This window comes from Balaenoptera acutorostrata, chromosome 5 (assembly GCF_949987535.1).
Source record: "Balaenoptera acutorostrata chromosome 5, mBalAcu1.1, whole genome shotgun sequence".
Taxonomy (NCBI): domain Eukaryota; kingdom Metazoa; phylum Chordata; class Mammalia; order Artiodactyla; family Balaenopteridae; genus Balaenoptera; species Balaenoptera acutorostrata.
The window spans coordinates 128068055-128140143 of record NC_080068.1 but is presented as its reverse complement, the minus strand read 5'-3'; the positions used below and the strand labels follow the sequence as shown (position 1 = coordinate 128140143).

Sequence of the window (72089 nt, the reverse complement as noted above, 5' to 3'; positions counted from 1 at the left end):
CTTTCTCTACAATCTTCTGAAATGTGAATAATAAAATTATGACAGTTTAAGCCTTCTTGTTTAAAGGTCTGTCTGATGTAAAAATCCACATACATTTTTGTTTTGTTTCTTTAATTTTCTTTGTAAAAAACATTTTATTTTAGGAGAGTTTTAAGTTTATGGAAACTTTGTAAAAACAGTACAGAGAGTTCCTCTAACACCCACACCTAGTTTCCCCTATTAATGTCTTACATTAGTGTGATACATTTGCTACAACTAATGAATCAATATAGTAACATTATTACTGAAAAAGTCCATACTTTATTCGGCTTTCTTAGTTTTTACCTAATGTCCTTTTTCTGTACCAGAATCCCCCCAGGATACCATGATACATTTCGTCATCATCTCCTTAGGCTTCTGCAGACTGTGACAGTTTCTAAGAGCTTCCCTGTTTTTGATAACCTTGGGAGTTTTGAGGAGTACTGATCAAGTATTTTGTTTACTCCTCATCAACTGGAGTTTGATGTTTCTCTCATAATTAGACTGGGATTTTGATTATTAGAGAACACAGAGGGAAAGTGCCATTTTAATCACATCATATTGAGGGTACACACATCAGCATGGTTTATCTTTGCTGATGTTTACCTTGATCACCTGACAGGTAGTTATTCAGGTTTTTCCACTGTAAAGTTATTCTTTTGCCCCTCTTTCCAAACTGCACTCACTGGAGGAATTCACAAATAAACAGCCTACATTTAAGGGAAGGGGAGTTATCCTTAATCTCTAGAGGAGTGTGATGGTTAATTTTATGTGTTAACTTGGCTGGGCCATGGCGCCCAGATATTTGATCAAACATTGTTCTGGATGTTTTGGTGTGGGTGTTTTTGGATGAGATTTACGTTTAAATTGGTGGACTGAGTAAAGCAGATTACCTTCCATAAAGTGAGTGGGCCTCATTCAATTAGCTGAAGGTCTTGATAGAAAAGACTGACCTCCCCTGAGCCAAAAGGAATTCTGTCAGCAGACTGTCTTTGGACTCAAACTGCAGCTCTTCCCCTAGTCTCCAGCCTGCTAACCTACCCTGCAGATTTTTGAATTACCAAGCCTCTACAACTGCATAAGTCAATACCTTAAAATAAATCTCTCTCTTTCTGCATGTATTTACACACAATTTTGTGGTCTCTGTTTCTCTGGAGAACCTTAATACAAGGGTAGTATCATCTATTGTTAACAATAATTAGTATCAAGGCTGCAAAGAGGGTAAAACCTAAAGAGTGTTCCAGGGAAGAGAAAGAGTCAGGGGCTTATAAAGACAAAAAGCCACAAGATTGTTAAAGTTGCCAGGTGAGAATTGTAATTGCCTCTCATGCAAGTCAGGAAGTTTTTCCTTAAGAATTCATAAGTTAGTTTAGGGTAAATGTCTGATAACAATCTTGAGTTTCTGGCAAATGTTCTGGATGTCTTTGTTAAAACAATAAGTGGTCAAAAGGTCAGATTCCATCCAGGATGAGACATTCATAAGTCAAAATTCCTCAGTGACCTTCTGGTTTCATTTTAGAGAACTCTCTTCACAATACCAATTCCATTTTGATTATCCTTTCACACTATATAAATTATTTGGAATTATTCTTCTTAAGAAATGTATCTATTCATATTTATTTATTTATTTATTTTTCATTCATTCACTATTAAATCATTTGTTTGTATCTGTTTGGACTCATGGATATGTATTTTATACTTCGGATTATAATCTAACACTATTTTGTTGTTCAAATTGCTTTGGCTTATGCCACTGGGAGCTCTTTCACTTGGTTCCTTTAACATACACTCATCACAGTATGTATTGTGTGTATGTTGTATTTTGTTTGTTTGTTTGAGCATTTCCTTACTTTCTGGCAATACAAGATGTTCCAGGCTTACCTGTATATTCTCAACATCAGCCCTAGCATCAACCATTAATTCATGCATTTTTTAGCAAAATACACTGGCTAGATTCTTGTTGGATGGAAGGGGCACTTACGTCTATTAGCTAACCTGAAATACATGTAATTTGATATATTGTCCATAGTAGCTGTATGGGGCACTTGAGGGGAACACCGCACTAGGCACTATGAGATAATATGAATTAATTAGTATATATTATACTTGTCATATAATTTAAAATGATAGATGAAGTTGAGAAAATTTAAAACAAATGCTAGTCAATGTTTATGCCGACTTATGTTATATGAAATTGAAACATAAGTCAGGATGCGGAAGCTGGAGCCACTGTCAAGTGTAACAAAAGCGTTAGATGACGTTGTCCCGAAAAGATGTGAGGTACAATTGGTAAAGAGTTTAGAAATATCATTTAGCCCTGTACCTGTGGCATTTGGGGCACTCAGTAGACACCAGTTTAATTAATAGACATATATTGACACAATTTAGGGGGAAATATTTTCTACACTGAGGGAATGGGATTATGCAAGGGGTACTGCAATTGAGAGAAGAAAATAAAGATTGTAGGGTATTAAGCAAATTAATTTGGCTTAGGAAGAGGTGCCACATGGAAGTTAGAATAAAGAAATAGCTAAAATAGTGCAGTGGGAGAATGAGACTGCATGTGCTGGAGTGCCGGTAAGAGCTTAGATGACAAGCTTGGATTTATAGAGGGGTGGCTGTGTGGTGTTTGGAAACAGAGGACAGTGTTTCAGCCCAAATATAATTTACACATACCTGGAGAATTGCTGAGAGCCTGGATTGCCAGAAGTCTTTTTCCATATGACACTGAAGAACCTTCTTAGAAAGAACAAATCTAAGTGAAACTCTATATGAACAACCCAGGAAGAAAAGTGTAGTTGTCTTCCAAGGGTGGGCTAGTGTTGTGATAGCTGAAACTGGAATTTGTTTCCCAGCCTCTTTCTCTTTGGTCTTCAATATTTGAATTCCTTTTTTTTTTTTTTTTTTTTATTTATTTATTTATTTATTTATATTTATTTTTGGCTGTGTTGGGTCTTCGTTTCTGTGCGAGGGCTTTCTCCAGTTGCGGCAAGTGGGGACCACTCTTCATCGCGGTGCGCGGGCCTCTCACTATCGCGGCCTCTCCCGTTGCGGAGCACAGGCTCCAGACACGCAGGCTCAGCAGTTGTGGCTCACGGGCTTAGTTGCTCCGCGGCATGTGGGGTCCTCCCAGACCAGGGCTCGAACCCGTGTCCCCTGCATTGGCAGGCAGATTCCCAACCACTGCGCCACCAGGGAAGCCCTGAATTAAGGACCACAGAGAGGATTTTTGTTCTGTTTTGCGGGGGGTGGGGGGAGTGTGGTTGGAAAGGAAAGGGAAGGTAATGAGGCAGAAAGACCTGATTAACTAAGTGACCATATAATTTCTTGTCCCAACTACGCTCCTTTTTTACATACAATTTTTAAGGGTTACACTCCATTTACAGTTATTATAAAATATTGGCTATATTCCCCGTGTTGTACAACACACACTTGTAGCCTTATACCCAATAATTTGGACTTCCCACTTCCCCATCCCTATATCCCCAACCACGGGTAACCACTAGTTTGTTCTCTGTACCTGTGAGTCCGCAACTAGCTACTTATGAGGGCAAAAGAGATAGTTATTTATAATTATGCAGAGACAGCAAGAGTAAACAGGGTTATAGGTAATTTTTGGTAAATCACTACAAGACTTTTTTAGAACTCTTCTAAAAAAGAGCAAAGTAAAGGAAGAGAATCTGCACTTTGTGCCACCAGCTGTGGCAATATGTGGGATCAAGGAGAGACCTGGTGAAACAGAGGCTTCTGTGTCTTACAAGCAAGAGTAGGACATCAGTAATACACACCTTGGACTATCAGGACAGGCTACTGGGTGGAAGCATCATAAACACATGGCAGATACTCTAGGGAATTCCTAGAGATGACAGGATTTGAAGATGAAGGAACCAGACAGTGAAATCTGAATTATCACTCAATCCTCTATACCTACCATTCTGAGGCCAGGAGAAATTCAGATGATGAATTTCCCTAAAGTCTATCTCATTACAAACTCCATTCACTTCTAACCACACTGCCCAGAAAGTAAAGGCATATATGTTTATTAGCTAATCTGAGATACCTGTAATGTGACTACTGTTATGCAATAGGAGATTTGGGATAAATCTGATATGAGGGGTCACAAGGAGATGAAGTATTTGAGGAAGGTAATTATATATCCCAGATGAGGAAATCTTTGCAACAGGAAGAAAGGCTGGAGTTCAAGACATCATGTGTGTGTGTTACAGTTACACAGAACCTAGTATTGTAGAGACGGACAATAAGAACGCTATGAAATAAAAAGGAAAGTGTGAACCTGAGAGAAAAAAGGAATTGAAAAAATATAATACTTGGATATAGAAAGTGGAAACATAATAGCAATAATAATAGTAATAATAACAAATAATTGATTTTTCAAAATCTGAAAGACTCAAAATTCAGTAAAACCAATGTGAATATTCAATAGGTGTGAATAATGGCTTTGTGCATTCCCTGTGCATTGCAGCTTCTCAGTTTTCAGAATGTCATTGTCATTGTTATCAATGGCCCTCCTGAAAAAAGGATGACTAAAATAGCCTCTCTCAAAATAATGCTTATCACCAAGCCTTTTTCCTGTTGCAAAGCTGTCTACATCTTGATGCTAAAATTATCTTCCTCAAACACTTCATTCATCTTAACATCCTGCAACCTCAGAAAGGCAGAACTACTTTGAAGTCTCTTCAATAACATATGTACATCATGTATACATAAATTTACATTTATATATGTATGTATTATAAATATAACTGCTATCATATATGTGTGTGTAGCGTGAAAATGCATTAATTTTAAATACTCTTTTCCACCTTATTTCATTGACGGATTTAAAGGTGATGGTACAGAAAAGATCACTTGTTTTAAATCAAAGTCCTCATTTACTCTTATATTACAAATGACATCAAATTGTCTTTACTATAAATCATAGAAGAAATGAAGCTTTATGGATATTTTTAATGAAATCAAATTATGGTACTTCTAAATTCCAAAGAAAAAAATTTTGAACACATATTAATTTCCAAAGTTATGCTATGAAACGTTACTCACTTTGTAGTAATTTGGAAACTTGATTATTTGATAGACTATTTGGGAGAAGTAAATTGTGAAAGATGCAGAATTACTGGTCTAGTTTATATTTCTGTTTTACCTTTAATCTGAGAAGAACAGAAATACCTAAGTATATTATTTCTATTAAGCATGCCACTATATATACGGTTGTAGAAACAGTCTGCATGCAGTATTCCCTGGATATTGGCTTAACAAGGCACATATTTTCTGCACATTGTTTCAATCACAAAGCAATTAAAATAAAATTCCATTCTGGATTAGCTTGAAGAAAAAGTTAAGAAACTTTTGAAAAATTACCGTTACAATTGAAGGAACAAAAACAATTGCACGAGTACCATTTTCCCCAACAGTAGAATTATATTATTGGCTCATATCCAAGCTTTATGTCCTAGAGGCTGACATAAGATCTAGTCCTAAATTTCTACATAAATCCAGCTTGACAAGAGACTGAGGAGAAAAACAACACAGCTAAGTAATTTTGATGACAAATTAAGTTCTTACAACCAACATAGATAGGTTTTGGGGTCCTAAAATACTTTAATTATTTTATGTTACTAATTCTAAAATAAGTCAAAAGAAGTGCAAAAATGAGATTAAAAGTTATTTTCTTCTATTTTGACTTGATAAACAATGTTTCTCAACCCTCAGTACAAATTATATTCATTTAGAGAAGTTTGAATTTCCAATATCTGGGCCCACCCTAGCCTGAAGAGTCAGAATCTCTTGTGGTTGGGGTCACTCATTGTTTCTGGTTTTGCTTTTTTTGTTTGGTTATGTTTTGTTTTTAGAAGGTCCTCAAGAGATGCTTTACACAGCCAGGATTGAGACCATAAAGTGGTGTCACAATTTTAACATTAGAAATCTATACAGGATAACTGTTTCTCATTCTTAAAACCTCAGTTCAGTGGGAACTTCTGGACCATTTCCCCAATCCCCCTTCTGTGTCAGGGTTTATCTATATTTAATGTGCTTGATCTTAATAATTGTTTAGCTGTTTAATGTGTTTAATTGCCTGTCTCTAGCCTAAGTGACAGCGTGTTTCTTGAAGGCACAGAGAATTTTTTTCTCTCTGAATCAACCACCTATGGTACAAAGCATGACAAAAACAAAAACTTGATTTTGAAGGAATGTATGCATGATATAATTGCACTCAATTGCACAGTCTAGAACTTTTCCTTCCATACTACTGACCATCACTTGTAATAATCATGGAGTATTTTCACAATTGCTTCCTCACAAATTTAACGCAACTAGAAAAATAAATGCAATGTGAAATAAAAAAATAATAGATATGGGATTCACTTAAGTGAAGCCCACTTAGCAAATTAAATGAATAATGATATTTAGATTACTTTTTCTTAGCAGTTCTATAACCTGCTTTTCTTAGTTGTTAAAATAGAATTTCTCTCTATTTATAAGAATACACTATACAGAATACATCCCATTTTGTAGCATGAATACCATCTTTATTTGTATACACAAAAAAGTAAGGTGGGTAAGATCTCCCTCCCTAAAATATGGAACTGTGCATAGGTGATGAGAAGTGGAGCCCTGGGAACATAAGGGCCATTATGCTAGGGAAAGGAGATGAATGTGCATTTTTCACAATGACTGTAATGGTAACTTTCAATATCTGAAAACACAGTAGGAAAACCATTGGATATAATTTCCATCATTGTTCCACCTGTGATTAATCTCCACACCTTTCCCAAATGAATATATGTGCACAGGAGTATCTGTGTCCTATAGTAAATGAGAATTGAGCCAGAAAAAGAGGTAGTCTGATATTTAACACATCTCGTACTTGAGCCTGCAGGAAGGGGAGATACTATAAATGGCCATATGCCATAAAAAATGCCACAGGATTTTTCAGCCTAAGATCTGAAAATTACTGCATGAATCAGTCAAAAAAATCACGTTCCATTAATACCGTGGAATGTTTAGATGGTTGACCTGCTTCTATCTGGCCTGTTAACAAGTATGAGCTGGACACATTCAAATGTTTTGTTTATTGTTTTCTTTATTACTTCTTTTCTTAGTTGAACATAAAATGTAACTGGGAAAGACTTATTTCAGTACAAAGGGATCAGTTAGATGAAAAGAGTTACTTTTCATTTAAAAAATCTACATTATTTACATTGGCTCTGTTAAAACTGATTCATAATTATTAGATATGTCATATATCTTTGAATTTGAGAAAAAATTAGTGTTCGGTTATCAAGTATATTAACAAGTATGGGAATATAATTCAGTAAGCATCTGGCCTAGTCATAAAATAAGCATCTGTCTTATGTTTACGACTTAGAATATTTGATTATTTTAAGCCACGTTCACAAGTTCAGATGTTTATCTGCAATCTGGTTGGACCAACCTGACTTCTAGAGTTGGAATATAAATCAGGTGGGACCAGACTTCACCACTCTCATACATTCTTCCCTCACTGGCCTTTAGAATGTGCAAACACAGAATACGGCAACAATAACGGAGATACCATGAAAATAACATCACATGAATTGTCACTGACAAATAAAACTTAATTCTCTTCTCAACTTTGCTTATGTGTCTGGGCTGAATATTTTCTTTAAAAACATCATAATAATATATCATCATGCATGTCTTCCTACTGTTAAAGTAAAGCAAATCATCATAATAAATTATTTCCTCTGTATTACACTTTATATTTTATGGGTCATGATGCCTTTTGTTCCTTGGAATAACCCTGTTTATAGGCATAGCATGTGCTATCATATATACACTGCTATATGAAACAACAGTCTCAGATTTTCCTAACAGTTTAATGCTAGTATTAAATTGTTATCTATTAGACTAGTTATGATTTAAAAAAATGAAAGCTCAGAAGCATTATTCCCTCAGACTGCCATTTACCATACACATAGCATACAAACTCCTTGTATAATGTTCAATTTTGTTCCAAACTAATTTTCCAGCCTATCACTCGCTTTTGCCCTATGCATCTTCCACTTCACCCAAATAAGTGCATTTGCACCTTCTCCATTTCCTTCCTTTTAAGAATTACTCTCCTTTGCCCATAATTTTAAAACATGTGAAAAGGTCTTTTGCAGCACATGGCAGCCTCTACCTTGCATTCGAACTATTTATATGTCAGTCTTAACTGTGAGAAGTTAGTTCTCAGTGTAAATGAATTCATTTTATTTCTCCCTGAATATTTATTAAACATACTGAGTACTCTTGTACCAAACATTATGATAAGCACCTTATATCATAACAGTTAATCATCATGACGTTAGAATTATACTATGGATTAGCATTGTTTTTCTGATGAGGAAACTATGGCTTTTAGAGGTTTGGATCATGGCCAGGCACATACAGCAAATATAGTAAGCATTAGGATTTGAATTCAGGACTCAAAGCACAATCTGCTAACCACACTATTTACTGGTTTCCAAATTAAAGGGTGTGAACATGAATAAAACAAAGCAATAAAAGCAAATAAAACATACAAATAAATAATATGCATCAGTTTATGTGGACCAGATGTCCCCAGGCCTGGCACTACAAAACGAGGGCACATGTTCATTTTAGAAAGGAAGAGGACTCCATTCCCATCTTAAACTGCCCTGCTGCTCTGCCCTAAGAGGAGGGAGTCTACGTTTATTAGTGGGTGGGACCACTAGGTGCTAGAACGTCTATTGTGGTTCTTGAATCCATAAGGGTATTGCCATACTTCTGGTCCTCTCTTTGCCTCTACTCATACCCATCTGCAGCCTGATCCTTGCTTCTCTATATGAGGGTGACTGATGGTAAGATTTTAATTCAGGCTTATTAGAGAATAGAAAGTCCCACTAAGACCTTCAGCTTAGGCCACATACTTCACTGGAGATATCTGGTCATCAGAATCTTGTTTTCCATTTACTGTTGCTGCCTTAGGAACCTCATAGGAAGTAGTGAGTTAGGGCAGGTAGGATTTGGGTTCTTGAACTTCATCCCAATTGTCACTTAACATTAGCCCAAACTCCCCACTATTTATAACACTTTTTTGGAAATGCACGGATTTCAAAATTTTTCATTTTATTTTATTCGTTTTTGTTTTTCCTTAATTTTTCTGCAGCTTTACTGAGGTATAACTGACAAAATACTGTATATATTTAAGGTGTAAAATGTGATGTTTTGATATCAGTATACTGTGTATAATAGTTACCACAATCAAGCTAATCAATATATCCATTATCCCACAGAGTTACCATTTGTGTGTTTGTGTGTGAGACAGAGTAAGATGAAGACACTTGAGATTTACTCTCTTAGCAAATTTCAAGTATACAGTACAGTATTATTAATATAATGACTATGCCATACATTAGATCTCTAGAATTTATTCATCTTATAACTTAAAGTTTGTACCCTTTGACAAACATCTTCCTATTTCCCCCACCCCCTAGCCCCTGGCAACCACCATTTTACTCTCTGATTTTATGAGTCTGACTTAAGATTCCACATATAAGTGATATCATGCAGTATTTGTCTTTCTGTGTCTATCACGCAGTTCAAACCCATGTTGTTCAAGGATCAACAGTATATATTTATATAAATATACATTCATATATGTATATATACCTATATGTAACATAACATACATTTAACATATTACATATAAAATATACTTATATATGGGTAATATACACGTGTGTATTCATATCTATTGATATATGTAATCTCACAATTTATTTTTCCATTCATCACTCAACAGACACTTAGGTCATTTCCATATCTTGACTATTGTGAACAATGCTTCAGTGAATATAGGAGTGCGGGTATCTCTTTAAGATACTAATTTCATATCCTTTGGATATATACTCAGAAATGGGACTGCTAGATCATATGGTTGTTCTGTTTTTAATTTTGTGAGGAACCTCCATTCTATTTTCCATAATTACTGTAGTAATTTACCATCCCACCAATAGTGCACAAAGGTTCGCTTTTCCCCACATCCTTGCCAGCGACTGTTATCTCCTGTCTTCTTGATAATAGCCATCCTCCTTAACATGAGTGAGGTGATATCTCACTGTGTTTTTAATTTGCACTTCCCTGATGATTAGTGATGTTGAGCACTTTTTCATGTACCTGTTGGCCATCTGTATGTCTTCTTTGGTGAAATTCAGTTCCTTTGCCCATTTTAAAATTATTTTTTTGTATAATTGCTATTGAGTTATACATATTTTGCTTAATAACTCGACCAGATAGGTGGTTTGCAAATATTTTCTCCCACTCTGTAGGTTACCTTTTAATGTTGTTTCCTTAGCTGTGCAGAAGCTTGTTAGCTTGATGTAGTAGTCCCACTTGTTTATTGTTGCTTTTGTTGCCTGCGCTTTTGGTGTCATATCCAAAAAATTATTTACAAGACCATTGTCAAAGAGCTTATTGTCTATATTTTCTTCTAGGAATTTTACAACTTCAGGTCTTCTATTTAAGGCTTTAATCCATTTGAGTTGAATATGTATGGTATAAGAAAAGGATCCAATTCATTTTTGTATGTGGATATCTGATTTTCTGAACACCATTTATTAAAGAAACTATCCTTTCTGTATTATGAATTCTTGGCACCCTTGTCAAAGATTACTTGACTGTATATGCCTGTGTTTATTTCTAGGCTCTCTATTCTGTTCCATTGATCTATGAGTCTATTTGTATTCCAGTACCATATTGTTTTGATTACTATAGTTTTTAAAATACATTTCGAAATAAGGTAGTATGATGTCTCTAGCTTTGTTTTCTTGCTCAAGATTATGTTGGGTGTTCGTAGTCTTTTGTGGTTTCATATAAATTTTAGAGATTTTTTTCTATTTGTGAAAAGTCTGTAGATCTCTGGGTAGTATGGATATTTTAGCAATATTAATTCTTCTAATCAATGAACACAGAATATATTTTTGTTTATTTGTGGTTTCTTTAGTTTCTTCCAGCAGTGTCTTATATTTTTGTGTGTAGAGATCTTTCACCTCCTTTGTTAAATTTATTCCTAAGTATTTATTCTACCTTTTCCAGTTTTATTGATATATATAATAATGGACATACACAGCACTGTATAAGTTTAAGGTGGATAGCATAATGATTTGGCTTAAATATATCATGAAATGATTACCTCAATAAGTTTAATGAATATTCATCATCTCAAACAGATACAAAATTAAAGAAACAGAAAATGTTTTTCCTTGTGATGATAACTCAAGATTTACTATTCTTTTTGATGCTTAATATGTTTTTCTAGTTCCTTAAGGTGCAAATTAAGGTTGTTTATTTGAGATTTTTATTTTCTTAATGTAGGTATTTATTGCTATAAACTTCCCTCTTAGAACTTCTTTTCCTACATTACGTGAGTTTTGGTGGGCTATGTTTTCATTTTCATTTGCCTTAAGATACTTTCTGATTTCCTTTTTGATTTCTGCTTCAACCCATTGGTTGTTCAGGAGTGTGTTGTTTAATTTCCACATATTTGTGAATTTTTCAATTTTCCTCCTATTATTGATTTCTATCTTTACACTACTGTGGCTAAAAAAGGTACTTGGTATGATTTCAATCTTCTTAAATTTGTTAAAACTTATTCTGTGGTCTAACTTAGGGTCTTTGTGTACTTGAGAATATATATAATGTAACTAAAATAGTTTCTGTACTCTCCGTTTTAATTCACTGATCTATATGATTATCCTTATGTTAGCATCACACTATTTTGATTATTGTACCATTGCAGTAAGTTTTAAAATCTGGAAGTATAAGTCGTCTAACTTTATTTTTCAAGATTGTTTTAGCTATTCGAGTCCCTTGAATTTCCATAGGAATTTTAGAATCAGGTTGTCAATTTCTGCACAGAAGTCAGCTGAGTGGAATCATTTGGTGTTGTACCTCAAAGTGTGCAGCTATGGGAATATGCACATTCACTCTGAGATGACAATGGTTTTAGCAGGGCTTTTTAAAACTGTTTCTTTCTCTGATATCTCTATTAAACTATCTTTCCCATTTGGTATTACAGTCAGTCCCATTAACTAATAGTTAATTGTTTCACTGTTTTTGACAATGCCTTGGAGCATAAACAATTCCCTAGTCTGATACAATTAAATTTCGGCCCCTTTCGCAGAAGTAGTTTTTGAAGTCAGTCTTCAAGGTTTGTTTTGATATCAAAAAGGCTCTACTTAGCTGTCTCTTCCTCTGGTTCTTTTTGGTAAACTAGCCTGCCTACAGTTTAGCTTATTTCTCTCATGGTGCTGCCATATTTCTTTTAATTGCTTACAGCCAAAATCTCTATTATTTTCAAGAGCACTGTTAGGCTTGAATTTCCCCACACTGTTCTAAATAAAATCATTTCTTTTTGTGGAAAGTTTCAGAGTTCTATGTTCTTGTGGCCTGTCTCTTCACCCTGGAAATAATCTCTGTGCCACTTCTTCTGAGCTGGAAGTGGGAATAATGGCCCATTTGGTTAAGCTTGTTATTCTTTATTAAGAGGAACTAGTATTTTTGAGAGCATTATTAGGCATGAACTTCCCATGAAATCAGCTCCTTTGGGGAGATCTTTGATCTCTCTTTTCTCACAGACTGCCTCTCCCACCTAGCCAAAATCTTTGGCCAAGATCTCTGAACCATTACTCCGGGCATTGGGTTGGGTAGTAGCCTGTGATATTTCCTGCCTGCCTCTACCAGTATGGAAACCTCTACCTTACAAGCCAGCTGGGACAAAGACAGTCAAGGCCCTATTAATTTTGGCTTGCAATGCCTCTAGGCAGGGCCAAAGGTAGACCCTCTTTAGACAGGGTATAACCTCTATACCCTATAGTTAAATAGGGTAGATTCTCTATTCTGTAGATAGGGGTTGGGTTGAATAAGGAAACCCTTGGACTTTGACCAGGATCATCGGGAAACTACCCTCTTCAAATTGGAGTTAAAAGAGTTGAGAAATCAAAAGAGACTTCAGAAACCTTCTAATAGGTTGAGTTTTATTTAACTGAGAATACCAAGGAAGGCCCTGGAATGTCCCATATTGTTTGTATTGATGTTTTATTCATAGGCATATAATGTAAATTTTGGTCAGTTATATATATGAGTAAATTATCTAGGAAATTTCAGGGCTTTCTGTATATTAAAATGAGACACAAGGAAGATGGCAACTTACTTCTATCTTTAGATATTGTAAGAGGAATATGATTACCAGAATTGCTGCATCCATCATTAAATCCTGAGAGATGATAACCCAGGAGGAAGCATATTATGTGGGAATGATAGAGGAGAATGACTGGAAATGGCTTTCATGACATTAACACTTTCTGAGTGGCCCTTGACTCATTACAGGATACAATAAGTTGCCATTGAATAAGCCAGTAGATTTGTATTTATCCCTTACTTGCAGCCAAAACATTTTGATAAAGAAGGGGGAACAACATTTTCAGTATATCTATGGTTGATGGAAACATCGGAACTATGAGGAATAAAACAAGGTCATAAAATTTGAAGAGAAAAGAATGAAAGGAGCTATAGTAGGGGAGAAGTCAAAATGGTAGGTAAGAAACAGAGCAAGTGAGATCTCTTAGAACATGTTATAGAAGTCTGTCCTTATCAAAAGGACAGAAAGAACTGACTGGAAGATTTTAGGCAAAGAAGGATATTCAGATTTATATTTTGACGATATTGTTCTGGCAGAAATGCAGAGGATGTATTTGCAATGTAGAAACAGAATGTGTGTACAAGTAGAGCAACTGAAGGTAAAGGAATGCAAGGGAGACATAACTGTAACTGGGATTTTGAAATATGCAGTAGAAGTAGAGCCAAAATGTCTAAGCAGTAACTACAATAAAACATTTGATGGATTGGGTTAATGAACTAGACTTTGAAGGGTGTCAAGAATGATATCTATGTTCTGTTCCTGCGGTGGAGTAAACAGTGATACTATTTACTAAGATAGTAAACAATGGAAGAAAACCACACAGCAGAATAGGGGACAGATTGTGAGTTAAGTGAAGAATTCAGTGAAAAGGTGCATGGGAAGGTCTATATAGACAGATTCTCTATATCTAGGTGACAATTAAAGCAATGCATGAGAATGAGATGGCTAAGGGCCCAGCGTTGAGCCTTGAAGGATGCCAACACCTGGCTTTATAGAAAACGAAGAGACAAGAGAGAAAACAGTAAGAGTAAAAGATTAGTGTGTTAGTTAATCCAAGAAGAAAATGTGCTTTAAAAAGGAGGTAGAGGAGGATTGTGATCACACTAGTTCATGTAAAATTATAAAACTGAGAATGCATTTAAAAGTAGATGGAGATTCGAAATAGAAAAATAAATTATTCAATTTGGCTGAATTCTAGAGTTTCCAAATTCCAAATTCATCTTTAGAACAATAGATGCTTTTATATTACAATCTGAAATGCAAAAAATAAATGTGGGACAGAACCAAATAAATATATATTACATTCATCAAAAATGTTTAAAATATCTAAAGTTTATCCTAAATAATTTAATAAGTATTACCACAGAAAATCATATATTCATTCCCTAAAAATGATCAAAACAAGCCTCTCCAAATTAAGAGTACCCAGAGGATTATATAACTGTAATTCTAGCATTTGTGAAGGATTTTATGTTGTTATTTACTAGATGATCAAATGAAAATGTGAATTTGTCATAGAAACTCATGTCTGGAACTGAAAATGCACCACTTCTTGAGAATTACAGCACTTCCCCACACAATAGTGCTGCATGCAATCTGAATTCTTCCAGGAGCTTAATTCAAAAATATGGTTTTAATAAACAACATAGTTTTACTAGTTTTAGAGTACAGCTAGAATCCAATTTAAATTCAGTGGGCTATTGTGAGTTTTGTAAACTACAATTTTCTATCAAGTGGAAATAACCATTTTTGTAGACAAGAATTTAAGATTGGGGTTTGCTAATGAAAAGTCATGAACTCCAGGAAAGGTTTGGAGGTGTTTGTTAGATTGATCAAACTTGTGGGTGGTCAGTTGCAACTCTGCTATCTTGCAGTTCAGGAGAAAAATAATGGCTGTGCTAGCTTGCAAAAATGTATGTGCAACTCCAGTTATTCTCTAAACAATTATTGTGTGGGCAATAATTGTTTTTTTTAATAACTTTCTCATGATGTCATTTTCACATATTTGAACAGCTATCCAAAACTTATAAAAATGTTTCATTGCTGAATTATCGAATGAGTAAAATCTATATTAGATTTGTTAGACATTGTTTTAAAAATGCCCATCACAAACACAATCTCTCTTATCTAAACATCAATAACCAAAAAAAATTTTTTTGAATCACTTTATTTCAAATAATACATTCCTTAGAACTATATTCCAAGACAAACTATGCATGAGTATTAGATCAAGTGAGAGAAAAACATCTGTATGAGAGGCAGTATAAGAATCTGTTTCAGGGAGTGACCTTCAAGATGGCAGAGGAGTAAGATGCGGAAATCACTTTCCTCCCCACAAATACATCAAAAATACATCTACATGTGGAACAACTCCTAAAGAACACCTACTGAACGCTGGCAGAAGACCTCAGACTTCCCAAACAGCAAGAAAATCCCCATGTACCTGGGTAGGGCAAAAGAAAAAAGGAAAAAGAGACAAAAGAATAGGGACAGGATCTGTACCTCTGGGAGGGAGCTGTGAAGGAGGAAAAGTTTCCACACACTTGGAAGCCCCTTCACTGGTGGAGATGGGGGTGGGCAGGGAGGAAGCTTCGGAGCCATGGAGGAGAGCGCAGCAACAGGGGTGCAGAGGGCAAAGCGGAGAGATTCCTGCACAGAGGATTAGTGCCAACCAGCACTCACCAGCCTGAGAGGCTTCTCTGCTCATCCACCAGGGCGGGCAGGGGCTGGGAGCAGAGGCTCGGGCTTTGGAGGTTGGATACCAGGGAGAGGACTGGGGTTGGCTGTGTGAACACAGCCTGAAGGGGGCTAGTGCGCCAAGGCTAGCCATCAGGGAGTCCAGGAAAAAGTCTGAAACTGCCTAAGAGGCAAGAGACCATTGTTTCGGGGTGCACGAGGAGAGAGGATTCAGAGCACCACCTAAACGGGTTCCAGAGATGCGAGCAAGCCGCGGCTGTCAGCACGGACACCAGAGACAGGCATGAAATGCTAAGGCTGCTGCTGCAGCCACCAAGAATCCTGTGTGCAAGCACAGGTCACTATCCACGCCTCCCCTCTCAGGAGCCTGTGAAGCTTGCCACTGCCAATGTCCCGTGATCCAGGGACAACTTCTCCGGGAGAACACATGGCATGCCTAGGGCTGTTGCAACATCACGCTGGCCTCTGATGCTACAGGTTAGCCCTGCATTCCGTACCCCAACCCGACCCGGCCTGAGTGAGCCAGAGCACCCCAATCAGCTGCTACTTTAACCCCGTCCTGTCTGGGTAGGGAACAGATGTCCTCAGGCGACCTACATACAGAGGTGGGGCCAATCCAAAGCTGAACCCCAGGAGCTGTGCGAACAAAGAAGAGAAAGGGAAATTTCTCCCAGCAGCCTCAGGAGGAGCAGATTAAATCTCCACACTAACCTTGATGTACCCTGCATCTGTGGAATACCTGAATAGACAATGAATCATGCCAAAACTGAGGTGGTGGACTTTGGGAGCAACTGTAGGCTTGGGGTTTGCTTTCTGCATCTAATTTGTTTCTGGTTTTATGTTTATTTTAGTTTAGTATTTAGAGTTTATTATCACTGATAGATTTGTTTATTGATTTGGTTGCTCTCTTTTTTTTTTAATATATATATATTTTCCTTTTTCTCTTTTTGTGAGTGTGTATGTGTATGCTTCTTCGTGTGATTTTGTCTGTATAGATTTGCTTTTACCATTTGTCCTAGGGTTCTGTCTGTCCATTTATTTATTTATTTATTTTTGTATAGTTTTTAGCATTTGTTACATTGGTGGATTTGTTTTTTGGTTTGTTTGTTCTCTTCTTTCTGTATTACTTTTCTATTTTTAATAATTTTTTTTAGTTTTTACTTTAATAACTTTTTATTTTATTTTATTTTACTCTTTCTTTCTTTTTTTTTCTCCCTTTTCTTCTGAGACGAGTGGCTGACAGGGTCTTGGTACTCCGGCCAGCTTTCAGGCCTGAGCCTCTGAGGTGGGAGAGCTGAGTTCAGGACATTGGTCCACCAGAGACTTCCCAGCCCCATGTATATCAAACAGCGAAAGACCTCACAGTGATCTCCATCTCAATGCTAAAACCCAGCTCCACTTAACAACCAGCAAGCAACAGTGCTGTATACCATATGACAAACAACTAGCAAGAGATGAACACAACCCTACCTAACAGAAGAGAGGCTGCCTAAAATCATAATAAGTTCACAGACAGCACAAAACACACCAGGAGACGTGGTCCTGCCCTCCAGGAAGACAAGATCCACTCTCATCCACCAGAACAAAGGGACAAGTCCCCTCGACCAGGAAGCCTACACAATCCACTGAACCAACCTTATCCACTGGAGGTGAACACGAAAAAACAATGGGAAATATGACCTGCAGCCACGAAAAAGAGACCCCAAACACAGTAAGTTAAGCAAAATGAGAAGACAGAGAAATACACAGCAGATGAAGGAGAAAGGTTAAAACCTACCAGACTGAACAAATGAAGAGAAAATAGGCAGCTTACCTGAAAAAGAATTCAGAGTAATGATAGTAAAGATGATACAAATCGTGGAAATAGAATGGAGAAAATGCAAGAAATGGTTAACAAGGACCTAGAAAAACTAAAGAGCAAACAAATAATGATGAAAAACACAATCAATGAAATTAAAAATTCTCTAGAAAGAATCACTAGCAGAAAAACTGCAGCACAAGAACGGATAGGTGACTTGGAAGATAAAATAGTGGGAATAACTACCTCAGAGCAGAATAAAGAAACAAGAATGAAAAGAATTGAGGACAGTCTCAGAGACTTCTGGGACAACATTAAACATGCCAACATTCAAATTATAGGGGTCCCAGAAGAAGAAGAGAAAAAGTAAAAAAGGGACTGAGAAAATATTAGAAGAGATTATAGTTGAAAACTTCCCTAAATGGGAAACAAAATAGTCAATCAAGTCCAGGAAGCGCAGAGAGTCCCATACAGGATAAATCCAAGGAGAAATGTGCCAAGATACACATTAATCAAACTATCAAATATTAAATACAAAGAAAAAATATTAAAAGCAAAAAGGGAAGAGCAACAAATAACATACAAAGGAATCCCCATAAGGTTAACAGCTGATCTTTCAGCAGAAACTCTGCAAGCCAGAAGTGAGTGGCAGGACATATTTAAAGTGATAAAAGTAATCTACAACCAAGATCACGCTTCCCAGCATGGATCTCATTCAGATTCGACAGAGAAATTAAAACTTTAACAGACAAGCAAAAGTTAAGAGAATTCAGCACCACCAAAACAGCTTTACAACAAATGCTAAAGGAAATTCTCTAGACAGTAAACACAAGAGAAGGAAAATATCTACAATAACAAACCCAAAACAATAAAGAAAATGGTAATAGGAACATACATATTGATAACTACCTTAAATGTAAATGGATTAAATGCTCCAACCAAAAGACATAGACTGGCTGAATGGATACAAAAAGAAGATCCATATATATGCTGTCTACAACAGACACACTTCAGACCTAGGGACACATACAGACTGAAAGTGAGGGGATGGAAAAAGATACTCCATGCAAATGAAAATCAAAAGAAAGCTGGTGTAGCAAGTCTCATATCAGACAAAATAAACTTTAAAATAAAGACTAGTACAAGAGACAAAGAAGGACACTACATAATGGTCCATGGATCAATCAAAGAAGAAGATATAACAACTGTAAATATTTATGCACCCAATACAGGAGCACCTCAATACATAAGGCAAAGGCTAACAACCATAAAAGGGTAAATTGACAGTAACACAATAATAGTAGGGGACATTAACACCCCATTTTCACCAATGGACGGATCATCCAAAATAAAAATAAATAAGGAAACATAAGTTTTAAATAATACATTAAACAAGATGGACTTAATTAATATTTATAAGACATTCCATCCAAAAACAAGAGAATATGCTTTCTTCTCAAGTGCTCATGGAACATTCTCCGGGATAGATCATATCTTGGGTCACAAGTCAAGCCTGGGTCAATTTAAGAAAATTGAAGTTATATCCAATATCTTTTCTGACCACAATGCTATGAGACTAGATATCAATTACAGGAAAATATCTGTAAAAAGTACCATCAAATGGAGACTAAACAATACACTACTTAGTAACCAAGAGATCACTGAAGAAATCAAAGAGGAAATCAAAAAATACCTAGAAACAAATGACAATGAAAACACAATGATGCAAAACCTATGGGACGCAGCAAAAGCAGTTCTAAGAGGGAAGTTTATAGCAATACAATCTTACCTCAAGAAACAAGAAACATCTCAAATAAACAACCTAACCTTACACCTAAAGCAATTAGAGAAAGAAGAACAAAAAAAAACCCCCAAAGTTAGCAGAAGGAAAGAAATCATAAAGATCAGATCAGAAATAAATGAAAATCAAATGAAGGAAACAATAGCAAAGATCAATAAAACTAAAAGCTGCTCCTTTGAGAAGGTAAAGGAAATTGATGAACCATTAGCCAGACTCATCAACAAAAAAAGGGAGAAGACTCAAATCAATAGAATTAGAAATGAAAAAGGAGAAGTAATAACTGACACTGCAGAAATACAAAGGATCATGAGAGATTACTACAAGCAATTATATGCCAATAAAATGGACAACCTGGAAGAAATGGACAAATTCTTAGAAAAGCACAACCTCTGAGACTGAAGCAGGAAGAAATAGAAAATATAAACAGACCAGTCACAAACACTGAAATTGAAACTGTGATTTAAAACCTTCCAACAAACAAAAGTGCAGAACCAGAAGGCTTCACAGGAGAATTCTATCAAACATTTAGAGAAGAGCTAACATCTATCCTTCTCAAACTCTTCCACAATATAGCAGACGGAGGAACACTCCCAAACTCAGTCTACGAGGCCACCATCACTCTGATACCAAAACCAGACAAAGATGTCACAAAAAAAGAAAACTCCAGGCCACTATCACTGGTGAACATAGATGCAAAAATCCTCAACAAAATACTAGCAAACAGAATCCAACAGCACATTAAAAGGATCATACAACATGATCAAGTGGGGTTTATCCCAGGAATGCAAGGATTCTTCAGTATATGCAAATCAGTCAATATGATACACCATATTAAAAAACTGAAGGAGAAAAAACATACAATCATCTCAATAGATGCAGTAAAAGCTTTTGACAAAATTTAATACCCATTTATGATAAAAACCCTCCAGAAAGCAGGCATAGAGGGAACTTACCTCAACATAATAAAGGCCATATATGACAAACCCACAGCCAACATTGTTCTCAATGGTGAAAAATTGAAACCATTTCCACTAAGATAAGGAGCAGGACAAGGTTGCCCACCCTCACCACTATTATTCAACACAGTTTTGGAAGTTTTAGCCACAGCAATGACAGAAGAACAATAAAAGGAATCCAAATCAGAAAAGAAGAAGGAAAGCTGTCACTGTTTGCAAATGACATAACACTATTCGTAGAGAGTCCTAAAGATGCTACCAAAAAACTACTAGAGCTAATCAATGAATTTGGTAAAGTAGTAGGATACAAAATTAATGCACACAAATCTCTTGCCTTCCTATGTACTGATGATGAAAAATCTGAAAGAGAAGTTAAGGAAACACTCCCATTTACCATTGCAACAAAAAGGATAAAATACCTAGGAATAAACCTACCTAAGTAGACAAAAGACCTATATGCAGAAAACTATGAAACTGATGAAAGAAATTAAAGATGATACAAAAAAATGGAGAAATATACCATGTTCTTGGATTGGAAGAATCAACATTGTGAAAATGACTCTACTACCCAAAGCCATCTACAGATTCAATGCAATCCCTATCAAACTATAAATGGCATTTTTCACAGAAGTAGAACAAAAATTTTCACAATTTGTATGGAAACACAAAAGACCCCGAATAACCAAAGCAATCTTGAGAAAGAAAAACAGAGCCTGAGGAATCAAGCGCCCTGACTTCAGACTATATTACAAAGCTACAGCAATCAAGACAGTATGGCACTGGCACAAAAACAGAAATATAGATCAATGGAACAGGCTAGAAAGCCCAGAGATAAACCCATACACATATGGTCATCTTATCTTTGATAAAGGAGGCAAGAATATACAATGGAGAAAAGACAGCCTCTTCAAGAAGTGGTGCTGGGAAAACTGGACAGCTACATGTAAAAGAATGAAATTAGAACACTCCCTAACACCATACACAAAAATAAACTCAAAATGGATTAAAGACCTAAATGTAAGGCCAGACAGTGTAAAACTCTTAGAGGAAAACATAGGCAGCACACTCTATGACATAAATCACAGCGAGATCCTTTTTGACCCACCTCCTAGAGAAATGGAAATAAAAACAAAAATAAACAAATGGGAACTAATGAAAGTTAAAAGCTATTGCACAGCAAAGGAAAGTATAAACAAGATGAAAAGACAACCCTCAGAATGGGAGAAAATATTTGCAAACGAAGCAACTGACAAAGGATTTATCTCCAAAATATACAAGCAGCCCATGTAGCTCAATATCAAAAAACAAACAACCCAATCGAAAAAAGGGAAGAAGACCTAAATAGATATTTCTCCAAAGAAGATATACAGATTGTCAACAAACACATGAAAGAATGCTCAACATCATTAATCATTAGAGAAATGCAAATCAAAACTACCATGAGGTATCACCTCACACCAGTTAGAAAGGCCATCATCAAAAAGTCTAGAAACAATTAATGCTGGAGAGGGTGTGGAGAAAAGGGAACCCTCTTGCACTGTTGGTGGGACTGTAAATTGATACAGCCATTATGGAAAACAGTATGGAAGTTCCTTAAAAAAACTAAAAATAGAGCTACTATACAACCCAGCAATCCCACTGCTGGGCATATACCCTGAGAAAACCATAATTCAAAAAGAATCATGTAACACAATGTTCATTGCAGCACAATTTACAATAGCCAGGACATGGGAGCAACCTAAGTGTCCATTGACAGATGAATGGATAAAGAAGATGTGGTACATATATACAATGGAATATTACTCAGCCATAAAAAGAAACGAAATTGGGTTATTTTCAGTGAGGTGGATGAACCTAGAGACTGTCATACAGAGTGAAGTAAGTCAGAAAGAGAAAAACAAATACCGTATGCTAACACATATATATATGGAATCTAAAAAAAAAAAAAAAGGTTCTGTAGAAGCTAGGGACAGGACAGGAATAAAGACGCACAGGTAGAGAATGGACTTGAGGGCATGGGGAGGGGGAAGGGTAAACTGGGACAAAGTGACAGTAGCATGGACATATATACACAACCAAATGTGAAATAGATAGCTAGTGGGAAGCAGCTGCATAACACAGGGAGATTTGCTTGGTGTTTTGTGTCCACCTAGTAGGGTGGGATATTGAGGGTGGGAGGGAGACACAAGAGGGAGGGGATATGGTGATATATGTATACATATAGCTGATTCACTTTGTTATACAGTAGAAACTAACACACCATTGTAAAGCAATTACATTCCAACAAAGATGTTAAAAAAATAAAAAGAATCTGTTTGAGAACTTGTCTTTCTGGGTAAAAATCTCATTTTTAATTTACAAGATATATGACCTTGGACAGTTACTTACTCTCCCTTTTCCCTAATTTTCCTATTTACAAAATCTGGATAATAAGTATAACTTTATCTTATGACTACTGTGGAGAATATATATGTTGGTATTTGCAAGGAGATAAAATAATTCATTGCATATAGTAAATACACAATACATATTAGATATTAATATATATTAAAATACAGATGGGATATACAGATGTATACTTTTTAAGATATTCAAGTCTTTTAGTTTCCTCAGTTTGCTCTGCAAGATTTCAGAGCATGTTTCAGTGTATGTGTATGTAACTCTGTGTGTCTATTAATAGATTTATTGCTAAATGTGAAACAGAATTATTTTTCTGCTGTATCCAAATTGGCAAAGGGCTCAAAGTTGAAGACAATGCGTGTTAAGTGAAGAGAGGCTCTAAATTTAACGTTCTCAGAGTTGCCCAGCGTATCTGCCCTCATGGTTTGCACAGCCTCAGGCAAATATATTTTAGGAGGCTTCTCTTTCTATAAACAATTTGATTAAAAATGTATCACGGGCTTCCCTGGTGGCGCAGTGGTTGAGAGTCTGCCTGCTAATGCGGGGGACACGGGTTCGAGCCCTGGCCTGGGAAGATCCCACATGCCGCAGAGCGGCTGGGCCCGTGAGCCACAACTGCTGAGCCTGCGCGTCTGGAGCCTGTGCTCCGCAACGAGAGAGGCCGCGACGGTGAGAGGCCCGCGCATCGCGATGAAGAGTGGCCCCCGCTTGCCACAACTGGAGAAAGCCCTCGCACAGAAACGAAGACCCAACACAGCCAAAATCAATCAATCAATCAATCAATCAAACATACGCATCTGATTCAAGATCCTCATTTAAAAAAAAAAAAAAAAAATACCACTGCAAAAAAAAAAAAAAAAAAATGTATCACAAGATATATGATCCCTTGTGAGATATACTGATTTATCAATGATGAATTAATTAATGGCAATCAGTGGTACTTGCATATTTTATGGCCAATGAGTGCATGGTAAGAGTTTTCTAGTGTCCAGGCACCATTTCTTCCTACTCAGTTCTAGGAACCATCTTTGTATTCTTCATTGTCAAATGTATCGTTAGTGCCTAATGTTATATTTCCTATCATGAGGAGCAAGGCTATTATTATTCCCAATGCCGCGCTCTTAGGAAACCATTTGTGTAAAACAATTCGGATCTTCTTGCTTCTTCAGCTCCTTAGTAATTTTTATTTATTTTTTAAAAATGCTGTTTACCTCATTACTCATGATACTGCATCATCCTTCAAACAGCCAATGACTATCAGCTTCCAATGGCTCTATAATGGTTGTTATTGTGCTTTGTTGATGATACCCACAAATGTTAAGTCTTACCCAGATGTGCAGGAAGACACGAATCATAATTTTCTTTCTAGTCATGTTAAATTTACCATTTGGAGTATTATAGGCTAAATACAGTATGATATTCATTTTCTAATGATGATTTCTCTTGAACTATTTAAGTTATAGTCACTATATTCTTAAAATGTGATTTCTTTCCATGTAAACTGCAAACCTGCCTTCTACACAGGGCTGTCAGTGGGGTAGACAGTCAAGGGTCCATGGGCAGAAGTTCCATTTATACAAGGAAATTTCCACTTCTAGTTTTCATAACAAGATTTATCAGTTGAAGCATGAGGGGGTACCAGTGAGAAGTGTCTATTGATGTTGAAGAGCAACAAACTTGAAAAACCTCATAGGAGATTGCCAATGCCATCCTTGAAGGACTGTCTGAGCTGGTGGAGTGACTGCCCTGGGTGCCAGTGCCTGGGGATGCACAAGATGAAGAACACATGTTACTACCCCAACTGCCCTTGGGTGCTGTAGAACATGGGTGGCACCATGGGTGGCACCATGGTTAGAGCACTGGCAGCTGAGAGCTAATGCCCAGGCTTTACATGGCTCAAGCCCAAAGGTAATCAGACCACTGGTAACTCAGAGTCTTAAAATTTTCCTGTGTCTGATGTGACTGAGACTCACTCAAGATCAGCATGTCAGTACCATCCTGATCCTGGTAGCACCATCTAATGCAATCCTATGAGAGAAATACTACCTTAGTCAGTAGGTGTGCCCACTTACCATGCTGTGCTCTTGGACTAGAAACCATCCAGGACCCTGGGGTAATCCTCTGAACTTGAGTCTCAGAGCTCTTGGGGCATCTGGTAGATCCCATGCTTGGGATAAAGAGATGGAGAGTTCCCCGCAAGGAGAGAAACAAAGACATGGGCTCAGGGCACCCTGCCTGGATAGCACTGCCAGCCCAAGCTGATCCCAATCACCAGGGAGAACACAGAAAATGTTGAAATAGGTGCTTCTAGAGACCAGAATTCACACAAGGCAAGATCCAGGCTTGGAGTGCCCTGCCCAGATGGCATGGGAAGGCACCACAAAGTGCAGCTCCTCCTTGCCCATCCCCACCCCCCCAATCAGGCCTGGGAAGGAGTGCTGCCTACCTTTTACCTACAGGGTAGAGATTTACTGAGAAAGAATTCATTGACAAAATTTAAGGAAAAGAAAACACACAAGGAAAGCAAAGTTCTTCTTCCCCCTCAAGCCAAGTGAGGGTAGCTCTAAGAGAACCCCTTAGAAAAAAATGGGAGATGTATGCAAGATGAGGAGCCTGAAATCTCACACCTCAGTGAGCTCTTCAGGTGATTCTAATCCATGCTAAAGCCTGAGAACCACTAAGGAAAGGATTGTTGCGACTCACAGTTTCAAATACTTTGGTTCCCTAAGGTCATAATTCAGAGGAAGAGTTGTTGTTTTAGACTACCTTTTCCTGATGTCAGTAAACATTTGAATCATTTAAATCCCCTTTCTCTGATTTCATGCTTTCATGCTTTACCAAGACAACTTCTGATTTCATTTGGCTTCTATATCACTTAAAAGGCTACAAACTGCATTTAATGAAAATTTCCAATTCAAACAGAATTAACAACAAAAAAGGTATCATCAAATAAATGAATGAATGATTGAATGATAGAATGGGGTAGCTTTCAGAGTTGGTTAACTGGGTGGCTCAATAACACCATCAAGGGCCATATTTCCTTTTTTATTCTCACCTTTGTTCTTATGTTTCCAAAATGGTTGCAGCATCCCAGGCATCACTCATAACTACAGAAGCATCCCTGTGCATATATTTTAAAGAAGTTTCACAGCTGAATTCCAGAATTGTATCAGAGACCTAAGCCTAACACAATCACTGTCAAGGATATCTGAACCACTACAATTGGGTTAAAACAATTAGGAATCATTCTCTGAGCTGTGTTGGGAAGAGGGTGGCAAGTGTGAAGCAATTTGATGTAACCCAGTTTCTTGCAATAAATCTCTTAGTATCCATCTCCTACTGGTTCTATGTCTCTGGTTGAAACCTGACTAGTATGCTTTATATCACAGATATTCACTAAATTAAATTTTATTAATTGTACATTACATTATAAATATCTTCCCTGGTAACTCCTACCTCACTTCATGATCTCATTAAAATATACATAGAATAATATAAATGTTTCAGACATTACAGGAAACTTCTAAAAATCTTATATGTTCTGGTATAAGGTTATAAGTAATAATCCTAGTTACTACTTTAAAATGTATATCTCAGAAATAAAAAAATAAATTAAAAAAAAAAAAAAAAATATATATATATATATACATAGAAAATCCATTTCATATCAGGGTATATCGTGCTGTGATACTAATTTGATATACTATGAATTAAAAAGTGATTATAATAGTTAATATGTAACTATAAAATGGGTCTTTCACCAAAAGCAAATATCCTAGGCAGGTTCCTTTCTAGCTATACATTCATTCATTCATATGTGAAAAACACTGGGTATTAGTAGACCTCAAAACATACATGACAACTAAATATGAATATCACTTTGCTTCAATTAGAAAAAGGCAAATTGGTTTGCTGATATTTGATTTAAATGATTTCTGTTCTCTTTCTGGTACTGAGATAAAATATTTTGCACATAGCTGATATGTAATAAACATCTGCTTATTATTAGAAAATTACATATTTATTTTGCATTCTATTTTGCAGAAATTCACTGATGGCAGTCAAAAAAGCTATTTTTTAGAGAAATCATTGATCAGTTTTCATTATTTTTGGATATTAACAAAGAGCAACTATTTACACTACTACTTAATGTGTAATATTATATCTATTAAAGGACACTAACAATTTTTGTAAATTTTTTATAAAGTAAATTAACTTGATAACCCATTGCAGTATACACGAATGCATTTTTCACAGAACTAGAATAAATAATTATAAATTTGTATGAAAACAACAAAGACCCAGAATAGCCAAAACAATCTTGAGAAAGCAGAACAAAGCTGGAGGTGTCACACTCCCTGATTTCAAGCTATACTACAAAGCTACAGTAATCAAAACAGTACAGTTCTAGCACTAAAAAAGACACATAGATTAATGAAACAGAATAAAGAGCCCCCAAATGAATCCACATTTATATGTTCAATTAACCTACAACAAAGAAGAAAAGAATATACAATAAAAAGACAGCTTCTTCAATAAATGGTGTTGGGAAAACTGGACAGCTACATGCAAATAAAACTGGACTACTTTCTCACAGCATATACAAAAAATAAACTCAAAATGGATTAAAAACTTAAAGGTAAGATCTGAAACCATAAAACTCCTAGAAGAAAACCTAGGTAGTACAATCTTTGACATCGGTCTTAGCAATACTCTTTCAGATCTGTCACCTCAGGTAAAGGAAGCAAAAGGAAAAATAAACAAATGGGACTACATCAAACAAAAAACTTTTGCACAGCAAAGGGAACTACTGACAAAACAAAAAGGCGGATAACTGAATGGAAGAAAATATTTACAAAGGATATATATATTTATAAGGGGTTAATATGCAAAGAACTCATATGACTCAACATCAAAACAATATGCAACCTGCTCAAAAAATGGGCAGAGGACCTAAACAGACATTTTTCAAAGATGACATACAGATGGCCAAGAGACACAAAAAAAATGCTCAACATCACTAATCATCAGAGAAATGTAAATGAAAACCACAATGAGATACCACCTCACACCTGTCAGAATGACTATCATCAAAAAGGCAACAAATAACAAGTGCTGGTGAGGATGTGCAGAAAAGGGAACCCTTGTGCACTGTTGGCAGGAAGGTAAATTGGTATAGCCACAATGGAAAACATTATGAAGTTTCTCAAAAAATTAAAAATAGAACCCACCATATGATATAACAATTTCACTTCTGGGTATTTACCAGAAGAAAACAAAAACACTAATTTGAAAAGATACACGCACCCCAATGTTTATTGTAGCATTATTTACAATAGCCAAGATATGGAAGCAACCTCAGTAAATAAAGAAAAGTATATATTATATTACATATATATCTGTAATTGCTCAGCCTTTAAAAAAGTGAAATCATGCCATTTTTTGTTTGTCCACTGAAGCTTGCAATTTTTTACATTGCTTCCCCCAGCACACAAGTTAAGACAAATTTCACTATTATCCTTTGTTTCATGATGGAAATTAACAGTGTGCTCCTCTTGACCTTGACCCTTCCATCTGCCTCTTCCTTTCCTTTTCCATAGTTTTTAAAGTGAAGCACTTTGAAATATACATTTACTGGCTATGTGAACATTTTGTGGTTAATCATTAGAGGGATACTAGACCAATGGAGAAACCCAAACATTTCTATTTTATTCATCCACGGCATGTACTGATCCAGCAACAATTAACTGTAACTTCCTGGAAATATACAGATACTGGATGCTCTTGCAGAGTAGTTAAAAACAGAAGCTATGGATTCAGGCTCACTTGGGTTAGAATCCTGGCTTTGCCATTTCCTAGCTTCAGGCTTCAGCTTTAAGCCCTTGGGCAAGGTACTTAACCACAGTGAGCCTCGGTTTCCCCACCTAAGATATGGGGATGATAGTACTGCCTGTAAGAATAATAAAGATTGTCTGGAGGGTTGAAGGACAGTATGTGTAAAGGCTGGCAATTAGCAAGTACTTGATATGTATTAGCTGCTATTCTATCATCCCATTGGCCAAAATACTGCATATTACCACCGTTACTTGGGCATTTTCTAACAATCTAAGGGCACCCACGACTTGTACATTTATTTTAATTCTTCTATTTAATTCTCCCATGAATTATATAAGCTCAGTTATATAATAACTTTTATTATATATTCTAAAGAAGTAGTAAAGCACAATGTTCACTTACACAATTAACATGCAGTCAGCACTGGGTAACTCAGAGACACAAATGTCAACAATTTTTGTTCAGAACTCATCTGCATGATACATAAAGTTTGCACTGCTGCTGTGACTCTGCAGACAAGCTTTCAAAGCTGACCTCCCCAGCAGTGGCATCAGAACCATAAGAGAAGCTTAAATAAAACAACAGATTTCTGTGCCCATACCCCCCAAATTCTGATTCAGAAAGTTTGAGGTAGGGTCTATGAATCTCTCATTTCTGTGCCAAACACGAGACACCAGACCACCAGGGAGCTGCTGGATCCCTATTTTTGAAAGGCTCCCAGGGTGATGTCTATGTATGTAGAATCAGGCTCTAAAATGCTGATGCAGAGCACGATCATTTTTTGATTGGATCTGGGCGACTGAGAATAGTGAAACCACAGTTAAAGCACAAGTTTTTTTTAGACCCTGAAATTACCGTTAGGTGATAGGTGTTGAGTCTGACACTGGAAATCATTTCTCCAGCGTGGTCACGGCTTGAGAGAGCCATCAGCTTTCCCCAGGTCGTGGATGGCCTTGTTATCCAGCAGTTCCTTCTTGTCACTTGGTCTCACTGCGTTGTTCAGCATTGCTCTAACCACAGTCATCACTGGCACAGAACGGCCGCTGGATCAAGATTCTGGTAAGGAGCCAAAGAACTTCCTAACCAACCATTGACCTGGGCGAGATTCTTGCCTATCACATAATAGAACTCCGGGCCTAAATATGGAGTAACGATCAAATGTTAACCCTTCAACCCTAGCTTCCACTTCTCCCTTGACTTGCAGATATAAAAAATTGCTAGACTTATCAGCTCCCTCAGAGGACAGCAAGTTGAAATGTTTGCACCCTCCAGCTTTTGCCAGCTCTGAGGCCTTCAGGACGTAATCTCAATCAACACGAACAAATACCTCCGCCCCAGCTTTTTGTCTGGTGGTACCCAGGCAACAGAATCCAACATCATGACCTTGAAAGGCAGAAGCGTAGTCATCCAATTTCTCAAAGTCCACCACTTCTTGATTCACGTTTTTAGAAACTTTCTCGTCGAAGGTGAGCTTCCTGCGGCCACTCAGCGTGACTTTAGAAAACAGGCCCTGCTCCAGGATTTCTTTCAAGAGCATTCTGTCGGTTTCCCCGCCGGCACCCAAAATAAAGACGGATTTATTCTGCATCCTGAAGTCTTCCAAAGCCTCGGCAGCGCTTCTGTCTCCGCCATGCTGGAGCCGGCCCCCGGCCCCGCGTCCTCAGGCTGCAGCGGAAGCAGCGCGCCGCGGCCACCAGCGCGCCACCGGCGCCGCCACCGCCGCCGCCACGCTCAGGGCTGCGGGCCGGGACATCCGGCCGTCCCTCCAGCCCAGCGCTTTCCTCCCCTCGCCGGCCTCTGTGAGGCCCCTCCCCTATCCGCGCCTACCCGACTTCGTCAATCTTGGCATTTTTGACAACTCAGATGGATCTAGAGGCTATCATGCTAAGTGAAATAAATCAGAGAGACGAACACAAATATCACACGGCCTCACTTACAGGTGATATCTAAAAACAAGTGTTTGCCAGATTGGAGGAGGGTAGAGGAGTTGTGCAAAATAGGTAGAGGGGATTAAGAGGTACAGACTTCCAGGTATAAAATAAATAAACCATGGGGATGTAATATAAAGCAAGGAATACGGTTAATAATAATAATATTAACCATGTTCCTTGTGAGGGGACTGATGGTCACCAGATTTATCATGGTGATCATTTTGTAATCTATGTAAATGTAAAACCACTATGTAGTATACTTGAAACTAACGTATTTCAATTTTTAAAAATAACCCACCCACTATATTTCAATTTTTTAAAAAAACGTTTTTTGGATAGGTCAACAATAATGTCGAGCTTGATTAAATCAGGTCACAAGCTCTACAGATTAGGTGTTATCTCAAACTTGCATGGATTAATTATTTTCTTTTAAGAATCTTACACCGAGATCCGCCATAGTAGATCAAACATTTTTAATTAACAGAAATTAAAGCAGTATCCAGTACCTACCTATGGTTTTGGAAAATTTTTTTGCTGTTTGGTTGAACTAAGATTGTTCAGACTATTTGATGGAACGTATTCAAACCGGTTCTTGAGTAATTAAGCTTATCTAGAGTCTTTCTATAATACTTTGGATTAATATGATTTTTGTACAAAAATTAATTTCATACTGAGAGAAGTAGAGTGTGGCACTGGGATGTTTAGTTGTTTTGTTTTTTCTTGCACAGGATGAGAGAAGGCAGAATCACTGGCTGATGGAATCTAATAATCATTTACCTAAAGCTGACTTGAACCAGATTTAGCTGTTCTTACTCTCCTCATCAAGATATAAAGCTTTGGGGCTTTGGCTACAGACCACTTTTTTCTTTAGTAAATGGTTGTAATTTCAATGACCTTTTCTTAAATCTCCTTATCTACTAACATGCAAAATTGCAAGAAATGAAGCTTGAGATTTTTCCAATCCATGTCTTAAAACTAGAATTACTCCCACTGTGACACGGATCAGAGTGTAGTTATGATCATTTAAAATACCAAGTTGAACAATTATTTTTACAATCCCACAATTTTGATTCCTTTCCACTCTAGTCTTCTCAACATTAGTCAGGAAAATGAGAAGAAAAAGAACTGACAACATAATTTTTTCTCTTTTCTGTTTAACAAATGAAAGTAAAAAGAAATGTAATCGAACAAATGCAATACATGCCTACTATCTTAGATACCTTTAGAAAGTTTATTCATTCATTGTTTCATCACTCATTCAAATATTTATAGAGTGCTTAATATGAACTGGCAATATTATAGGCACTGGGGATGTTACATATACAAGAAAAATCTCTGCCACTGTAAAATGTATATAATAGTGAGTGGAGATAGAAAATGTAAGCAAAAAATATTTCAGATAAGGATAATTAACATGGACAAAATGAAACAAAGTAATTCATGAAAATGCATGTTGTGTGATGAGGTGTGAGGGGGGCATGAAGAACATCTTTAACTAGAACTGCCAGCAAAGGCAAGCTGAGGTTATGGTGTTTTAATTAATATAGAGCCAATCACAAAATCAATACTATAATAATATGTCACTGAAAAATTTTACTTAAAATCAAGTCAAATGTTTCAATGATTTTACGAAGTACATTAAAAAGCAAGTATCAAAAATGAGGGAAAACCTTTAAATTCATCTTTATGTACGGAGAGTAGTATCAACATCGTTAAATATATTAAGTGGATAACTATTATAATTTAATAGTATAATGATATAAAAGATGATGTGTTTTCCTTTTTCTTTGATTTACTTCTTTATCACACATGATGTCAAAATTATAAAATGACAAAGGCTCACGGAGAACTGTAAGCTTATGTATTAAAGATGGTTGATGAATCCAAAAAGTTTGGAAAATGTGACTTTAGGATGAGGGCTGGAATATGTAGAAATATGAATCTTTTTATTTCATAAAAATGCTAAATATTCTTTTATTTTTTTAATTTTAATTTTTTTATTTTTGAATTTTTGAATTTCATTTTATTTTTTTTTTATATATCACATTCTTATTAGTGGTGTGATGAATTGGGAGATTGGAATTGTCATATATACACTAATATGTATAAAATGGATAACTAAATATTCTTTTAGATCATGGATATTTGACTTTTCACAAGAATATACTGACTACTGAGTTATTAAATTTTCATTGTATACTTCTCTGAGGTTGACTCAATTAGACATCTGGCTAGCTGATATTTGTAGGTTTGTAATTCTTACCAGAGAAATCACCCATTTTGTTTATTTTTTAAAATGAAAGGCAATTTTCTTAATTTTAGGTGTACTTTCTATCTCAAGTATTGAGATATCTCAATATCTCATTTCTATTTCATTCTCTACACAGTCTCCTTATTGATCTATCAAAAATACAAACATATCATTGAAAAGTGTGAGCATATAAATTCCATGCTTAAAATGCTTCAAAGACTCTTATTATCTGGTCAGTGCTTTTCAACATGTTTCACAGATATGTTCTAAATTGTATTGGACATTGAACATATATATCAGGGTGTGGGGATCTTTTTATTGAGGTATATTTTATATTCAGTAAAGTGAACAAAATTTAAGTGTATAATTGAACACATTTTTAAAAATTCTTTCACATAACTCAGACTCCTATCAAAATACAGAATATTTTCATCATTTGAGAAAGAGCCCTTCTGCTTCTTCCCAAACTCCACACCTCTCCCCCTCTACCTGTCAAGAAGCAACCATTGTTGTTTCCTCGAAAGTTTCTTTGACTATAACAGAATTTCAAATCTAACTACAGAGTGTCTTGTTTCTTTTGATCAGCTAAATAGAAAAATGTTTCTTACGTTTATCAATTTTTGTACATATTAGTAGTTTATTCCTTTGTTGTCTTAATTTGCTGAGAGTTATTCCACTACCTGGATATACAACATTTTTCCTAGCCATTCTCCAGTTGATGGACATTTGGATGTTTCCTGTTTTGAGCAACTATGAATATCCCTGTTATGTTATGGACATCCTTGTGTACCTTTTTGTGTACATATGTATTCAATTCTCTTGTTTAAATAACTAAGTATAGAATAGCTAGGTCATGTTAAAAAAAAAAACTTTATGTTTAACTTTAAGAGAAACTGAGAAGCTAATTTCCAAGATGACTTTAATCATTTTATTCTCCCATCACTAATGTCTACATCTATGCCAACATTGAAGGTTGATGGCCTTTTTGAAATCTAGTAAATATGTAGTAATATCTCATTGAGGTCTAATTTTGCATCTCTCTGATGACTAATAATGGTCACTTGTTCATGTGCTTATGGGCATTTATCTTATTTTGTGAAATTTTTTGTATCTTTTGACTAATTTTTAATTTGGTTGTGTTTTTATTATTGAATTGTAGCAGTTATATATTCTGGATACAGATTCCTTGTCAAATGAATTGTAGATATTTTCTCCCAGTCTGTAGTTTGTTTCTTCAATCCTCTATGAAAAAAACAAAATTTGCCTACCTAAGGCTAAGAAGATATTTTCTTGCTTTCTTGTAGAACAAGAGAACAAACTGTTCCAGCATCATATATTTTGAAAAGCCTTTAATGTTTTTATTGAGTCATTCTGGTGCCAAGTTTTAAAACAAATTGACCATGTAAATGTGAACCAACTTCTGGACTCCATTCTGTTCCACTAATCTAGTTGTCTATCTTTATGTTAATACCATACTAACTAGCTTGGTAAATGTAGATGTGTGCAAATTTTTATTTCAGATAATGTATCTCCTCCAGCATTGTTTTTCTTTTTCAACTTTTGTCTATTCTAAGTACTTTGAGGTTCTACATACATTTTGTAATCAGCTGGTCAATTTCTACAAACAACATGCTGAAATATTTATTAGTATTGCATCAAATCTATAGATCAACTTGGATGAATTGGCAGCAAAACAATATTGAGTGCTCCATTCTATTACCGGGTATAAATCCCTGTTAGTTTAAGTTTCTTTAGGCTTCCCTGAATGTAGTTTTGTTTAGCTACATGCTACAATTTATAATATGATGTATCTTTAATATCATTCAGAACTTCTCTTTTTAATTTCAAATTTTTCTTCTGTTCTATTGGTTATGTGCAAATAGGATGCTTAGGTGGCAAATGTATGGGCATTTTCCAGGTACCTCTTTGCTATTAATTTATAATTTGTATTTTTCTTTGTATAATTCCTAAACATTATTAAATTTATATGTAACTATATCATATTAAAAATATAATGCTGTGCCTGATATTGCAACTGCACTTCCAATTCAGTCTCACCACACACACATACACACACACAAATTAACCCGCTATTCTATCACTTTGTTAAATTCTTTTATTAGCACTGGTAGGTTTTTTTTCTTGTTGCATTGTTTTCTTTTTTGTTCCTTAGGATGTTCTACATACAAGATTATGTCCTCTGTGAATATAGGTAACTGTTTCTTCCTATTGAATTGGTATTACTTTTTTTTTTCTTTCTCTTGACTTATTATTACAGGATAGGACCTCCAGTTTGAATGGAAATGATAAACAGACATATATTTCTTTTTTTCAATCTTAAAGGCAAAGTTTTCAGTTTTTTAACATATATTGTGATGCTAGCTATAGTTTTATTTTGTTTTGTTTTTTGTAGATGCACTTTATCAAATTGAGAATTTCTTTTATTCTGTTGCTAGAGTGCTGGTCATTTTTATTATGAGTGTGTTAGATTTCTCTGACACTTTATAAATTTATTGATAGAATGTTTTTGTTTCTCCTTTAATGAATATGATGAATTATATTGTTTGATTTTGAATTTGAAAAGTGTGGCTCTGAGTTTTGCTAATATTTGTTTAGGACTTATAGCTTATAGCACCTAAGTCAGAGGTTAGTCTGATAAATAAAATATTATTGGAACTTAGCCATGTCAATTCATTTACATATACTCTATGACTTTTTACACTACTATGGGAGAGTTGAGCTGTTTCAACAGAAATAATATGACCCTCAAAGTATAAAACATTTACTCCCTGAGCTTTTAAAGAAAATGTTTGCTAACCCCAGGCCAATATCAGTGAATGATATTAGTGTGTATTTTTTTTTTCTTTTTTTGGTAATGTCTTTGGAATTACTGGCCATATAAAGTAAGATGAGAAGTGTTTATTGCTCCTTTATGAAAGAGCTTTTGTAAAATTTTTTTTCTTGTAATTTTTTGGCATAGAATTTTGATAAGCTTTCTGGCCTGGAGTTTTCTTAGTTGGAAAGCTTGTAATTAAAATGCAATTACTTTAATATATAAGATTATTATTTTTTAAATTTACCCTATGAAAATTCTAGTAATTTCTTTTCAAAGAATTTGTCCAAATCTTCTAGGTGAATTAATAATTTTATCATAATATTCTTTTATTATCCTTCTGAAGAATCTGTAGTGATTTTTAAATTTAATTCTTAAATTATTCACTTGTGTCTTCCATATTTTTCTGGATTAGTCTAGTTAGTGATTTACCAATCTTACTAATTTTTTTAAAGAATCAAGTTTTGTTTTCATTAATTATTTCTGTTTTCTCCATTTTCTGTTTAATTGACTTAATTCTGTTTACCACTTCTTTTCTTTGCTTACTTTGAATTTAATTTGCTGTTCTTTTTCTAGCTTCTCAGGGTAGACATTTAGATCACCAGATTTAAAAATTTATTCTTTTCTATAAGCATTTATAAGTTAGCTTCTAAGCCCTACTTTAGCTACATCTCACACATTTTGATATGTTATCATTTATTTTAAAGTATTTTCTAATTTCCCTTATATGATTTCTTCTTTAATTGATAGATTATTTAAAAATATGCTGCTTAATTTCCAAATAGTTGACAGTTTTATAGATTTTTTGTTACTGATTTCCAATATAATTCCACTGTTTTGAAAATGCATTCTTAAAACTTGTGTATTTATTGAGAATTATTTTATGGTCTGGCACATGGCCTATTCTAGTCAGCCGTCTATGTGTAGTTGAAAAAAAATGTAGTCTATTGTGTGATTGGGTGTAATTTTCTATAAACGTCAGTTAATTCTACTTGGTTAATAGTGTTTCTCAAGTCTTTTACACCCTTACTGATTTGCTATATACTTACTCCATAAATGACTGAGGAGGGATTGTTGACATTTCCAACTATAATCTCAGTTTGCTTCTTTATCACTTCAGTCCTCATATTTTGACAATATTTGAAGCTATATACACGTATTTTTGGAATTGTTATCCCTTCATGATTAACTGAACTTTTATCAGTGTGAAATGTCTGTTTTATTTCTGGTAATCTTTCTTGTTCTAGAATTAATTTTATTATTAATACAGCCTCTCCATTTTTCATGATTGGTGTTTGTTTGGTATATCATTTTTCATTCTCCTTTGAGTCCATATGTGTCTTTACAATCAGTTTGTCTCTTGTAAATATTATCATAAATACTGGACACAGCGCAGGTTTTGCTGGCACAAAATTCTCATAGCTTTTCTTTGGTTAGAAATGTCTTTATTTCCTCTGCATTTCCCTAGCGTATTTTTGCTGGATATGTAATTATAGGTTAAAGATTTTTAAATATAAACTTTTTATTAAAAAGATATCCTTTATGTTGTTCCTCTAAATGTAATATGTCTTTTTTTCCCCTTAGTTCTTTTAAAGTTTTCCTCTTTATTACTGGTTTGGGCAATTTTTTAATAATGTACCTTAATGTTCATCTTGTTATGTATATTCTGCTTAATGTTGATAGAGCTTCTTAAAACTGTTGATTTATATTTATATTAAAATTTGAAACATCTGGCCATTACTTTTTTTTTTTTTGCTTGAAATTTTCTCTCTTCTTACTGTACGTCAATTACATGCATATGAGACTACTTGATGTTTTCCCAGAGTGCCCTGAAACTGTTCTCTTCCTTTTTTTTAACTCTGTATTTCAGTTTGAAGCAGTTTGAAGCATTCAGTTTTTCCCTTTATTCATGTTCAAATATTTTATTTATTAGGTTCTTTTGCTTATGAGCCCATCTTTGAAAATTTCACTTTGGGTATCTAATTTTGCTGTTTTAAATGTGCATTTGATTTATTTTTACAGTGTTTATTCTTCTAAGGAGATTTTACAGTTGTTCTTTCATTATCTTTATGTTTTTTTCTTAAATAGTTGAACACATTTGAATACATCTTTTAAAATTATTGCCTTATAATTCCATTACCTCTGACAGTTCTGTGTCTATTTTAATGGACTTACTTTTCTTATTATGGGACACATTTTTCTACTTCTTCACATATCTAGGAGTATTTTATTGGATTTTGGACATGATGAGTGCTATGTTAGTGTGTGTATAAATTTTGTTTTCTCCCTTTTGAGAGTTTTGAGGTTTTTCATGGCAGTCAATTAATTTATTTGCACATTAGCTTGATCCATTCAATGGTTGCTTTTAAGTGTAATTAGGGTAAAAATAAAGGAGCCTTTATTCAAGAGTTAAGAGTAGTTCTATTCCAATGTCACAACTTCTGAATTCTATTCAATGTCCAGCTATTCAGTGAGGACTCTTCATTCTTGCTTTTTAGAATATGAACATTTTTCAGTTGTGTCTGTTCATAATACATATAGTATATATTAATATATAAATATATATAAATATACATATAAGTATATAAACATAAATATATATATATAGTTTTTTATTTCTCAGCTCACAGCTCCTGATAACCTTTCTTTCCCTAACTTTATGGACTCTTTCCCACAGCATCTGTAGCTTAGTATTTGCCAATAATTCAAGGAAAGACTTTTAGGACTTTCATTTTCTGTATAGGTCCCTATTTTCCTGCCCTGCAAATTTCTGTCACCCCAGTAGCCTTGAACTCAGTTTTCTCAACTCAGTGAGACTTCTATGATTTAGTCTTCCTTTCACTGTGCCACAGTCCAGACAGTGTTAGTTGAAAGTCAGGATAAACATGAACCAAATTTCTTATTTCCCTTCTACTTCGAATCACAGTCCTTCACTATCTAATGTTTAATGTATGAAAATAATTATTTAGTATATTTTGTCCAGATTTATAGTTGGTTATCATGGGGAATCTAGTCCTATACTAGTTACTTCATCATTGATGGAAATAATATACTCTCTGGGAGGTCTTTTAAGTTATCCAACAGTGTGTTTTATAAATGTCAAATTTCTTTGAAATCTTATTATTATTTTTTTAATTATAGCAAACGTGTATTATGAAATACCATACATTTTTATTTAAAAAGCAATATTTTATGTCTCTTTTGACAACTCAATATAGCCTCCCAAATTTCTTATAAATTAGAAGTTGTAAGAAAGTCATTTATGCCTAGTTTGTATTTCTTTGGTAAGCACTAAAATTCTAACTCCTGCTCTTAGCCTCAATGTTAATCCCCAAAACCAAACCTTACATTCCAATGACACTGAATAGCGTATAATTAAGCCTATGCAAAGTATTATTTCCTTTTATGTGTCTTTCTCACTCTGTTCCCATTGTCTGAATCAAGATCCACTTTCTTCATTCCCAGATAACTCTGTGGATATTTCAATAATTGTATCTGCTATGTTGTATTACAATTCCTTGGCATACATTAGTTTTGTATTTTTTTTTTTTGGTATTTTATTGTATTCAATATTTATGTTTGTATTATATTTTTTGCACCTCCATCACCTAGTATAGTGCCTGGGTAACGTAGATCCTAAAAAATTATTTGTTGACTATGTTTTTATGTATGGAAAAAATATTGTCTGTCAGATGTGAGTGTGCATCAATTTCCTGTGGAAAGTCCTTTGTGGGAAGCTAAATTGTGAATAGAAGTTAATTTCGTAAGCAAAGAAAATGGAAAAATATAAGTTGTTTAGATAATGTGGCATTGATCTGTAATTACCAAAATTATCTAATTTTATTGAAGAAATATATATTTCAATTCAATCAGACTTAGAGAATCTTCTGGTTAGCGTATGTATTCCTAGAAATAGTGCTAGAAAACCAAGATCTATCATATGGACTTATTTTCATTCATTGAATATGAAAATTATTTTAGCAATCACTTCGTGTATAATCCTCATTTTATAGCATGAAGAAACTGATATCTGTGTAATCCCCTAGGTTGCCCAGCTTTTGTTTTATTTTGTTTTACAAATTCTATACCCTCTAGTGGAAAAAAATATGTAAATGAAAAAGCCAGTTCATATGTGACATATGTTTATGACTTTACTATTCTATCAAGTGTACTTCCAATAGACATTGGTGAAAAATTTTACAAACTTAGCTTCTAGATTGCATTAAAGAGGCAAATAATAGAGTTGAGTTTTCCAAGCACACCTTGAAAATAAATATTACAAGCAAAGAAAGGGTGAAATTCTTTAGGAGTAAACCAGGGAGGCAGACGTAGTAAGAATGAAATCCTTTACAGTGGAGAAAAAAAAAGGTGTTTCAAAAATTGATACTTTGGTAATTATAAGATATGTATACCACATCAGTTTTAAAAGTAACTTCAAGATCTCACTGAAAACTAACTGGAGACTGGCAGAAAAACACTTGTACAACCAAGGCTGTAAGAAAGATCTACACAGAATTGGGTAAGAAGGGAAGTGAAGCAATCAGGTCTGGATCTGTGTCCCTGGCAGGAGACAAAGAAGAGGAGGGAGATTACACAGGTGGAGATATTCCCTGGGTAGTGAGTGGCTTGAGCCACATATTGGGTGCCCCAGGCCTGGCGTCTGAAACCAGGAAGATGAGTCCCCTTAGCTGTCTTGAAAACCAGTGGGACTGACAGGAGAGCTGTAAGAAACCTAGCCTCCACTCATGAAAAGTGTACACACACTGCTTACTCCCGAAACATGGCAGAAGAAGCAGATTAAAACTGCAAGTGACACTGGCAGATTTTCTGCAACCGAAACAGTGTGGAGCCCCACCCGAGCGGAGCACCTGCTTTGTCTCACATGGTCAGCAAGGCAGCTCCACACAAGAGTAAGGGACTGCCAGAGCCTGTGCCCTGACCCATGCCAAGTGCCCACTCCAGACTCTCTTACACCAGCACTGCTCCCCTATGGGGTGAAGGTGCCGAAAGCAAACACTCAGAGGGAACGGGGCCAGCTCAGACCTGAACCTCAGGGCTTCTGCCCCAGCAACTTCTGTCCCCAGTAGGGTGGTGTTGGCCACTGAGCAGAGGAGAAGCCCTGGCTCATACCTAGCTCTGGTCCAGCCCCTCCATCTCCAGTCCTAACTCCTACCAAGGTAATAGCTACCAGCACACCCTGGGGGAAGACATGACTCATGCTCACCTCAGATCCAGGTCTCCCACCAAAGTCACTGGGCATACACAGACTGTATAGTGACACACCCACACAAGGACACCCATTCAAGACTGGGACAGGTAACTGTTTCAACTAAATTCATAGAGATAGAGAAAGTTAAGCAAAATGAGAAGACAGAGAACTTGTTTCAATCAAAAAAACAAGAGAAAATCCCTTAAATAACAACTAAGGATATGACTAATAAGGGCTTAATATCCAAAATACATAAACAGCTCATACAATTCAATATCGAAAAAACAAACACCCAGATTACAAAATGGGCAGAAGACCAAAGAAATTTTTCCAGTGAAGATATACAGATACCCAACAGCATGTGAAAAGATACTCAGTATCTCTAACCATCAGAGAAATGCAAATCAAAACCACAATGAGATATCACTTCACACCTGTTGGAATGGCTATCCTCAAAAAGTCTACAAATAAATATTGGCAAGGATGTAGAGAAAAGGGAACCCTAGTATACTGTTGGTGGGAATGTAAATTGGTGCAGCCACTATGAAAAACACTATGGAGGTTCCTCAAAATACCAAAAATAGAACTACCATATAATTTAGCAATTCCACTCCTAGGTATGTATCCGAAGAAAGTGAAAACACTAACTTAAAAAGATACATGCACCCCAATGTTCACAGCAGCATTATTTACAATAGCCAAGATATGGAAGCAACCTAAGTGTCTATCAACAGATGATTGGATAAAGAAGAAGTGGGGTTATATATATACAATTATATATATAATTGAAGTGATATATATAATATACAATATATATAATTGAATTTTATTCAGCCATAAAAAGGAATGAAATTCTGCCATTTGCAACAACATGGATGGACCTAGAAAGTATTATACTTAGTGAAATAAGTCATACAGAGCAAGACAAATACTGTATGTTATAACTTTTATATAGAATCTGAAAAATAAATGAATAAATATAACAAAACACAGACTTACAAATATAGAAAAAAGAAAAAACTAATGGTTACTAGTGGGGAGAGGGAGGGGGAAGGGGTAAGATAAGGGTAGGGGATTAAGAGGTACAAACTATTATGTAAAAATAAATAAGCTCTGAAGATATATTGTACAGCACAGGGATAGCCATTATTTTAAAATAACTTTAAATGGAGTATAATCTATAAAAATATTGAATCAATCCAAAAAAAATTGAATCACTATGTTGTTCACCCAAAACTAATACGCTACACTTCAATTTTTAAAAAAAGTAACTTCAAAAAACACTGGAAATTGACAGTGTTATTTTCTAGGAAGAACAACTATCCTCTTAGGCTAGAGGAAGAGATTTTCATTTTGAGACTTTCTTATCATTTGAGCCATGTTTTTGTCATGTATCTGTATTATTCCTATATTTTATAAAAGGAAAAGGAAAAAAATATTTGAGATGTTTCATACAATTATAAATTTGTATTCTAAATTCTCAGTCAGCCAGAATATAACTGAAGTGAATACGATAGGACTGTTGGATTTATGTTTCTAATTATTTGTAGAGTGGACTAATTTGTTTTTTGGTGCTGTTCCTTCTGTTTGGTATATCTGGTGTGACTGTTTCAAATAGTATGTGTAATAGAACAAAATGCAGTCTGATTGATGATGACATTTAGTTATATAACTATTTCTATTTCCTTAGAGCCAGATGTTGCTGTCCTAATTTCTCCTGTGTCCAATTTAAATGTAGATGAGAATAAAGAGCAAATTAAGAAGATAGTAATTTACATGAATAATGAGGTACAAATCAAAGAAAGGGACAACTGCAGAATTAACTATCAGCAATCCCCTTTGAATAAAGCCACCTTTTATCATTTGGAAATTTGGATATCAGGCACCTTATAGAGATTTTACTATTATAGGTTACCTTGGGAAATATACCTAGTTTCAGAAAGAATGCTATCACAATTTAAGTATTTCTATCCAAACTGTGGACTAGTCTAATATGACTCGCATAATAACCCAAGCCAATTTAAAGTGGCTGTCATGTTTTTCAGCATATACATATACACACATATATATAGTCTATTAATATTTTATTTGTACAACTCTTAACTGATATCAAATAACTCCACAATGCTCAGTGAACATCAAAGAGAAGAGGACCAAAGATGAAAAATCTAGAACATATCAGAGGCAATAGATTGTAGCTGTTCACTGCTAAATAACTTTAGACAAATTATTAAATTATAACATTAAAAACAAAACACTGGTGATTATTTGTGCTGACAGAAAAATCCATCCTGAAAAACAAAAGCAACAAGAATATGTTTTTCAAATCCTAAAGGCCATCTCAGAAAATTGTTTTGTTTTGTTAATTCCTTGAGGAAAGAAAAAGAATTTTTAAATATTTGAGCATAAACTGTTGAAGACTAAATACGGAGACACTCAGAAATAAGACAGTTGTATAAGTACATAATACAATTGTTACCATGGTCACTCACAAATGATAATGCAGATTAAAATCAGGTCACACACAGCTCTGAACCAAACTATGGTGCAGGATAGGCTACGTTTCTTAGGAGTGGTCTGCTGTATAATTAATAGCTACTTTCGATGAGTCAGTCCTTATCAATACAACCAAATTAAAAGCAAATAACAAATAGCTGCACAGCCCAAAACAGAAATAGATTTTTTAATTAATTGTATCATTTATAAGCAGTTTAATATTTATTTTGTTTTTTCCCATCTATCATAACAATTTACTTGATATAAAAATCATAAGACCCTTATAAGCTAAATTTAGGCTCCTCAAACTTGTACAAACTTTAATTTGATATTAATCCAAGGATTTGAGGAATAAGCAAATATCCATATTACAGTTGAATTTTTTATTTTTAACATCTTTATTGGAGTATAATTCCTTTATAATGGTTTGTTAGTTTCTGCTGTATAACAAAGTGAATCAGCTATACGTATACATATAACCCCATATCCCCTCCCTCTTGCGTCTCCCTCCCACCTTCCCTATCCCACCCCTCTAGGTGTACACAAAGCACCAAGCTGATCTCCCTGTGCTATGCAGCTGCTTCCCACTAGCTACCGATTTTACATTTGGTAGTGCATATATGTCCATGCCACTATCTCACTTCGTCCCAGCTTCCCCTTCCCCCTCCCTGTGTCCTCAAGTCCATTCTCTACGTCTGCGTCTTTATTCCTGTCCTGCCCCTAGGTTCTTCACAACCATTTTTCTTTTCTTTTTTTTAGATTCTATATATAAGCGTTAGCATACAGTATTTGTTTTTCTCTTTCTGACTTACTTCACTCCATATAACAGTCTCTAGGTCCATCCACATCACTACAAATAACTCAATTTTGTTTCTTTTTATGGCTGAGTAATATTCCACTGTATAAATGTGCCACATCTTCTTTATGCATTCACCTGTCAATGGACACTTAGGTTGCTTCCATGTCCTGGCTATTGTAAATAGTGCTGCAATGAACATTCTGGTACATGACTCCTTTTGAATTATGTTTTTCTCAGGGTATATGGCCAATAGTGGGACTGCTGGGTCGTATGGTAGTTCTATTTTTAGTTTTTTAAGGAACCTACATACTGTTCTCCATAGTGGCTGTATCAATTTACATTCCCACCAACAGTGCAAGAGGGTTCCCTTTACTCAACACCCTCTACAGCATTTAATGTTTGTAAACTTTTTGATGATGGCCCTTCTGCCCGGTGTGAGGTGATACCTCATTGTAGTTTTGATGTGCATTTCTCTAATGACTAGGGATGTTGTGCATTCTTTCATGTGTCTGTTGGCAATCTGAATATCTTCTTTGGAAAAATGTCTATTTAGGGCTTCTGCCCATTTTTGGGTTAAATTTTTTTTTTTTTTTTTTTTTTGATACTGAGCTGCATGAGCTGCTTGTAAATTTTGGAGGTTAATCCTTTGTCAGTTGCTTCATTTGCAAATATTTTCTCCCATTCTGAGGGTGGTCTTTCATCTTGTTTATGGTTTCCTTTGCTGTGCAAAAGCTTTTAAGTTTCATTAGGTCCCATTTATTTTTGTTTTTATTTCCATTTCTATAGGAGGTGGGTTAGAAAGGATCTTGCTGTGATTTATGTCATAGAGTGTTCTGCCTATGTTTTCCTCTAGACTTCCATAGTGTCTGGCCTTACATTTAGGTTTTTAATCCATTTTGAGTTTATTTTTGTGTATGGTGTTAGGGAGTGTTCAAATTTCATTCTTTTACATGTAGCTGTCCAGTTTTCCCAGCACCACTTATTGAAGAGGCTGTCTTTTCTCCATTGTATATTCTTGCCTCCTTTACCAAAGATGAGGTGACCATATGTGCATGGACTTCCTTTGCATGTTATTTGTTGCTTTTCCCTGGCTGCTTTTAATATTTTTCTTTGTATTTACTTTTTGATAGTTTGATTAATATGTGTCTTGGTGTGTTTCTCTTTGGATTTTTCCTGTATGGGACTCTCTGCACTTCCTGGGCTTGACTGACCATTTCCTTTCCCATATTAGGGAAGTTTTCAACTATAATCTCTTCAAATATTTTCTCAGTCCCTTTCTTTTTCTCTTCTTCTCCGACCAATGTGATTAGAATGTTGGTGCATTTAATGTTGTCCCAGAGGTTTCTGACACTGTCCTCAATTCTTTTCATTCTTTTTTCTTTATTCTGCACTATGGTAGTTATTTTCACTATTTTATCTTCCAGGTCGCTTATCCGTTCTGCCTCAGTTATTCTGCTATTGATTCCTTCTAGAGAATTTTTAATTTCATTTATTGTGTTGTTCATCATTGTTTGTTTGCTCTTTAGTTCTTCCAGGTCCTTGTTAAACCTTTCTTGTATTTTCTTCATTCTATTTCCAAGATTTTGGATCATCTGTACTATCATTACTCTGAATTATTTTTCAGGTAGACTGCCTATTTCCTCTTCATTTGCTTAGTCTGGTGGGTTTTTACCTTGCTCCTTCATCTGCTGTGTGTTTCTCTGTCTTCTCATTTTGCTTAACTTACTGTGTTTGGGGTCTCCTTTTCGCAAGCTGCAGGTTCGTAGTTCCCATTGTTTTTGGTGTCTGCTTCCAGTGGGTAAGTTTGTTTCAGTGGGTTGTGTAGGCTTCCTGGTGGAGGGGACTTGTGCCTGTGTTCTGGTGGATGTGGCTGGATCTTGTCTTTCTGGTGGGCAGGACCGTGTCCGGTGGTGTGATTTGGGGTGTCTGTGAACCTATTATGATTTTAGGCAGCCTCTCTGCTAATGGGTGGGGTTGTGTTCCTGTCTTGCTAGTTGTTTGGCTTGGGGTGTCCAGCACTGTAGCTTGCTGGTTGTTGAGTGGAGCTGGGTCTTAGTGTTGAGATGGAGATCTCTGGGAGAGCTCTCGCCAATTGATATTACGAGTGGCCGAGAGATTTCTGGTGGACCAATGACCTGAAGTCGGGTCTCCCACCTCAGAGGCTCAGGCCTGACACCGGCCAGAGCACCAAGAACCTGTCAGCCACACGGCTCAGAAGAAAAGGAAGAGGAAAAAAAAAAAGAAAGAATGTGAAAATAAATAAAATAGTTATTAAAATAAAAAAATTAAAAAGTAATAGAAAAAAGAAGAGAGCAACAAAACCAATAAACAAATCCACCAATGATAACAAGCTTTAAAAACTATACTAAAAAAAAAAAAACAAAGAAAAACCTGACAGACATAACCCTCAGACAAATGGTAAAAGCCAACCTATACACACAAAATCACACAAAAAAGCATACACATACACACTCACACAAAGAGAAAAAGGAAAAAAAAAAGATATATATATATATATATACATATAAAAGGAAGAGAGCAACCAAATCAGTAAACAAATCTACCAATGATAATAAGGTCTAAATACTAAACTAAGATAAACATAAAGCCAGGAACAAATTAGGTGCAGAAAGCAAACCCCAAGTCTATACTTGCTCCTAAAGTCCACCACCTCAATTTTGGCATGATTCATTGTCTATTGTCTATTGAGGTATTCCACAGATGCAGGGTACATCAAGTTGACTGTGGAGATTTAATCCACTGCTGCTGAGACTGCTGGGAGAGATTTCCCTTTCTCTTCTTTGTTCGCACAGCTCCTGGGGTTCAGCTTTGGATTTGCCCCCACCTCTGCCTGTAGGTCGCCTGAGGGCATCAGTTCCTGCCCAGACACGACGGGGTTAAAGGAGCAGCTGCTTCGGGGGCTCTGGCTCACTCAGGCTGGGGGGAGGGAGGGGTACGGATGCGGGGCAAGCCTGCGGCAGCAGAGGCCGGTGTGACGTTGCACCAGCCGCAGGCGCACCGTGCGTTCTCCCGGGTAAGTTGTCCCTGGATCACGGGACCCTGGCAGTGGCGGGCTACACAGGCTCCCGGGAGGGGAGGTGTGGATAGTGACCTGTGCTCACACACAGGCTTCTTGGTGGCGGTGGCAGCAGCCTTAGCGTCCCATGCCCATCTCTGGGGTCCACACTGATAGCCACGGCTCATGCCCGTCTCTGGAGCTCGTTTAGGCAGTGCTCTGAATCCCCTCTCCTCACGCACCCGAAACAATGGTTCCTTGCCTCTTAGACAGTTCCAGACTTTTCCCTGGACTCCTTCCCGGCTAACTGTGGCGCACTAGCCCCCTTCAGGCTGGGTTCACACAGCCAACCCCAGTCCTCTCCCGGGGATCCAACCTCCGAAGCCCGAGCCTTGGCTCCCAGCCCCCGCCCATCCCGGCGGGTGAGCAGACAAGCCTCTCGGGCTGGTGAGTGCTGGTGGGCACCGATCCTCTGTGCGGGAATCTCTCCGCTTTGCCCTCTGCACCCCTGTTGCTGCACTCTCCTCCGCGGCTCCGAAGCTTCCCCACCCACCCTCCATCTCCACCAGTGAAGGGGCTTCCTAGTGTGTGGAAACTTTTCCTCCTTCACAGCTCCCTCCCAGAGGTGCAGGTCCCATCCCTATTCTTTTGTCTCTGTTTTTCCTTTTTTCTTTTCCCTACCCAGGTACATGGGGATTTTCTTGCCTTTTGGGAAGTCTGAGGTCTTCTGTTTGTTAGTGTTTAGTAGGTGTTCTGTAGGAGTTGTTCCACATGTAGATGCATTTTTGATGTATTTGTGGGGAGGAAGGTGATCTCCACCTCTTACTCCTCCGCCATCTTGAATGTCCCCCTACAGTTGAATTTTGAGATCATTCAAAAGTATATTATATTTTAACAAATAAAAACTGAGACATTTAAAAACAAAAGAAAACCAAAAAACCTGGTGAAATTTACACATTAACAAGGGAGAAAGACAGATATAGAGAACTAACCAGTGGTCACCAGTGGGGAGAGAGGAGGCAGAGGGGCAAGACAGGTGGAAGGTCATCAAGAGGCACAAACTGTTATGTATTAAATAAATAGGTGACAATGATAAACTGCATAGCACAGGGAATATAGCCAATATTCTACAATAACTTTAAATGGAATATAAGTTATAAAAATATTGAATCACTATGTTGTACACCAGAAACTAATACAATATTGTAAATCAACTATACTTCAATTAAAAAAAATGTAAGAAAGAAAAACATTACAGATGTAGCTGGAAAGGAAAAAAAAAAAAAAAACAGGAGAGAAGGAACATATTTCCAATACACTAACTCTTAATGGTTTTCTCAGGACACTAATGATCCATCAGAGCCTCGGAGAGTTTATATGTAACTCTAAAATTCAAACAATTTGCTTTTTTCCTTTTTCCTATAATAGTACTTATGCTGTTAATCAAATACAAGATAACTCTTGCTATAAATTTATACATTTGTCATGTTTTCTTCTGCTATGCTTAATGTTTATTGTAGGAAACAAAATTGAACATAAAACTATGTATATGTTCTGGGGGCTTCCCTGGTGGTCCAGTGCGTAAGACTCCAGGCTCCCAACGCAGGGGGCCCGAGTTTGATCCCTGGTCAGGGAACTAGATCCAACATGCATGCTGCAACTAAGAAGCTCACCTACCACAACTAAGAGTCCGCATGCTGCAACTAAGCATCCCCCAACGAAGATCCCGTGTGCTGCAACTAAGACCTGGCACAGCCAAAATAAACAAACAAACAAAAAAAACTATGTATATGTTCTACTTGTCACAGGTTGTGAAAAGCAATTCAATTTTCTCATATTCACAATGTACTAGAGACCAAAGGAGGAGATGTAGAAGCTGGAAAAAAGGTTATGTGATGTCCTCTCATTCACATTAGCCCATTTCCTCCAGATTCCTGTCTGTGGCTGTGCAGTATGCTCGAGTGGGGGCAATGGTCCAACACTGCCTCTGTTCTAGTTCTGAGGGAACAGAGGGGAAACTTGCAAGGCAAAGAAGACTTTGGTCTTGGCCCAGAGTGGCTGATAATAGGCAGCACTCCACCCCTGAGGTGACCCCCATCAAAGAACAGCAGACTCAAGTGAACCTAAGGCACAAAGTATCCAAAAAGTGAAAGTGGTATTCCAACTGTCCACACTGCATAGGCTGTCACACTGAAGATGGCAAAATTGAAAAAAATTGGGGGAGGACTGAACTTTCTCCTGGAAAAGAGGGAGAATCTGTTGCCTCCTTTGGTTCCACCATCTTTATCTTTGGCATGGGAGGCAAGGGGTAGATCTTACTTACCAGCCAGAAAGAGAACAAACATGAAGATACAGAGGACCCTTTAATGTGTAAAAGAGGCCCCCCCCACCCCGCTGTCAGTCAGAATCCTTAGAAGGAAAGGCAGCAAAATTGCGAAGATACTGTTGCCAGCGGTGACAATGCCACTCACCAGTCCCAGGCGCTTCTTGAAATGGTGTCCCCAAATGACCCATGAAGGCTGGTAGGCAAAGGAGCACCCACAGGCAAACGTGATTCTCTGGGTAAGGTACAGAGGCTCCGTGGAGCTTACAAAAGAACGGGGCATGAATCCAACAGCACCCACCACGGCTGTTTTCTGACAACCAAACAAACATGTCTGTGAAGACGCTAATGGGCAGCAGAAGGGCATCAGCCCCATGGAGAGAGAACTTACCACGCTGTCTTGAGAACCATCTTGTCATCCTCCTTGGACCCGAAGGTCTTCAGCACGGACGTGAAGAGCACCCCCCAGGCGTTCTGGACGCCGAGCCACCCTCAGGGGCCTCACGGTGCTCAGGGAACCGGGCGCCCAGCAGCCCGCCAGCTCCACCTCCACGTTCTCGGCCGCCGCCGCCTCGGGGCCCTCCGAGGGTCCAGGGCCGGGCAGCGGGGCCACCTCCGCGGGCGCGGGGGGCCCTGCAGGCTGCGCCTCGCTTGTTCCCTGCGCGGTGGCGGGCCCCTCCTGGGCGGGCACCGCGGCCGAGGCGGCCTCCTTGGGCCGGCGCGAGGGGAGTGGGCGGGGCCGAGTTCCCGGCGGGCTCCGGGAGGAGCCTGCGTGCTGGGCCGCTGCGCTAGAGAGGCCGTCGTGAGGGCGGGGGAGCCCCCCGGTGGGCAGGTGGTCCCCCTCCGGCTAGCGCTCAGGCCTCAGGCCTCAGGCCTCCGGCCTCCCAGTCCCAGCCCCAAACCGACTCTTTGTTTTTTTATTTTTATTAATACCTTGCAAAATACCTAGACTAAATATATAGAGAGCTACCTGTTACTTTAATCAAAGTAACTTTTAATTTTATGAGTATTGTTTATATTTCAAATATTTGTTCAACAAGCCATTCAACTGTTGACTGAAAAAGAATGTACAACTTGAAAGTTGAGGATTATGTTTTATTTGGCGAATTTTCTGAGGACTTAAGCCCAGAAGACAGCCTCCCATAAAGCTCTGAGGGACGGCTCCGAAAAGGTAAGAGAGGAGCCAGGTTATACAGGAGTTTTGCAACAAAAGCCAGATAACCAGAACATAAAAGATTACTGTTAATAAAAGAAAACCAGGTGTCTCAAGTTTTTTAAGTTAGCTCTTGCTTTTCTAAGTATAGGAAGATGCAAGAGTCTGGGCTCACTGAAATCATTCCTTTGAGGCACACCTTGGGTATCTAAGGCCAGGATCCAGTTCTTCTCCATCCTGAGTCCCCTCAGGGCGCACCGTTGGGGGTGGTTGCAGTGGCTGAGGGCTTGTTGGATGGCAGCCCTTTTGCCTCCATCCTGAGCTCATTCCGGGCTCACCATCAGGGCCTGGTAGTGGCTGATGGCTGGATGGCCACAGCATCGTTTGTTTGCAGTTACAGTAGGCAACATTTTTCATCCACACAACAAATATTTCTTAAGTTCCCAAAAACAAAAAAAAATGAGTATAAGATAAGGGACTTCCCTGGTGGTCCAGTAGTTAAGACTCCACCCTTCACTGCAGGGGTTGCAGATTCACTCCCTGGTCGGGGAACTAGGACCCTGCATGCCAGGTGGTGTGGCCAAAAAAAAAAAAATTTGAAGTCCCTACTACCAACCAGATAAATTTGGGGGCTCTAGGAAATAGATTACTAAAAAACAAATAAAATATTTCTTGAGCTCACAGAGGTAACCTCCACTCTTTTTCAGCTGCCTAACCAAATCACCCCGTTTGGATCCTGAGAACAGCAGAATCAATCGTGAGTACCAGGAATGATTTAAAATTTTAGCTCTCCTCCAAAATTGTTAGGGTACTTCACCTTGACTTTCTCTCTGTATAATAGCCATTTTCCTCTCTGCAGGCAATGTAACATTCAAATGTGTTTCTCTTCCAAAAGCGTAGAAATAACTGAGTAAAGAAAAAATCCTAGCAGTACTTTTTGTTTTGCAGAATTTGTGTTTCTCTTCAGCTTTATGGCTTTCATTAATCCTCTTCAGCATACAAAATAAAGGTAGATGTATTGCTTTAATGACTATGCATTTGCCTTAAAGAACAATACAAATGCCTGTATTTCAAGGCATTAAGCACATTAAAATCAATACAAAGGGGAACTAGTTCATTAACTATTTTAACCTAGTAGTTGATGAACTAGTTCCCCTTTGTATTGATTTTAATGTGCTTAATGCCATGTTTATCACTGTATAGCTTTCAAACAAAAATACTGTAATGCATGCTGAAGGATCAAATAATTGACTTTACTTTCAGTATTTCCACTTTTCTAAATCATACAGAGAATAGCTGAACTGGACTTATACCTATTATGGATTTCATTTACATTGGTGTATATAATAGTTCTAATTTCTGAACTTTGTACGCCAAATGACAGGTGATTGACACTATCTCATACTAGCACCTAACAGGGGTAAGACCCCTGAAAAGCAGGTATTACCACTTACATTTTACACATTAGGAAACTGAAGCTTAGAGAAATTTAATAATTGGTCTTTTATCACACAGGTGGTTAGTTATAGAGGCAAAATTTCAATCTTATGTGCCTTACTCCAAAGTGTGTTTTTTCCACTACCCCGTAGTGAAAGTGGGATCTCTTTTTTAAGACATGTAATTATTGTTTTAAGTTATCTGATTTAGAATTCATACAATTCAAACCAGTTCAACAAATACTTTTTGAATGTGTGGTTCAAAAGACATATGCTGCTCAGATAAACCCAAAGAGTCAGGCCTCAGGTAGCCTACAGATTAGCAATGAGGCTATGACAAGCATGAAACAGCTATAATTCAAAGTAGAATGTGCTAAATTGATGCAGCATCATGACGATTAAAAGAGGAAAATTCCCTTTGGTTGAGAGAACCAAGAGAAGTATCTTGGAGCAGAAAAGGTTTGAGATGGTTTGAAAATAGACAGCACAGGCAGAGAAGATAATGGGAATGATGAGTAAAGAAAATGGTGTGAATGAATGCATAAAGACAGGAAACTATGATGTATATTTGCAGAATAGCAAGAAGTTGTTCATTTAGATTTTGTAATAAAATCTGGCCAGAAATCAAATAGAAAATCCAGCACTTGCCTTTGAATATTTACCTAGAGACCAACTTCAAAAACCTGTGTGTACTTCAAGTATTCCTCTACTAATAAGCTAAAAGAAGAGAGTAGACACAAAATAGCTTTCTCATGATTTGAGGGTTACTTAATGTAGGAAGAAGAGGCAATGAACATGAATTATATGAATATCTTTTGTTTCTCATACCAGACTTCTTTCAGTCAAGAAAAGTAGGAGACTCAGTTAAAAAAATTAGTTCAAAGAAGATTTTTATAATAGTAATTTTCTGTTAATTTACTGCTGTAGATAACAATGTTTGTGAGAAAATAAGTCCAGCATCAGAGTTACTAAAAATTTCAAAGGCATCTAATTTCTTTGATTTTCAAAGCTGATAACATCCTGTAGTGCCTGATTTGCATACTGATTACAACTGTAGCTACAGCTGAAACAATGGTCTCCAAGCAAAGGAGATTCTTTCTAAGTTGTTATGATGAGTATGGCTTGGGGGCCTCTAGGGAACTACAGAGTAATCTGTTAGACGTAGGTAATAATATTATATGCTTATAGGTCTTAAGTCAGCCATACTCTAGGAGTGATTCTTTTAGTCAGTATTTTCCAGAAAAACAAAACAGAGAGAGAGAGAGAGATTGATTGATTATAAGGAATTGGCTCACATAATTATGGAAGCTGAGAAGTCCCAAGATCTTTCATTTGTATTGGAGGCCCAGGAAAGATGGAGGTGTAAATTCCAGTCTGAGTTCAAATGCTTGAGAACCAGAAACACAAACAGTACAAGTCCCAGTCTAAGGGCAGGAGAAGACCAGTGTCCAGCTCAAGCAGTCCTCTCCCTTTTTGTTCCATTCGGACCCTCAACTGGTTGAATGACGTCTACTCACATTGGGGAGGGCCATCTGCTTTGCTCAGCCCGCCAATTCAAATGCTAATCTCTTCTGGAAACATCATCACAGATATGCACAAATATATGTTCAAACAGATATCTGGGCATCCCATGATTCAGTCAAGATGACATGTGAAATTAATTATCACTGTGATGTGATTCCCTCAATAGAGTTTCATGAAGATTTCTATTTAGGCCAGTTTTTATGGCTTTTACTTAAGCACCAGGTTAAGAAATGGGGTGAGGGTAACCTTTTTCCCTTTTAGAATGTGATGATATGTCAGTGCTCTCTGGGAGAGAGGAGGAGCTAGCCACCAGCAAAGGTGGGGAGGTGAAAGGAAATTGACACCTTAGAAAATGCATCAGGATATAAGGACTTCTGATAGCCCTCAAAAGTTTTGGGGAGAAAAAATATAAGATTTGAAGGTAAAATAGAGAAGCTATATGATAATTTCTTGAGAATAGCAGGAGCTCCACCCTAACCTAACTGGTCCAGTAGCAAGTGCACTTGCTACTTGTGGAATGAGGGGATTATGAGCAGCAACTGCAATTGTCTCTCCTTTTCACCAAGATCTACCACCATAAAGTAAGAAACGAAAGGCAGTTTTTCAATGTGACCAGCTATTGGGGCATACAAAGCCTAGGAGATATGCCTGCTGGATCTCTTACCAGCACTAGTGAACCTTTCCAGGGAGATAATTCTATACAATATGCCATATAAAATAGTACATCAAAAAAAGAAAAAAAGAAAGAAAAGAAACCTATTGGGCAGAGTTAGAATTCTCTTGCAGGTGAAGAGAGGGGAAAGCTGAGATCATATATACACTTGTAATCGTTTTCTTGTCTTATACATGCATCTTTAAAAAATGAATGTTTTTCTACATCAATAAATAGTCTTCTATGTACTAAAAATAAATAAATAAAAGAGAGGGTCCATAGCTTTCCTCTGATATTTAAATGGGGTTTGGGATCATCCCAGATACTTAGAATTACTGCTGTAGAATATGAGAAATATTAAGAGCAAGAAAGAAAACAATGAAGAAACATGGTGACGTTTAGTTCTTTCTTTAATCAGTAGTATTATAAATAATAAATTCCCATGTTTAGTCTGAATTTTATTTTTGTTTCTGTTTATATGTGTAATACCTAATGGCATGTTATAATTTCATTACACAAAGTCCCCCCAAAATAGTAAATCAGACTAGAAAAATTCCTAGGTATGCCAGAAGTGGGCAAAGGGAAATGTGGTTGGCCCAGAAAATGTCTCATGCCTACCCAGTTGACAATACCTGACCCATCTATTATAGGGAAAAGGTTACATGAGAAGCCTCTTAAAATAGGTTGTTGGGGGAATATATTTCAAGATATACAGAAGGATGTCAGAGTAACAGCAGAACCTTACTTGGACATGGAATTATCTGGAAGGCAATGGAAAAGATAGAGAAGAATTCCAGGAGAATCTCCAGGATGCATTTAACCATGATATCTGATTCTGAGGCAATCTTTCTGACTTACCTGGTAAGGTGGAAAAAAACAGCAAATAAAGATTAATTAAAGAAGTGAGAAATAATTGAAATCAAAGGATTTCTTATTGATTTGCAAAACTTTATGTGTAATAACTGCATTGTCTTTTACTCATACTAAAGAAAAAAAGAAACCTCAGGTTTGGAAGGAAAATAAATGATTATAATTGGGTGCCACAAAGCTCCCAGTATTCAATTTAAAGAAAGAGGAAATTACTAACCGATAAAATAACTGTGTTCTTTTTGAAGATTCTTAGGGAATATAAGTCTCAATTTTACACGGCATCATTTTAGTCTAGACTTAGGTTAGAAACTGCTGACTATTCCCAAGCTTCCTTAAATATGGCCTATTGGGACTGTGCTCCTGGAAAAAATCTATCAGAATTCTCTGTGGTTTCTAGAAGCATGGTCTTTCTGAGTATACACACAATGGAATCTGTTGTTGGCTCTAGTTATTTCTGCCTTTTAACAAACTAGGGATTTGTATATTAATCAAAGTACAGAAGTCAACGTAATGGTCAAATAATTAAAGTTTATGTATGTGCAAGGGTGAAGATTAAGTGAACCCGGTCCAATTCCCTCTGAAAGTTCTTTTCCTGGATTAACTGCATAGATTCAGGAGATATTAGTAGGGAGCATGGTAGGACTACCAGCTCTGCCATATATTAAACTGGTGTTATTTACTCTTATGGAGGTGATGCAGCCCTAACCAGGTCAAGTAAATGATTAAAATTCCTGTTGTTTCTGGTAACTTTGAGCTTGGTTTCAGAGAATTATATAATTTTAAAAGTGACAGAAATGTTCATATGTGCTTTCAGATAAGTAATGTTCACTTTAATTAACAATCGATATTCCTTTTGATCAAACAGTATCAGGACCCTTTTCGTAGTTGAGGAATTCCCCACCTTATGACTTTTGGTGGGAAGTAGAAATTGCCTGTTATTATTAAAAAGTTGAGAATGTCAGACACTCATTTTCACAGCCTCCCTTGCAGCCAGAAAGTAGACATGATATCTATGTCTTGCCAATCAAATGTACTCACTACGTACTTGACTCAGGAGCTAGTGGCACAAGAAGCACCAAATAGTAGCACATTTTCCTCTTGCATAGCAGTGGGGAGGTTTTGGGTAAATCAGATTTTGTCCTTAGTACAGAAGTGGCCATTATATCAGCAGCATTAGTAGTTACAGTTCAATTTAAATTTTTAGGGCGGAAGAAGGGGTCAGAAGTAAGAGCAGGTAAACTAGTGTCTAGTGGCAATTTCAGGAGCTCTGTCACTAGATCAGTGCTATACCTGCTCAGTTTTGGGGAATTGTTCCTGAGTGCTTAATTGAAATCTTTCTTCTCTAGTTCCTCCAAAGATTCTGTGAACTACAGTGTATCTATTTTATAAATTCCTTATCTAATTCCGTCAGCCAGAGTTGGTTTATCTTACTAGGATCTAACACCCATGACTGACAAAATATCTAGTTAATATTAGTAATCTTTAAACTGCGTTATATTACAGTGTGTTAGATTATGTTTCCCAAAAGCAGACCCAGAGATAAAAATTTGAATACAAGTGTTATATTTGTGAAGTGATTCCCAAATACCAGTTTGGGAATGGGGAAGTAAAGGGAAGGGGAAAAAAGCAAATAAATATTATATTATTGAACAGATTATTGTTTTCAACAACTCTGGGAGAAAATGTAAGACACCCCTTAGAGCTATCTCTCTTCACCTGAGGGAGAGATGATGACTGGTAATATAGCCAATTAGCCTCTTCTCATCACTGCAATCTGAGGCAGGGACCTTGCAGAGCTGTGTGTAACAGAGACAGCTGGATGCCAAGAAGGACAGCACACCTACATAGCAGCCCTCTCCAGACAATCTGACCTTATTTAATCAGTATACCCAGATATTGACACCTAATCAACATAGCCACTTATCTCTTTTTTCCTTCTCTGGGCTTCATCTCCAGGAAACTATCTGGACTCTCTGCTAGGACTGTGTATCAGCATCTTCTCTCTGCTGTAACAAGTCATCATACAGTTAGTAGCTTAAAACAACACAAATTTATCCTTTTACAATTCTGGAGGTCAGAAGTCCAAAATCAGTGTCACCGCACAGTTTTAAGGTGGACTGGCTCCCATGAAGGATCTGAGGGGAGAATCTATTTCCTTTATCTTTTCAGCCTCTAGTGACCTCCTATGGTGGTCAATTTCATGTGTCAACTTGACTGGCCTACGAGATAGTGGGATAGCTGGTAAAACATTATTTCTGAGTGTGTCTGTGAAGGTGTTTCCAGAAGAGATTATCATTTGAATGAGTAGATTGAGTAAGAAGACAGCCCTCACCAGTGTGGATGACCATCATCCAATCCACTGAGGGCCTGAATAGAACAAAAAGTAGAAGAAGGGCAAATTCGCTCTCTTTGCTTAAGCTGGGACATCCATCTTTTCCTGCCCTCAGACATCAATGCTCCAGGGTCTCGAGCCTTGGGGCTTGAACTGAGACTGTCACCATTGACTCCCCTGGTTCTCAGGCCTTTGGGCTTGGACTGGAGCTACATCACTGGCTTTCCTGGGTCTCTATCTGGGCCACCACAGATGGCAGACTGTGGAACTTCTCAGACTCTAAAATTGCATAAGCCAATCCCTCACCATACAGACATAGCTCATTTTACTGCACTTTGCTTTGTTGTACTTTGTAAATATTGCATTTTTTTTACAAAATAAAGGTTTGTGGTAACCCTGCCTTGTCAAATGATGGTTAGCATTTTTTAGCAATAAAGTATTTTTAATTAAGGTATATACATGTTTTAGACATAATGCTATTGCACACTTAGTAGACTAAATTATAGTGTGAGCATAACTTTTATACGTACTGGAAAACCAACACATGTGTGACTCGATTTATTGCGGTATGCACTTTATTGCAGTTGTTGGAACTGAACTCACAGTGTCTCTGACATATACCTGTAAATCTCTTTCTATATATCTGTATCTCTATATAATTGGTTCTGCTTCTCTGGAGAACACTGGCTAATATATCTCCCCTATCCCTTGGCTTGTGGCCCTTTTCTCCATCTACAAAAGTGCAGCACTCCTGTCTCTGTTTCCACCATCATATCACCTTTTCCTTTGATTCAGACTCTAACTATGCCTGTCTTATAGGGATCCTTGCTATTGCACTGGGCCCACTCAAATAATCCAGGATAAACTCCTCATCTCAAAATCATTAACTTGATCACATCTGCAAAGTTCCTTTTGCCATAAAAGGTAACATTCACAGACTGTGGGGATTAGGAGATGAGCATCTCAGAGGCAATTATTTGGTCTACCACAAATAATGGACTTCCTGCTTGGCAATAAAACTTTTTCACTCAGCAGTCTTTCTTTGGTTTTGAAATGGCATTTGTTTTGCAACAGTAGACAAGCTGGGCAATTTATTTCTCAGCTCACATGTTTTTATTGACTGGAAGCTGCTTTAGGGGCATCAACTCCTTAGCACTTTCTGACTCCTTTCCTATCCCCCACCCACTAGCCAATAGAAAGTCCTGAGGTGGAGAGTTGCAGGTGTTTTTAATAAGATGCTAGTGTCATACGGTGGAAGAGCCAGTGCTGAGGGGACATGAACGTGGCATCAACAATGTTCCATACATATAGAAAGCAACCAAACTAATGAGAATTAGCCAAACTAATTAACTAAATACTATGTAAACAAGTTCAGTTCTAGGTAATGGGCATGTGATGACACACACTTTCCCTTGAGGCCATGTTTAAAAGCTGACTCTATGAGTTGCCTGCGTTTCTGTAGTTTGAGTGTCTCCACTGATAAGACACAAAAGAGGGAATGCAAAATACACTTCATGGCAGACCTTTGAGAGTTACCTGATAAGGAGGGGGAGGCAATTATTCATGAATTTTATGCCAACCCTTTAATGTTCATGGGAGATGTTATTATTAGTACATGGCATGAAAGAAGAAACTAGGAGATCTAGTCACAGCAGTAACTTCAAAGAGAGGTTTAATCAGCCTTCTGTTAATTTTTCTGGATAGTTAACTTTAGTCTCCTGGTCCCTTTTGGAAATTGAGCACCAAAAACAAGCATGACAATTAATCATATTTGGACATCAGTTTCTATGTTATTTCTGCAAAACTTGAGTTGCATGTGCTTTATTCAAGTTCAGGAAGAGCAGGATATATAGCTGGAAATGAAAATAAGATATTATAGTGTAAGATTCTGTTATCAAATCCCATATCAACACGTTAGACAAAATTTATGTATTGTCAAAATTCCACTTGGAAATCCTTTGTTTTATATATAGGTACAGAATTCAGAAATTGAAATGTTCAAAAGTTTTCCACGCTGAAAAATATAAACAGACTTCTGGATATCTTTGTCCTGTAAGGATGATTTTGCCAGTTTTTTCCAGTTTCCTCCTGGCCTTCAATTAACTATTCCATAGTAATTAAGGCTGCAGATGGAATCATTTCTTACACTTGATCCCATGAATAATGCGTTTTGCTTCTTTGTCAGTGATCACAAAATTATCCTCTTTTTGTTTTGATAGACTGAGCCATAATATATTGTGAATCACAGGTTGAACTGTTTCATACTAAGAGAGCATAGAGTGATGAGACTGAGGAAAGGGCAGATTTAGATCTTATCTCTCATGCTTATTCTGAGGAACCTACAAGAACTTCCATACTATTTAAGCTGTTGATTTTCTCTCACGCAATCTTCTAGCTAAGCATCTATACGTGAATTTCAGTTAATCGAAAGGTTTATAATAGTGAACTTGAAATGTTAATCATGAAGCCCAACCTGAGATACATCCAGGTTTTATTCAATTCCTGAAACATATTTAATTTGGAAAACTTTCTTTAAATATAAATCAAAATTACACATAAGAAATTGGGTACAGAGCCTTGGAGGGATACCTTGGAAGTGAAGGGCCCTGATGCACAATCTTCAGTAGCTTCAGGGTAAACTTGCTTCTGGGACCAAAAATTTAATTGTTTAACTTTTGAGAAGCACAAATAGCTTTTGAGCAGGAAAATACCTGGATTTAAAAAATAATCTGGAAGTATTATGTCATACCAGTTAGAGCAAAGAGAGGCTGAATGTAGGGAAACCTATTAGAATTCTATTGTAACAATCAAGGCACAAACATGTTTTAGTCCTAAGTAGGGGATTGAATTGTAATTGGAACTGAAAAGGTCTTTGCAGTGTTTGAAGACAGGTTAGCAGAAGTAAGTAAAGGAAAAGTGAGAATTAAGGATGATTCTGAGGATCTGGTGTCTACAAGGATAGTGAATGGGAGAATACTGGTGCCAAGTGGAAGACAAAGTCAAGAAAAGGGTCAAGTTTATAATTCTGATTTTTGACATTTCAAGATTTAGCTGTAGGCCAAAGGAAATCCAGATGAAAATATAAACCAGGAAGTAAATAAAAATGCAAGTGTAGCGTTTGGTAGACAGTTTAGGGCTAGAAAAATAGAGACACCCTACATATCTCATAATTGATATATTAAAAAAACCCCATGGTGCTTGAAATGAAGAAATAAAGTAAATGCACTATAAATACATATAGATTTCTGCTTCTTGCTTTTACAGAGTTATTTTTCTTTCATTAGCACATCATTGTCCTCTTAGTTGATTGAAATTTGGGACGTGATTATTAGACTTACACAATAAATATTGAACTTATAAATGCTCCTAGAACCTATAATACATAGTATATATGCACTCCTACTTTCAAAGGTAGCCAGTTATGGGTCTCAATATGTATTATTCTTAGTGAATAATATAACTTCATTTGAAAAACATGGTTTTCGGGCTTCCCTGGTGGCGCAGTGGTTGAGAGTCTGCCTGCCAATGCAGGGGACATGGGTTCGAGCCCTGGTCTGGGAGGATCCCATATGCTGCGGAGCAACTGGGCCCATGAGCCACAACTACTGAGCCTGCGCTTCTGGAGCCTGTGCTCCGCAACAAGAGAGGCCGCGATGGTGAGAGGCCCACACACCGCGATGAAGGGTGGCCCCCACTTGCCACAACTAGAGAAAGCCCTCGCACAGAAACGAAGACCCAACACAGCCATAAATAAAACAATTAAATAAATAAAAAATAAAATAAATTAAAAAAATAAATAAAATTTAAAAACATGGTTTTCAGTTAATAACTGCCCTGTTTTACTCTTGATATTAAACTAAGTAATGCACTTTCTAATGTAATAAATTTACATAAATATGCATAAAGAAAACAGAATGTTTACAGTAAAATATTTCCTTTTCCTGTTTTTTACATCTAATTCCTTATGTGATAAATTAGCCATCCCTTTGGAATTCAAGCAATTTCTTGTTTAATAGAAATTTAAAAGTGATTAGAAGACATTAAAATAAAAATTCAAATTCAAATATCATTATTTATTTATTTTAACTTATTTATTACTTATATAAATGTTAAATATGTGACATTATATAAATTAAAGTGTTTTAAAATTACCAGTCCATTTTATGACTTTAAAAATATTAAATATAAATTTCTGGGGACTAATCAAGTTGTAAAATCTGTGCCATCAATGGATTACATAAATTTTGAGGCTCACAGTAATAAATATGTTTGATTACAATAGCCAAATGTTTGTGTAAATTGATAGGAAGGAATATGCAGCTGAGAACCTTACATGTGGATATGTGAATTCTAAATGGAAACATGAGGATTTCTAATATGCATGTAAATCTACCTATAATACAAAAGGCTAGGAGGTAATAAAAAATGTTTTTATTTTAGTAACTAGAAAGATAAACACATATCTGAATATTTCAAAAATAATTTTGATGCTAGAAAACAATCAGTTCAGAGAAAGAGGTGAGAAACAAATCTCCAATAAAGTAAAACATAAGTGAGGCTGAGAAACATAGTTGTCTATAAAATGGACATGGAATAAATGAAGCATAGAGAGAGAAGGAAATTGGGATATCAGCCCTCACTCACATTGTATTCTAACATAAGAAAGTGTAATTTCATTTTAGTCAATCCAAAATATTCTATGAGTGGTTGGGAGGTATGAAGTAAGGCTTAGGGCAAGTGTAGTGCAGTAGATAAGAGTTTGGGCTCTGGAGTTGGCCTTTCTAGGATAGAATTATCTGGGTAGTTTATGGCAAGTGACTAGACTATTTATGACAGTTTCCTCATCTGTAAAATGGAATATAAATAATACCTCATAAATTACTGTGCATATTAATTCAGTTAATACATTAACATGCCTAGAATAGTACCTAGCATATAGTAAGCTCTTGATAAATGTTATCGTCTATTATAGAAATGTGTTGCTGGGAAGAGTCATTTTATTTTCAATAATATCCACTTTCACATTCTCTTTTCTTCAGTTGTTTCCAGACAATAGAATGAATAAAATTTTGGAGAATATATGTGCTAGTATTTCTCATGCCATATCTTTCCTTTTGCTTTCTTAAGACAATTTGTCATCTTTGAACTCTTTTCATTTTGATTTCCAAAATATTACTGAAGTCAGGATTTTAGAAATTTGTGGAACCTTCTTTGACTCTAGCATATGGTAATCTTCTCCATTATGAGTCTTAGAGAAACTGTTACCTTGTAATCTTCATATACTCTCTAAAATTATTAATGATTGTTTTAAGTAACAATATTGAAAACACCTTGACAAAAATGCCAAATCTTTTTTTTTTTTAATTCATTTATTTTGGCCACACCATGTGGCATGCAGGATCTTAGTTCCCAACCAGAGATCAAACCTGCGCCCCCTGCAGTGGAAGCACAGAGTCTTAACCACTGGACCACTAGGGAAGTTGCAACAATGCCAAATCTTATACTTCTCTCTTTCTTTTATAATGTCTAAATTCATTCATTTTGAAGGCTAGGTAAAAAACTAAATACATTAACTTACTAACAAAATCTGTCTTCATGCAACGCATTATTGCTACTCAGTAGTCTCTGTTAATTTATTCTATTAATTTTTAACTTTTTCAATAATTCAGACTTTCTGTTTGAATAAAATATAACTAGTGTGATATAGATACTAACCTGATATTAGTATCAAATATTTTTATTATATATAATAGTATTTTTTACTGTACTCCAGATAGATTATTGTGGTAAACATTATGGAATTTCCAAAGAAAGGTGTCACAAAGTGGAAATAAACATCAGGATTAATAACTTTTATTTAAGGCAAAAATTCTGTGAAGGCCTCCTAATTACTGGTGCCATTCTGACTAGGATTAAAAAAATGGATGGGGAACAGTTGGAGTCAAATTTCCAAAAAAAAAATAAGCAAGCCAGAAACGAAAGAAAGTCAGTCATTATAATGGAACAAAAGCGGAGAAAAATAAATACTACCCAGACTAATACAAAATCAGAAAATATCTTAGCAAATTAAGTCTCCATGGAAACAGCAGGTCTCAGAAAAATTATATGTTTTGATTTGGAAAGATTATGGTAAAGACCACAAGTGGCTGTCAGTTTTTAAAAGCATGTATTAAAATATAAGATACTACTAATTTTAATAAATGAGTACTCTGTCCATCTGATACCATCTAAATAGCTATACTATCCTGAGAAGTACAGTAACTTCCATCTCTGTAAGAAGTCATACCACATATTCCTCTTATAAGCATATGTATGGAAATACATATAAATATATTTAATTTATGAGTAACGATCTTTATTATAATGTAATCTTTGTTTAGTCTTGTGACTAAGCAATAAATTATTGGACATTTGCTCTCATGTTGATAAATTGCATACATAAGTAAAAATGTCTTTCAGTCTTTATTTAAAATCACATGACCGTTACTCAATGGAGTTTTGAAAGAACAACATCTTGCCCATTACTTCCTAATGGATTGTATCATTCAAAGAGGGAGGTTTGGAAATGGGCTACTACGGAGACTGAGAATTGCCATCATCCTCTATGTCTCCCACATTTTAAGTAAAAGTGACAAAGAAAAACCTTAGTTTGCTATATTATTCGCAAAAATGTCAATTCATGGATTATTAGTGTAAATGGCTACAGGCAGTTAGTACTGTAACATCTGGATCTAATGAAGAAATGCAAAGCCAAAAACATTTGGTGAGAGTTTAAATGAGGTCATTCATCTGCTTTTGAACAAAGATTTCCCCCAGACCCACATGCAAAAGTGAGCTGTGTTTGATTAAGACATTACTTTAAAATGGTATCAGTCAAACCACCAGAATATTCTGTGACCCAATAAAATAAGTGAATAAGAGACAAGATTGAATATTCAACATTTAATATAATAATGCCTGAATCTAGACTGGCTTTATTTACAATTTCTTTCTACTTATTAAAGATAGTATCCTTTTACATTATTACTAAATAATAATAATCAAAATTTGAAAATATTTCAGTTATACACAATTTCAGAACAATGCTCTCTAGTCAATAAGTATTTGCAATAGTTAGTATAAATTCAATTAAAATTATAATAAAATGTGATTATTTTGGTTTTCAATAGTAAAAATGTTATTATTTTGGGATTTTAATTAATGTGATAAATTTGGCTTTAAAAAATTAGTTAGCAATTATAAAGAAGCAAACTTAAAAGTAGTCATTTATATTGAACAACTACAATGAGCTGTTCAAACAAATTTATTATTTATATTTCCTTAGGGACACATTTTTTTTTATGAAACTTGAATGCTCAGGGAAGTAATTTAGGCTACTGTTTGATTTTTTTCATACAATGGAAGACTATCCAGCAGCCACAATTAAAACACCTTTCTTGGGAACTAGGACTAACTGAAAGGACTGAATGAATGTAGCATGCAGTACTTTAGATGGCACAAGTTTTGTGAAGGAAACACTATGCCAGGTTCAAATGTATTCTCTGTCATAGAAGAGGGAAACAAGGGCATCTAATACACTAATGCATTTGTGTTAATATCGATTCACCAGCTACTATAATTTTTTAGCAATTTCTTATAAATCAAGGTAACAGATAAGTGTTACCATCATTTAGATGTCAGGAACAGGAACATCAGTGAAAAAAAGAAAGAAAGAAAGAAAAAGAAACCAAAGGGAATAAAAAGGGAGAACGATAAAAACAGAGGTTCTTTGTTGCCATTTATGTTTCCAGTCATATTACTTATAGATTATGATTTTTTTAAAGCCATACAAATGTAAAGGGATAGATGAATGTGAATTAAAAGACCTCCAGAATTGTCACTTTTTAGTGTTCAAATTGTTACTGAGGTATTGTCACATTTAAATTTGCTACAGAAAGTTAAAAAACAAAACAAAACAACCCTCAGTAGTGCTAAGTCCACCACTGCTTTTCATTAAAATTGTTTTTAACTCTTAACATTCGTTAACAACCAAATTTTAATTTATTTATTTTGGAAACCAGCCATGGGCCATTTAAAGCTGCTTTTAAATGGTCTCTAGCATAACTGCTAAATGGTTTGCAATGTAAAATTATGCACTTGGGTAGGATTTTTTTCTATTAATATAGGGGTCTCTGCTAATTATAACCTATATGAAGTGCCATAATGAAACCTATGAACAGTTCAGAATCCCAACGATTTTAAAACCTATTCACCTTTAATGGTAAGATTACTTTTAACGACACAATGTTTGCAACACAGTTCTCAACCATGGGCCAATTCTTTATGGTGATGGCGGTCTGTCTGCAATGCAGAGGATGACTACTTAACATTAATGTCTACTCATTACATGGCCAACATAGACTGAAAGCCCTAATACTGAAGCAAAGAATTTCGAAAGCTTTGTAGTCCAGTTCTGTTTCTGAAAACTTAATATTATCTATAATTTGTCTCATTTTAAATTATGCTTACCTTTCCTTCTGCAACTTGAACTGAAACAGTGAATGTTTAAAAAAACTAAAATTTCCATACATTAATTTGAGAAGAATAGCGAATTTGAGTAAAGGCCCATGAGTCAATTTGATATGTTAAATATATCCATTTTTTTAAAGGAATTGAGCAATAGGAAATGGCATGAAGAGTAGTGGGTCCATCTAGGTTATCAAATTTGTTGGTGCCCACTTATTTATAGTCCTCTTGTATAATCCTTTTGATATATGTGGAATTGGTAATAATGTCCCCCTTTCATTTATAATTTTGAATTCAAGAGAATATTTTTGATATTTAATCATTATCAAAACCATGACATTACCATAAAGCCTATAGTAATCTATAATCCTGCCAATTCTGTACAAAATGTCCCTTTCATCTCATCTTTGCCAATAATAAATATAATAATATTTCATTTATTTTATTTTTTCTAATCTAATCATTAAAAGAAATTACATCACTAGAGAAGCTAGGTATATCACTTCACATTTTTATTGGCCATTTTAATATTTTTTTCTTCTGTGAAAGATCATTTAAAATAAGTTCCCCATTGTTTTTATAGGTATTTACCTTTTTAATATTAATTTGTGGAAATATTTTTAGAGTATGGATATTCACTTTTTTTCTATACATAAAGCAAATATCTTCTACCAGACTGCAAAATGTCTTCATTTTATTTATGATGCTTTTGCTTAATTGTTTAAGTTGAAACATTATCTAGCCCTCATGCCTATTACTTGGATGATAATAAATGAATGGTACAAAACACCTTCCACTCCCACATATTTTCATATACTTTCATTTCATACTTTGTTAAAATTTGCAAAAATAAAAGATTTTGCAACATAGCATTATAAGCAATTGAAGAATCTATGTTAGATACTTTTTTTCCTAAAGTCTCTTTGCCATTTTCCTCGACTAGGCTCTAGCTTTGTAGAAAGTATCTTTTGTTGTCTTGGTTTCTCAGAGCCCGTGTCTCCAAACTCCTTCAGGCAATTCACAAAAGGATTTCAGGATCATTTCTCAAACAAAGACAAGTTGATTATAAAAGAAATTCAGGTTCTAGTTGTTAGGCTTATACAATTGCAAGCCTCAACTTCTCCTAAACGACCTTCTCACCCTTGGGAATCTACATTGCATAAAACCCCTGAAATATATTTTTCACAGATGACCACTTTTATCCCATAGTCTCTTGCTCAAGAACTCTAGTGGTAAAACTAACTTCTAACAAAATAAACTGCAGTCCTTATCATTTGTAAATTTTTGTTTTACCATTCCATTGCTTTTTAGTCTTTTTTTATTCAGCCTCAGCTTCTACTGAAATCCTCCCTCAATAGCTCCAGCCCACTATTGACCTATCTCATTCTGGATCATCTTTTTTTTGTCACATAGTTCAGTACTTCCTTCTTTTCTATTGCTTTCTAATTTAACAATCAATGAGTATAAATTTTTGCTTTCCCAAAGAGTAGTTTCTAGTCTCCTCATACCCTTTACCTTTTTTACGTTTTGTTTTCAAGAAATATGAGGCTTATATTTTCACTTCACATATGTAGGTTACAAATACTACTTTAAGTATATGTGTAGTACAAAGTCCAAAATTTTGGATAGTGATGCATTCATTTAAACAATTTTGTCTACTTGAAGTAAATTACAAAATCAAAAGCATAATCAAAAAAGTTTCCTTTTAAACACACACACACACACACACACACACACACACACACACTTACTTCACTTGATCACTTGGCATTCTATATGACCAGACCATAGTATGCTTATTCTCAGCCATTCTCCAGGAATACCTGGTAGTTCATAACAGATGGGGTATGAATTTTTGGCCCTTGCAATTTTACATTGTAAAATGAATGTAAGTAACATATTTTCTACAGCTGATTCAAAAATGAAATATAATCCAACAGAGTGGTGTAAGCTATCTCAAATGTCAGGATTTTGAATGAATGACATTGCATAGGATTTTAATGCCGTATAAAGAACGGACAAGCTTTCAACCATTCAAAAACACCCAGTTTCTGACATGTGAAACTAACCCTTGGTGACAGCAATTGCCTGAATTGACCAATCTCTGACTTCTTTCTTTAGTGAAAGGTGATTAAGAGGGTGATAGCATACTAACTCTGTGAACATCTGGAATTCGACAATAGACTGAGCCAGATGTGATCATGTTTCAGTTCTGAAAGTGGAAGAGAAATATTACAGGTTATACTAACACATAGATTCCTTCTGTCTGCTAGTTGTATCAACAGCACTTCACATTTTTGCCCATATATTCTCACTGAGGTTATCATAACGTGGGGTCAACTTAACATGGAGGTCTAAATAACTGTTTTCTTTTTGACAAAGAAAACAAACAAAACTAGATAGAAATAAAAATGATATGTATCATTTTTTATTTCTATCTAGTCATTATTCAGATCTTTGTAGATCTTTGTAGCAAGAAGATCTTCAGATCTTTGTAGCAAAATACACGTAAAGATAGTGAATTGTATGTTTTATTGCTACAGATGTAGAGATGTATAAACCTTCAGTAATAGAAATGTACATTTACCATATTTTATCTATATAATCATATGTATCTTGATATATTTTAAATTTCCAAACTTCCTAAAATTTCTTGCCCAATTAAAGTGCACACACATGAATATTCACAAAATAATTTTTAAATGTGAAAAACTTATCACACAATGAATATAGTTTATATTAATTCAAGAAGAGATATTTTGTCTTGTTTTGTAATAGCTCCATGAAAGAAAGGTTCTAATTCCACGCTTCTTCACCATATTTTGAAATGTAAAAAATTTCTACCATTCAGTTACAATCACCTTTTTCCTTCAGAGAATATAGATAATGCTAAAAAGAAACTTAGACTACAGTAAAAAAAAGTATACCTGCTAAAAATTTAAATGAGATGAAATCAGTGAAAATAAGCTGAAGAAAAATCAAACAACCCCATAGTGCTGTGGTTTGTTTTCTTATATGGTCTATATATGCTTCCTTGTCACCATGTGTTCAGTAGTGATGAATGTTTCAGGAGCAGTCCTATGTGACAAAATTCACCAGTGCAGCCCTCTGAGGTGGAAATTTTTCTTATTAATTCTAACAGTTGTTATGCTATTTATTCCCATTTTCTTAATTGTTTTGGGTTTGTTATTGTAGGTCTTTTCCTTCTCTTGTGTTTCTTGCCTAGAGAAGTTCCTTTAGCATTTGTTGTAAAGCTGGTTTGGTGGTGCTGAACTCTCTCAGCTTTTGCTTGTCTGTAAAGGTTTTAATTTCTCCATCAAATCTGAATGAGATCCTTGCTGGGTAGAGTAATCTTGGTTGTAGGTTTTTCTCCTTCATCACTTTAAATATGTCCTGCCCCTCCCTTCTGGCTTGCAGAGTTTCTGCTGAAAGATCAGCTGTTAACCTTATGGGGATTCCCTTGTGTGTTGTTTGTTGTTTTTCCCTTGCTGCTTTTAATATTTTTTCTTTGTATTTAATTTTTGATAGTTTGATTAATATGTGTCTTGACGTGTTTCTCCTTGGATTTATCCTGTATTGGACTCTCTGTGCTTCCTGGACTTGATTAACTATTTCCTTTCCCATATTAGGGAAGTTTTCAACTATAATCTCTTCAAATATTTTCTCAGTCCCTTTCTTTTTCTCTTCTTCTTCTGGGACCCCTCTAATTTGAATGTTGATGTGTTTAATGTTGTCCAGAGGTCTGTGAGACTGTCCTCAGTTCTTTTCATTCTTTTTTCTTTATTCTGCTCTGCAGTAGTTATTTCCAATATTTTATCTTCCAGGTCACTTATCTGTCCTTCTGCCTCAGTTATTCTGCTATTGATTCCTTCTAGAGAATTTTTAATTTCATTTATTGTGTTGTTCATCATTGTTTGTTTGCTCTTTAGTTCTTCTAGGTCCTTTTTAAACGTTTCTTGTATTTTGTCTATTCAATTTCCAAGATTTTGGATCATCTTTACTATCATTATTCTGAATTCTTTTTCAGGTAGACTGCCTATTTCCTCTTCATTTATTAGGTCTGGTGGGTTTGTACCTTGCTCCTTCATCTGCTGTGTGTTTTTCTGTCTTCTCATTTTGCTTAACTTACTGTGTTTGGGGTCTCCTTTTCGCAGGTGCAGGTTCGTAGTTCCCCTTGTTTTTGGTGTCTGTCCCCAGTGGCTAAGGTTGGTTCAGTGGGTTGTGTAGGCTTCCTGGTGGAGGAGACTAGTACCTGTGTTCTGGTGGATGAGGCTGGATCTTGTCTTTCTGGTGGGCAGGTCCACGTCTGCTGGTGTGTTTTGGGGTGTCTGTGGCCTTATTATAATTTTAGGCAGCCTCTCTGCTAATGGATGAGGCTGTGTTCCTGTCTTGCTAGTTGTTTGACATAGGGTGTCCAGCACTGTAGTTTGCTGGTCGTTGAGTGAAGCTGGGTCTTGGCGTTGAGATGGAGATCTCTGGGAGATTTTCGCCACTTGATATTACTTGGAGCTGGGAGGTCTCTTGTGGACCAGTGTCCTGAAGTTGGCTCTCCCACCTCAGAGGCACAGCACTGACTCCTGGCTGGAGCACCAAGAGCCTTTCATCCACACGGCTTTTGCGCCACCCTAGTCTAGAAGCTCCCGCCCCTACTTCTCAGGCCGGGCCCCCATCTGTTATGCTATTTAGAATTTTCATTTCATTTTGTGTCAGTTTCTTTAAGTTGGGTTTCCTAAAAAAATATATAGCCAATTTTAAAAATTTTAAAGTTGATTGGAATAAAGTTATTGTTAATGCGTTCTTATTAAGAGTTTAATGCTTCTTGACCTTTTGTGATATCCTCTTTTTAATTCAAATATACTGTATGTTTGTATTGTTAGATGTTTGTGTGTGTGTGTTATCTATATATGTGTATTATGTGCATATATATAATATTTCTATACATATTTCACATATTTATATATATATTTCATATATATTATACTTTTCAAAGGACCAGCTTTTGATGTTTTCTATCCCATGTTTGTTTTCTATTTTTATTAATTAATTGCTATTAATATTTATTGGAGGGATGCTATTGATATTAACTATGATGGAGAAATGTTGGGAGAAGCCAGTTTAGCAAGGAAAGTTTAGGAGCTGATTTTATGACATCTTAATTTTTATATGTTTTATGTGACATCTGTTATACATCCAAGTGGAGATGAATATAGGAATTAGAGTTTAGGGAAGTGATCTAAGTTAGGGATATACATTTTACCCTTGTCGCTCTATAACAGGCATTTAAATTCAATGATACTGAATAAGATCAAGAGCAGGAGTTCAGATAGAAGAAACGAGGTAAAAGAATGGAGCACTGTGACATTCCAATGTCTAAGGGCCAAAGAGATAAAAAGGATCCAGCAAACAATCATGAGAAGAAGAGCAAATGAAACAAGAGTAAAACTAGAACACAGTGTGTCCTATATGGAAAGAAAAGATTTCAGAGAGGAATAATCAACTGTATCAGAACCTACTGCTGGTATGTTAAGTAGAATGAGGATTGAGCAGTTTCAGTGGAATGGTGGGGGTGAAAGACTAATTAAAATGGGTTCTTATAATGCCATATATTAGAGATAAAATGAACAGAGATAAAACTGCACAGGTTTGCTGCAAAAGAAAGGAAAGAAATGGGCAGTATCTAGAGGAAAAAGCAGAACTAAAAGTTTTTCTTAAAATGGAGACAAGCATTTTTATTTTGTTGGAAAAGATTCAGTAGAGGAAAATTACTCAATCTGAAGGAGAGAGAGGAGAAAACTGCTACAAGAATAACCTCAAGAGGTGAGAGGGTTAAGTAACAGGAGTGGAATACACATATTTCGATGCAGATGCTCACAGGTTTGTGGAAGTGAGAGGGGAACTTGTGAACTTTATCTTGGCTTGTTTCTATTAGTCAATAAAGTAGAAAGCAAGGTGATCAGCTGAGATTGAGGATGAAGGAGGAAGTTTTAAAGGTTTGATAAGATAGAAGAAGATACAAAATACGTAGTCAAAAGTCTGAGCATGTGGATTGA

The 72089-nt window shown here is 36.2% G+C and overlaps 2 pseudogenes; both read right to left on the bottom strand.

Moving 5' to 3' along the window:
- Positions 1-29616: 29616 nt before the first annotated feature.
- Positions 29617-30356, bottom strand: LOC103013026 (oxidoreductase HTATIP2-like; annotated as a pseudogene).
- An 18795-nt stretch (positions 30357-49151) lies between these two features.
- Positions 49152-51101, bottom strand: LOC103014618 (monocarboxylate transporter 10-like; annotated as a pseudogene).
- Positions 51102-72089: the final 20988 nt, after the last annotated feature.